Genomic DNA, 72,089 nt, shown 5'->3' with positions numbered 1-72,089 from the left:
CCTGTCTCCCTGTTACCCCCTAGCTCTTCTCTCTGCCAGGCCCTTCACTGGCTTCCTATTGCCCAGAGGCTACAGTTCAAAACAATAACAATGACATACAAAGCCATTCACAATCTGACTCCTCCATATATCTGTGACATGGTCTCCCGGTACCTACCTACACGCAACCTTCGATCATCTCATGATCTCCTTCTCTACTCCTCTCTCATCTCTTCCTCCCACAACCGCATCCAAGACTTCTCCCGTGCCTCATCCATACTCTGGAACTCTCTACCCCAACACATCAGGCTCTTGCCTACCACGGAAACCTTCAAAAGGAACCTGAAGACCCACGTCTTCTGACAAGCCTACAGCCTGCAGTGATCCCCAGTCTACTGAACCGCCGCATGACCAGCTCTACCCTCACCTAGTGTATACTCACCCATCCCCTGTAGACTGTGAGCCTCTCGCGGGCAGCGTCCTCTCTCCTCCTGTACTTGTCTGTGTCTTCTTTTACTCATGTTTATTGTACTTGTCTATATTTGCCCTGTTCACATGTAAAGCGCCATGGAATAAATGGCGCTATAAAAATGTAGAATAATAATAATATTATAATATTATAATAAACACCGTAAATGAAAAAAAATTCAAGAACGCCAAAAGTTTTTTTTTTTTTGTCTCTTCAATTCCACAAAAAATTCTGTTACAAGCGATCAAAAAGCCACATATATCCCAAAATGGTACAATCATAAATGTTGTCTTGCCCCGCAAAAAATAAGCCATCAGACAATGCCGTCGGCTGAAAAAATTAAAATGTTACGGGTCTCAAAAAATGGCGACACAATCCTAAAAAAATATTTGGCGAACGTCTGATTTTTTTTTTCACCACTAAAATAATTAAAAAATAGACATGTTTGGTATCGCCATAATCATATTGATGAGGAGAATCATAGTGCATGGTCATTTTTACCTCAAAATGTACACGTGAAAACAATTCCCAAAAATCAATGTTCGAATTGTGGGGGTTTTTTACAATGTCTCCGCACTTGGAATTTTTTTCCCATTTTCCAGTACACTATGTGGTAAAATTAATGGTCCAATTCAAAAGCACAACTAGCCCTGCAAAAATCGAGCCCTCATTCAGTACAGCCAGTGGCAGTGTCAGGACATACTTTGTGGATGTAGTCAGCATACTCTGCACTCCGGTCCCACCAAGGACAATGATGACAGCAGTGGCAGCCCCAGCCCCTACTGTGATATCTTACAGAGCCTCCCGTTATGTATATGCCCCCCAGTGTAACATGATCTATATGCCCTATACGTGGTCAGAAAAATGAGAGAGAGTTATGGCTCAGAGAAGAAGGAGAGGAAAAATCAAAAACGGAACCTGCAGCGTGAAGGGATTAATATAACAAGTGGTTTCACCAAATTCAACAGAAAATGAAGCTTTTTTTCACTACTGCAGTCTCAGACTTAATCACCCCCATTTGGCCTACAGGGTGGTTTCCAATGAGGCAGGAAACTGAATTTGGTCTTGTAGATTTAATTAACTGCTGATGTATAAAAATAGATGTCATACTGATGCCAAAAAAAAATTATAAGGCTGCGAGAACAAAGCCTTACAGAGACAACCAAGTCAACTTGTACCCTAGACCAGGGAGAGTGCAATCTTAAAGATCAATGTATACACTGGCCAAATAAATACCATCGCTCCCTTTAACCCGCAAAAACTTGTTCTCTTAATTTTTAGGATTTTGTGATTTTAGCAGCTAAATTGGAAGAAATGGTCTACGTAGGGACAGGAGGCTATTGGCGTGCCCCTCCTGCCCTCCCTATGATCTCTGGAGAACTATAGATAAGGCATAGTTATATTGCGATGAGGTGTGACGGATGACATGCACTCATATTATGGGGCCGGTGACAGGTTCCCTTACAAATGTCTGCTTATTACATTGCATTCACACTTTGTTCTTTGGGGACAGGAAAAAAAATGTTGGTTTTTAGGAACGACATGGGTTCATTTCTCAGCGCTAATATGATGCTGTCTGTGAGACATTTGTCCATGTTCAGTACAGTGAATTCTTTCTGTAAGAGAACTCTGGGGAACTAAAAGAATGATGCAGCAGAAGGTTTCATGAGAATTATACCCTACGGGAAGAAGGAAACCGACGCAAATCCCTGACATATCAGAGGACGGCTGCGTCCCTCAGTAACGTACTGCCCCGAACTATTAAAAATGTTAAAAATTCTCCAAGGGGTTAAATCAGTGTTCCCAAACTCCAGTCCTCAAGAGCCACTATTTCTTTAGTATTTGAACATTTCCATCACCTGGACAATACTAAGGAAATCCTAAAAACCTGATCTGTTGGTGGCTCTGGAGGACTGGAGCTGTGGAACACTGAACTAAGTGATGAAAAATTACATATTATGTGACTCCTGTAGGTGACACCAACTAAGTAGTTTTCTTTCTGGTAAAGAACTAATTTCCATAGTCTGGTAAGTCATATGCTTTAAAGGAAATTTGTCACTGCGTTTGGCCGATATGAGCTCCAGTCACCGCAAGAGAAGAAAAATAACTTTATTATACTTATCTGCGGGGCGGTCCTGTCCGATGGATGTTCCAGGTCCTGGTCCGATGGGTGTTCCAGGTCCTGGTCCGGCACCTCCCATTGTCTTGCGAAGCTGCCCTCCTGTTGCTTCATGGCTCCCCGGCATCGCGCTCCTTCGCCAGCGTACTTCTCTGTCCGGTTTAGGGCAGCGCAAAGTACCGCAGACGCTGGAAAAGGTCAGAGAAGCCCAGCGCCTGCGCACTGCAGGAATTTGCTCTGCCCACAACAGGACAGATAAGCACGCCTGCGCAGGAGCGGGATGCCGGGGAGCCTGTGAGGCAAGCAGGAGGATGGCATCGCAAGAAGATGGGAGGCGCCGGACCAGAACTCTTTCAGGTCAGATCGGGGCTTATCTACAACATTATAGAATGCTATATTTCAGTCCTGAAAGGCGGTGGCCGTAACTCGTATCGGCCAAAACTGGTGACAGGTTCCTTTTAATGCACCTGCTAGACAATGATGCAAGTCCATGGAGAGTACGGGAGTTCCCGAATTAAATTGTCTGGAATCTTCTGTAACAACAGGGTGTAAATAAATACTGATACAGCCCTATATAGTCTGATGTCGGAGAGCGCTCATATTATTTGCTCGATGCATGAATTGATGTCAGCAGCTCGGAAGAGATTCTAGAAAATACTGTACGGGGCCGTTCCTCAACTGCTGCTCCGGGAATAGGCTACCAGGGACACAGCACATCAGTGTGAGGATAAAACAACCTGACAACTTCATCTAAAACACTGAGGCTTATCTCATGGGTAGGTGCCAAGAATCTTGTAGGATGATATGTCCCAGAATCTTCTGCACTTACAAAGTATCACATTTCAAAAGTCTGTTATTTCTGGATGCTTTCCAATACAATGTTACGGGCTGCCATGTAAATATGACTTGAAGGCAGTCGCTGCACCTCTTCTTTAATCTTCCCAGTATAGAAATTTACATATGTCTGCTTTTCTATGTTTAGTATGAGCCACGTACAAGGCAATGTGTTTTCTTTTCTTTTTTTTTTTCAAATAAGCGTTAAAGGAAGTTTTCTGGTTTTATAGAAATACGAGTTTTATGGCTGTATAAACAGTGGTAGAATTTTCTAATAAACTTTATGTTTCAATTTCTCGTCACTTCCAGATATTTATTTGATCTCGGCTGAGAATTAAATACATTAGTATCCGGTTGTGGTAAACAGGCTGGACGTCTGACTGAAAATGTACGTGGTAGCAAACTCCTAATTAGATTTGTGCAGCTGCTGCTGGTGGATTTAGGTCACAGAGAATTGTCTAGACTGGATACAATTGTAGGCAACAGATACACTTGGTGCGCACAAAACACAAACATGTGAACGCACAGAAGCCCTTAGCGGGATCCTATAACCTCAAAATATGCTATTTACCTGCAAAAATAGTGGTAATCTGCAGGTAAATCGTTTTTAAACCATATCTGGCTGCATTATTGGAGCAACAGCTACAGGGAGAAAAAGAAGTTTTATTATCCCTGCAGCCCAGGGTTAGAGAACCTCTGTCCTGTTAGCCGTTTAAAGCTTGTGATGTTCTTTCCTCCGGCCCCCGGGCAACCCGGACACCGTTGTGCTCATTCTGGGTATTGCAGTGCCGGGCCACTGGCTGTCAAAATGCCAGCCCTTTAATTGCTCCTGAAACTGCGAGCATGCACACGCAGCATTCAGTACAGCCAGTGGCAGTGTCAGGAAGTACTTTGTGGATGTAGTCAGCATACTCTGCACTCCGGTCCCACCAACGACAACAGCAGCAGTGTCAGCCCCAGCCCTTCCTGTGATATCTTACATTTTCCTATTATGTATATTCCCTCCAATGTAACATATAAAATATATGCCTCAGCATCTCCTGTGATGTACATGCCCCAGTATCTCCTGTGATGTATGTGCTCTAGCGTCTTCCAGGATGTACATGCCCCAGCATCTCCTGTGATGTACATGCCATGGCATCTCCTGTGATGTATATGCCCCAGCATCTCATGTGATGTATGTACTCTAGTGTCTCCCAGGATGTACATCCCCTACCATCTCCTGTGATGTATGTGCTCTAGCGTCACCCAGGATGTACATTCCCCAGCATCTCCTGTGATGTACATGCCATGGCATCTCCCAGGATGCACATGCCCCAGCATCTCCTGTGATATATGTACTCTAGTGTCTCCCAGGATGTACATCCCCTACCATCTCCTGTGATGTATGTGCTCTAGCGTCACCCAGGATGTACATTCCCCAGCATCTCCTGTGATGTATATGCCCCAGCATCTCCTGTGATGTATATGCCCCAGCATCTCCTGTGATGTATATGCCCCAGCATCTCCTGTGATGTACATGCCCGAATATCTCCTGTAATGTATGTGCTCTAGCATCTCCCAGGAGGAAAATGCCCCAGCATCTCCTGTGATATATGTACTCTAGTGTCTCCCAGGATGTACATCCCCCAGCATCTCCTGTGATTTACATGCCCCAGTATCTCCTGTGATGTATGTGCTCTAGCGTCTCCTAGGATGTACATGCCCCAGTATCTCCTGTGATGTATGTGCTCTAGCGTCTCCTAGGATGTACATGCCCCAGCATCTCCTGTGATATATGTACTCTAGTGTCTCCCAGGATGTACATCCCCCAGCATCTCCTGTGATGTATATGCCCCAGCATCTCCTGTGATGTACATTCCCCAGCAGCTCCTGTGATGTACATTCCCCTGCATCTCCTGTGATGTACATGCCCCAGCATCTCCTGTGATGTACATTCCCCAGCAGCTCCTGTGATGTACATTCCCCTGCATCTCCTGTGATGTACATTCCCCTGCATCTCCTGTGATGTATATGCCTCAGCATCTCCTGTGATGTACATGCCCCAGTATCTCCTGTGATGTATGTGCTCTAGCGTCTCCTAGGATGTACATGCCCCAGCATCCCCTGTGGTGTACATATCCCAGTATCTCCTGCGATGTATGTACTCTAGCATCTCCCAGGATGTACATGCCCCAGCATCTACTGTGGTGTACATGTCCCAGTATCTTTTGTGATGTACATGCTGCAGTATTTCATGTGATGTATGTGCTCCAGCATCTTCCAGGATGTACATCCCCCAGCATCTCCTGCGATGTACATGCCTCAGCCCCAGTGTATCCTATGTCATGTATATTTTCCAGTCCTAGCGTCTCCTGTGTAATGAATATGCTCTTGCCCCAGTGTACACTACGTAATGTATATTGAGCAATCTCGATGTCTCCTATGTGATGTATATACAGCAGCGTCGGTGTTTCCTGTGTGATGTATATAAAGCAGTCTTGATGTCTCCTATTTGATGTATGTACTGCAGACTCCCCCCACTGTTTGAGTTCTAGAAAAATATAATGAGCAATAACTTCCCCCTGTGAGAAGAACTGCAGCATAATATACATCTGTGTTCAGAACTTACTGCTACAAGTTCTTTTCAAAATCCACCTCAAAGAGTCACCTGCCCTCCAGACCGATGTAAATCTTGAAAAGCAGTTGTGAGTAGCAACATCATTAATATCATCTAACATCATAACCGCACCAAAGAGATACAGATCTAGACATGATATTAGGGGTGAGCTAATTAAATGTTTGACCGAAATAGCAAAATAAATTTAAAGTTGATCATTTTGCATGATCCATGAATGATGGTATACATATCCAAAAGGGCCCCTTGCAGAAAAAAGGTTATCAACCCCTGCTACAGCCACTCACTTCCAGCCATCGGGGCAATGCAAGGCACTGCAACAGTCACTGTTCACTGCACAGGAAGTCAAATGCGATCACTCCCTGGCACACTGACTAACAGCCTGCTCTGCACATATCTGCTTCAAAACTTGCAGGACAGGCTGTCAATCAATGTCCAGGGAAGTCATTGCAAACCATCATCTGTCCCAATGACTGAAAGCAAGCAGGTGCAGTGAGGATATAACTTAATTTTCTTTCCTTCCATTAAACCTGCCAGACACGATTTAAAGGAGCTGTGCAGTCTTCTGATAAAATTATGCCATCTGTGACTGCAGATTTCTGAATCCTTATTATGGGATGCATACACTGTCAGGATTCAGTGGTGTTGCTAATGATAGCGAATGGTCAAGTGCCTGCAAGAATGCGATTTGCATACATGTGTTCAAGTGCTTGTCCTCTTTCAATACACTTGTAATGAGCGAGGCCGAGCAAGTCTAGTTTGAACGTAGTCGGCAATAGCAGAGAAACCTGACAACGTGCATCGGCAATACCAGAGAAACCTGACAATGTGCATCGGCAATACCAGAGAAACCTGACAACGTGCACCGGCAATACCAGAGAAACTAGACAACATGCATCGGCAATACCAGACAAACCTGACAACGTGCATCAGCAATACCAGAGAAACCTGACAATGTGCACCAGCAATACCAGAGAAACCTGACATCGTGCACCGGCAATACCAGAGAAACCTGACAAAGTGCACCAGCAGTACCAGAGAAACCTGACAACGTGCACCGGCAATACCAGAAAAACCTGACAACGTGCATCGGCAATACCAGAGAAACCTGACAATGTGCATCGGCAATACCAGAGAAACCTGACAACGTGCACCGGCAATACCAGAGAAACTAGACAACATGCATCGGCAATACCAGACAAACCTGACAACGTGCATCAGCAATACCAGAGAAACCTGACAATGTGCACCAGCAATACCAGAGAAACCTGACATCGTGCACCGGCAATACCAGAGAAACCTGACAAAGTGCACCAGCAATACCAGAGAAACCTGACAACGTGCACCGGCAATACCAGAAAAACCTGACAACGTGCATCGGCAATACCAGAGAAACCTGACAATGTGCATCGGCAATACCAGAGAAACCTGACAATGTGCACCAGCAATACCAGAGAAACCTGACATCGTGCACCGGCAATACCAGAGAAACCTGACATCGTGCACCAGCAAATACCAGGGAAACCTGACAATGTGCATCGGCAATACCAGAGAAACCTGACATTGTGCACCGGCAATACCAGAGAAACCTGACAACGTGCACTGCACTCTGAATGGATTCCAACTCTATTTGCAGATCACCATTATATCTTCAGGTAAATAGCTTTCTTGAGGTGACAGGTTCCCTTTAGAGCAAGATCAGGCTTCCGATTCAGGGAGCCAAAAACTAAATTTTCTGCCTTCAGTTTCAGTGCATTTGCATAGTATAGTAATGTGTCAGATATGAGTAAACCCCTGCTCTAAACAGCTAAAGTATCATTATACCCAAAGAAAATAGGCGATGGATGTATGGATGGATAGATAGATAGATGAATGTATAGATAATAGATGATAGATAGATAGATAGATAGATAGATAGATAGATAGATAGATAGATAGATAGATAGATAATAGATAGATACAGTTAGGGCCAGTAATATTTGGACAGTGACACAAGTTTTGTTATTTTAGCTGTTTACAAAAACATGTTCAGAAATACAATTATATATATAATATGGGCTGAAAGTGCACACTCCCAGCTGCAATATGATAGTTTCCACATCCAAATCGGAGAAAGGGTTTAGGAATCATAGCTCTGTAATGCATAGTGTCCTCTTTTTCAAGGGACCAAAAGTAATTGGACAATGGACTCTAAGGGCTGCAATTAACTCTGAAGGCGTCTCCCTCGTTAACCTGTAATCAATGAAGTAGTTAAAAGGTCAGGGGTGGATTCCAGGTGTGTGGTTTTGCATTTGGAAGCTGTTGCTGTGAGCAGACAACATGCGGTCAAAGGAACTCTCAATTGAGGTGAAGCAGAACATCCTGAGGCTGAAAAAAAAGAAAAAATCCATCAGAGAGATAGCAGACATGCTTGGAGTAGCAAAATCAACAGTTGGGTACATTCTGAGAAAAAAGGAATTGACTGGTGAGCTTGGGAACTCAAAAAGGCCTGGGCATCCACGGATGACAACAGTGGTGGATGATCGCCGCATACTTAATTTGGTGAAGAAGAACCCGTTCACAACATCAACTGAAGTCCAGAACACTCTCAGTGAAGTAGGTGTATCTGTCTCAGTAAGTCAACAGTAAAGAGAAGACTCCATGACAGTAAATACAAAGGGTTCACATCTAGATGCAAACCATTCATCAATACCAAAAATAGACAGGCCAGAGTTAAATTTGCAGAAAAACACCTCAAGAAGCCAGCTCAGTTCTGGAAAAGTATTCTATGGACAGATGAGACAAAGATCAACCTGTACCAGAATGATGGGAAGAAAAAAGTTTGGAGAAGAAAGGGAACGGCACATGATCCAAGGCACACCACATCCTCTGTAAAACATGGTGGAGGCAACGTGATGGCATGGGCATGCATGGCTTTCAATGGCACTGGGTCACTTGTGTTTATTGATGACATAAGAGCAGACAAGAGTAGCCGGATGAATTCTGAAGTGTACCGGGATATACTTTCAGCGCAGATTCAGCCAAATGCTGCAAAGTTGATTGGACGGCGCTTCATAGTACAGATGGACAATGACCCCAAGCATACAGCCAAAGCTACCCAGGAGTTCATGAGTGCCAAAAAGTGGAACATTCTGCATTGGCCAAGTCAATCTCCAGATCTAAACCCAATTGAGCATGCATTTCACTTGCTCAAATCCAGACTTAAGACGGAAAGACCCACAAACAAGCAAGACCTGAAGGCTGCGGCTGTAAAGGCCTGGCAAAGCATTAAGAAGGAGGAAACCCAGCGTTTGGTGATGTCCATGGGTTCCAGACTTAAGGCAGTGATTGCCTCCAAAGGATTTGCAACAAAATATTGAAAATAAAAATATTTTGTTTGGGTTATGTTTATTTGTCCAATTACTTTTGACCTCCTAAAATGTGGAGTGTTTGTAAAGAAATGTGTACAATTCCTACATTTTCTATCAGATATTTTTGTTCAACCCTTCAAATTAAACGTTACAATCTGCACTTGAATTCTGTTGTAGAGGTTTCATTTCAAATCCCATGTGGTGGCATGCAGAGCCCAACTCGCGAAAATTGTGTCACTGTCCAAATATTTCTGGCCCTAACTGTAGATACTGTAGATTTGGCAAAAATCTCATCAGTAGAAGATTGATCTGTATATTTAAGGTCAAAGTGCTGCCCATATTTATGTCTTATGCTTCTCATCATGATCAGACGTGCTTGGTAGAGAAGGAAGGTGACAGCCAGAATCTGTAGTCTATCAACAACAAAAAAATGAAAGAGCCATAAAGGAGTCTGGAGCAACTCCCTGAACTAATTTGACTTTTCATAGATCACCTAGTTCCCCAAAGGTTTTATTTGATGTTTAAGAAAAGACCTAGATAATGAATACAAATGTTGTCTCCACCATCTGTGAACCTTACGTGAGCAGTTCTTTGCAGCCATGTCCTCCACAGAGCCTGGTAGAAAATTATCACACAGGACAACAATCATACATAAAGTGCTATGTCTCCATAGATATGCATTACATCTGAAAAATATATTGGACATTTTTCTCTGAAAAGTACTCAGAGTGCAGAGACCATTCCATCTTTTCGAATGAGGAATGACCATACAGAGAGAGGTCAAAACTCAACAGACAGATGTTTCGTCTCCATTCTGCCCAGATTGCCGTGGACCAGACATAACTCCTCTCTGCAGAGTGTAACACAGACATCTTTCATTCCTCACTTTCCCATTGTGATTTGATTTATATAGCACCATTAATTCCATGGTGCTGTACATAGTTAGTAAGGCCGAAAAAAGACATTTGTCCATCCAGTTCAGCCTATATTCCATCATAATAAATCCCCAGATCTACGTCCTTCTACAGAACCTAATAATTGTATGATACAATATTGTTCTGCTCCAGGAAGACATCCAGGCCTCTCTTGAACCCCTCGACTGAGTTCGCCATCACCACCTCCTCAGGCAAGCAATTTCAGATTCTCACCGCCCTAACAGTAAAGAATCCTCTTCTATGTTGGTGGAAAAACCTTCTCTCCTCCAGACGCAAAGAATGCCCCCTTGTGCCCGTCACCTTCCTTGGTATAAACAGATCCTCAGCGAGATATTTGTATTGTCCCCTTATATACTTATACATGGTTATTAGATCGCCCCTCAGTCGTCTTTTTTCTAGACTAAATAATCCTAATTTCGCTAATCTATCTGGGTATTGTAGTTCTCCCAGTTCTCTCTCCTTGTACTGTCCTCTTTCATGTAATGAAAACAATAATAATGCAATGATTTGGAAATCTCTTGCAGCCATATTTTATTCGCATCAGAACATAGATCACCGATCACCGATCAGAAGTTGAACGTTAAACATTTTTTCAAATTCATTTGAAAAAAAAAAACTAATTTTGATATTGATGGCAGCAAAACATCTTGGAAAAGTTGGGACAGGGTAACAAAAGGCTGGAAAAGTGTCTGCTCTTCAACAGTCCAAAACGCGCGTTGGGATGCGCGCTGCACCGCAGTCGTTATCCATCCAGGTAACATTTGTCTTCTCTCTAGTATGTCACTGTGCCTCTGGCTCCATTGCAGCTCCACAGGAATGGTTTAGACTGTTATTACCTATCACTCTGGTCCCATCTTGTGTTATATTTACCAACAGTTTAATCTCACCCTAATTATACTCACCACTATTTGTTTCAGCCCTGTTATTATTAAACTCTATCTACCACTTAAGTTAAACTTATCATTTATAGCTGATTTTTCTATATAAACATTTATTCCTTGCACTTCTAGAACATTTTTCTCCCTTCATAATATTTTGATAATACACTGCTCAAAAAAATAAAGGGAACACTAAAATACCACATCCTAGATATCTCTGAATTAAATATTCCAGTTGCAAATTGTTATTCATTGTATAGTGGAATGTGTTCAGACCAATAAAACATAAACTAACAATTATCAATGTAAATCAAAAGAATATCCCATGGATAGTCTCCTAAGGGATCTACTTCCAGACCTTGACTACAGCATCCGCCAACTCCTGGACAGTCTGTGGTGCAATGTGACGTTGGTGGATGGAGCAATACATGATGTCCCAGATGTGCTTAATTGGATTCAGGTCTGGGGAACGGGCGGGCCAGTCCATAGCTTCAATGAATTCATCTTACAGGAACTGCTGACACACTCCAGCCACATGAGGTCTGGCATTGTCCTGCATTAGGAGAAACTCATGGCTAATCACACCAGCATATCGTCTCGCAATGGGTCTGCGGATCTCATCTCGGTACCTAATGGCAGTCAGGCTACCTCTGGGGAGCACATGGAGGGATGTGCGGCCCTCCAAAGAAATGCCACCCCACACCATTACTGGCCCACTGCTAAACCGGTCATGCTGAAGGATGTTGCAGGCAGCAGATCGCTCTCCACGGCGTCTCTAGACTCTGTCATGACTGTCACATGTGCTCAGTGTGAACCTGCTTTCATCTGTCAAGAGCACAGGGCGCCAGTGGGGAATTTGCCAAACCTGGTGTTCTGTAGCAATGCCAAGCATCCTGCACGGTGTTGGGCTGTGAGCACAACCCACATCTGTGGACGTCAGGCACTCAGATCCTCCTCATGGAGTCGGTTTCTAACCATTTGTGCAGACACATGCACATTTGTGGCCTACTGAAAGTCATTTTTGCAGGGCTCTGGCAGTGATCCTCCTGTTCCTCCTTGCACAAAGGTGGAGGTAGAGGTCCTGCAGGGTTGTTGCCCTCCTACGGCCCCCTCCACATCTCCTGGTGTACTGGCCTGTCTCCTGGTAGCGCCTCCAGCCTCTGGACACTACACTGACAGACACAGTAAACCTTCTTGCCACAGCTCATACTGATGTGCCATCCTGGATGAGCTGCACTATCTGAGCCACTTGTGTGGGTTGTAGAGTCCGTCTATGCAACCACGAGTGTGAAAGCACAACCAACATTCAAAAGTGACCAAAACATCAGCCAGAAAGCATTGGTACTGAGATGTGGTCTGTGGTGTCTTGATAATTGCCAATAATTTCCATCTGTTGTCTATTCCATTTGCACAACAGCATGTGAAATTGATTGTCAATCAGTGTTGCCTCCTAATTGGACAGTTTGATTTCACAGAAGTTTGATTTACTTGGAGTTATATTCTGTTGTTTAAGTGTTCCCTTTATTTTTTTGAGCAGTGTAATATCTTTCTTATGTCCGAGCCCCTATCTTTTCCTGGGGCACAGCACTTGTTGCTGCACACATTTATATATATACACAGTGACATTTGTGCACATTGTACTTTATTTATTGATTTATTATATACTATATGTCTGTTACCTTGGAGTTGGCTTTAAATATAATTTTATTATGTTTACATGTTCTTTTATTCTTCATGGTGAGAGCACCTCTTGTATGTGGTGCTACCCTTTACTCCTGTTTGTTAATAAAGGTATTTTATCGTTATATATTCTCTTGTCCCGCATTGTCTTTTGATCACATGTTCGGCTTTTCTTTTCTTGGGTTCTCTGATTCCTCAGCAGTTTGGAAAATGGTGCCGTTTTTTTGGTGAATCGCAAATTAAATCTCAGAGTATTCGAATTTGTATGAATGCGATTCTCCAAGGATAGATAAGCTTATCTCTAGTCCTTATACATAAAACCATAGAATTCAAAGAGGGTGTACTTAGTTTCCTTCAATTGCAATATTTCTATAAAAAAACTTTTACAGCATCATGCCTGCCTGGCTTCATATTTTAACTAAGGGAGAGCAAGGATTCCTATAGCTCATGTTCCATACTGTTTCTAGGTCAGCAAATCTGCACAGTCAGGGTTTGATTCATTTTCTTGTTATTTTTGCTTTGACATACAAATCCAAGGCCGCGATTCCCATGAGCTGCCCTACATCTAGACTACGACTTCCAAGGCCGCTTCCAACGCAGATGTCGATTAAATCTCTAACTACCATGTTACGCGTATAATCACACAGCAACACATTTGGTGCAAATCAAGAGGTTGCTTATTATCAGTGTCAGCAAAAAATCCTGAAAACCGTTCATGGAATGACCACAGACATTTCACACAACATTATGTGGTTACACAGCTCCCTCAACCATATCTCTGTCTGCCATCTTCTGCCTTTCATCCATAAGCTTCATACAATCCATAAGCTTCATACAATTAAGAATGCCAGTCTGTCAAAATTCAGATTCGCCAATTTTGCTCAAGTTTAGCCAGGATTTTCAGATTCACATTGGATTTAATGAATACCAATCGAGTTGCTAGTGGAAAACTTTTATAATTCTATGAGGTCTCTCACTAAGGCCGGGGTCACACGTGCGAGTTCAATATGAGAAACTCGCGTGAGTCTCTCGCATCTAGTCCCGGCACTGCTGCCGACACTCGGTTCCGGAGCGTTCAGCTGCATAGAAATACATGTAGCCGCACGCTTTGGTCCCGAGTGCCGGCGGCAGTGCCGGGACTAGATGCGAGAGACTCGCAAGTGTGACCCCGGTCTAAACCAGAGCTTTCTAAACTAGGTGGTTAAAAAAACAACAAAAAAAATTATATTCTCTTTCCCCCTTACCTTTCATGGTGCCTCGTAATCTCCCCACATAGTCCTCCACTCTCTTGCCTGCACCCTTACTCCAGATCCAATCTTCTCTTCCTTCTTTACTATCAGTGGAGGATGACATCGTTTAACCCCTTTCCAACATTATTCGTAAATATACGCTGATGTCGGACTCCCCCTGTTTGGTGCGGGCTTCGGCGTTGAGCCCACACATTTCCAGACACATTTTAGCTGATATAAACAGCTGATATGTGCCGCAACAGCTGAGGGTGGAATTGCGATACACCCGCAGCTATTAACCAGTTAAATGCCGCTCACAGTGGCATTTAAATGAGGCTTTCGCCAAGCGCGCCGGAAATCCCACCCATCGATGACCCTGGTGACCCTGATGTCATGTGATAGCAGGTCACCGATGGGTTGGTATGACAACCAGAGATCTACAGCTGAACTCTATGGTTGTCATAGCCAAATTGCTATGAGCGCTGCCTGGTGGTCGGCACTCATAGCAAGTGAGCATTTCTGCTACATACAGGCGATCTGATCATCACCTGTATGTAGCAGAGCCAATCGGACAAGTCCAGCTTCTAGTCTCCCATGGACACTATTGAAGCATGCAAAAAGTGAAAAAAAATGGTTTTCAGAATACTAAAAAATATATACAGTGGGTACAGAAAGTATTCAGACCCTTTAAATTTTTCACTCTTTGTTTCATTGCAGCCATTTGGTAAATTCAAAAAAGTTCATTTTTTCTCATTAATGTTCACTCTGCACCTCATCTTGGCTGAAAAAAAAACAGAATTGTAGAAATTTTTGCAAATTTATTAAAAAAGAAAAATGCAAATATCACATGGTCGCTATGGGTCGCTATGGGTCCTTATGGGTCTCAGAAAATGAAGCAATTTTTTATTTTTAACAAACTTTGATATCTTTTTTCACCACTGAGATAAAAAAGAATCAAAACATGTTTGGTGTCTATTAGCTCGTAATGACCTGGAGAATCATAATGGCAGGTCAGTTTTAGCATTTAGTGAACATGGTAAAAAAATTTAAAAAACCACTGTGGAATTGCACTTTTTTTTGCAATTTCATCACACTTAGAATTTTTTCCCCATTTTCTAGTACACGATAAGTTAAAAACAATGGTGTTGTTCAAAAGAACAACTAGTCCCGCAAAAAAAATGCCATTTTGACTGAAAAATAAAAAAAGTTATGGCTCTGGGAAGAAGGGGAGCAAAAAACAAAAACGCAAAAACAAAAATACCTTTGGGGGTTAAGGGGTTAAGGCCTGGTCAGGACAGCTGAGGGTTGAGGTGCATATACTTTTTTAACCCCTTTCCCAAGCCTAATATTAAACAAGTAACATGACGGCCTGTAGGACATTTTGTGGGAGTCGAATTGCAAACTAATTGAGTTCTTGACAAATCTGATTTGTTTGAAACTTTGCGTGATTTTGATTCTCCCCAAGTTGATTCAATCATCTCTAATTATAACTGTCATGAAGCTGCATTGCAATACAGCGCAACCTTCACCAGGGGGAGTTTAATAGGGATGCGAGACTGCACACACTGAGCAGCTGAATAGATGCCACCTAAGGGCAAGAGAGTAGTCAGAAAAAGCCGAGTCAGGGCACAAGATAACACGTCAGTGCAAAAAGGATTAAAACAGAAAGGATAGTCAGGACGAAGCAAGAGATCAGTAAACCAGAGCGAGCAAAATACGGTACAATAGGGACAAATCAAGACAGAGTCAATAGCCAGGCCAGGAGATCAGAATCAGAGAATCAATCAGAGCAGACAAACGCAGGGAAAGGGCAGACAGAGGGGGATAACAGACACAGGACAAGTCAGGGTTCACAGCAGGACAAACCAAGGGTTTCCAGAGTCAGGTTCACAAGCCGAAGACAGAACTATAACTGACACTGCCAGCAAGATTCATGGGAGCTAAATAGCAAACCTGAACCCCGAATGAGGCAGAGCAAAGTTAACCCTTGATATGATCCATCCAAAAAAGGGCAGACACTAATAAACTCTGGAACGGATCATGACAATAACCTTACATTTCCTCATACTTGTCAGCTCTCCTGGATTTTTGGGGAGTCCTCTCGGACTTCCAGACGTATTGGTAAATCTCTGGTGTGATGCCGAAAGCCATGCAGCACATGTCGGTGCTTATCATGTCAGAAGGGGTTTATGGACACAACAATTTTTAGATGATGATGTACCTGCTGAGTTTTTGAAGAAGAAGACGCTTAGGCCTCCTTCACATGTCTGTGTTTAAATTCGTAAAAAACAAAAACCAATATCGGGGTCATCATTGCTTTCCCAGTGTTAACAGGTACGCGGATGCAGCAGCGCAGACAATGAGGAGACAGTGGTACTTAAACCAACAACCATTTATTCAATTAACACAATTATAGGGATACTTTTGGCACAATATCAGGAGATAGTGGAGATGAAACAAGTTATGTTACAATACAGTAATTCCGATTTACATGATATTGCCACAATGCTGTTTACACACTATCGTTCTATTATTATTAGTGATGGGGGAGCATGCTTGGGTGTTATTCGAGCTTCTGGGAGTGCTCTTATGTTGGAGTCCCCAGAGCGGTTTTATTTATGGCTGTTAGACAGCCTGAACACATGTGGGGATTGTCTGTTTGTTGGGGAATCCCCACATGTGTTGAGACTGTCTAACAGCCGCAAATCATGCAGCTCTGAGGACTCGAACACTCCCAGATGGGCGGATAACACCCGAGCATGCCTGGATAATACGTTATTCGAGCACGTTCGCTCATCACTAATTATTATAATTAAATAACTGCTACTGTCAATGATAACTTAGTCCTAATACGCTAACCTAAAGGGTGTCACTGTCACTTTTGGGTCCATCACTGTCTTCACTCTCTAGGCAATTCGCAACATCACACAGGAAACTAATGGGAATCCACGTTACTGCCCGCTAGGCCGCGAGTCCCAGATTGGTGAGTTACTCGGCCCACTCCTCACACTGGTTGCTTTTGTTCCCTGAATCACAGCTCCGAACCTCACTTTGTACCGTACGGCTTCACTGGAAGTGACGGCTCACATGAACGTCCCTCCACTGCGGCCTAGTCGTCTTTCTTACTCTCTTCAGGCTTTACTTACTCAGCTCAGCTTTGTCTCCTCAGGCCTCTCTCGGGTCTTCACAGGAAGTGACGGCTCACATGAACGTCCCTCCACTGCGGCCTAGTTGTCTTTCTGACTCTCTTCAGGCTTTACTTACTCAGCTCAGCTTTGTCTCCTCAGGCCTCTCTCGGGTCTTCACTGGAAACACAGACCTGTGAAGGAGGCCTGAGGCTGTGTTTTTCATGAAGCATCTTCTTTGGTGTCTTTTTTTGGTTTAGTGAGCGGCTTCTAAATGGAAGCTACTAGAAGTAATATATGGTTGTAAGCATCCAAGGCGCTGCTGTTTTCATTAGCTCATTCGTCAGTACAGCTTCCATCCTGCACTTATTTCCACTTCATGCATTTTCCTCCTTCCCTATAGTCTGTTTTCTCTGCCTTTCCTGAGACTGTTAAATACGTTATCTACTCTCCACACTGTGGATATCTGTGTGCATCCCCCGCCCCCTTCTGCGATCTCTAAGGCCAGGATCACACACAGCAAGATACGGCCGAGTCTCGCAGGTTAAAACCAAGCTCTGGCACCGGCACTCCAGAGCAGAGCGTGCGGCCGCACAGCAATACATGGAGCTGCACGCTCCGCTCCGCAGTGCCGGTGCCAGAGCTTGGTTTCAACTTGCGAGACTCGGCCGTATCTCGCTGTAGTGTGACTCCGGCCTAATACTGAGAGAAGGGTAGTGGAGGGCAGAGAGATTCGTCAGAAAAAATACCAGCTCTGATAGATTTGTGTCATTTTTACAAATCAGTTGGCCATATAAAACACTTTGCAGCAGCAAAATGGTATAACATTTTTACTTAAAACTATTTATAAAGAACAATAAAAAATATTTTGCTCAAAGATGTCATTTTATAAAATAACACTATATAACACAATTTTTGTTCCTGGCTTCCAAATGTAATATTTCAACTGCACATGTTTAAAGACTATAGAAAAATGACTACATTTAGCTTAAACTTTGATTTTATGACCACAGGGCAGAAAAATGTCTTATTTATTGTGTAAAAAAAAAGGAAATTACACTATAGCAATTTTTTATTTATTTTTTGTTCCTGGGTCCAAAGTGTGTTTTCCTAACCCGTTCTGCCTAAATCAAATAGTAAATAGTGGTTGTTCCACAAAAACTTTGCTTCTGTGATCAGGACAATGAAATTTTGAAATTTGCCTGTTTTCGGGAAAATTTTCCATTCGTATTCAATACTGAGTAGTCTTCATTGTCCTGATCACAGAAGCAAAGTTTTTGTGGAACAACAACTATTTTCTATTTTTTTTAGCATAACGGGTTAGGAAAACACATGTTGGACCCAGGAACAAAAAAATAAATAAAAATGTGTTACATGGTGTAATCTAATACAGGAAAGATATATATCTTGGTACCGTGTTAGCCAGTGGATAGAAAAATATTTAGAATTGAGAGTCCTCAGTGGTTGATACCTTTTAATGGCTAACTGAAAAGATGGTAACAAATCGCAAGCTTTCCAGACTACACAGGTCTCTTCATCAGGCAAAAACTAAAAGAAATTCTGAAGAATCACATATTTATTCACAACAGAGCCCAGAAAAAATGCCATAGATAAGACAGGTGACGTGATGCAGAACCACCATTATGTGAGAGTGCTAAAATGTTTATGTCCATAAATATTGGAACAGTTCATAGATAAGGAGTGTGAATGTTTTATTGTCCTCTGATTGGGGTCTGGTTCAATGATGTGATGACCTCAACGGTCTGAGGAGCAAATTCCTTAATTGATGTAAAAAGACATAAATCCATGCGACACATTCATTCCTGTTCTGAGTGTGTCTAAGGTCATCATCACCTTGTACTACCAAACTCTTCTGTCTCTCTGAGATTTGAAGTTACCTTTTAATACAAGTAATTTCATGTCCATAATGATATGATCCGGGAGACAGAAATGTATTGCCACAGGTAGATCCATTCTTTTTTCTCTTATGGTATGGTGGTGAAAGTTTATCTTTGTTCTCAGTTTTTGCCCTGTCTCCCCCACATACAGACCCCCAGTTGGACATTTAGTACAAATAATTAAGTACACCACATTAGAAGTGTCTCAGCTGAAAGTACCTGGGATCTTGTAGTCCTGATGTGAATTGGGGATCTTTATCTTGTCCGTGGTCATTTTAAATGGACAGGTTTTACATTTTTTCTGATTGCAAGGAAAGGTACCTGCAGCTGTTGGAGAGGACAGCGAGCGTCTGACAATGATGCTTCTTAGATTTGGGGGCTGCCTAAAACACAGTAGTGGGGGGTCTGGAAAAATGGATTGTAAGCGGGCATCTTTTTAGTGTAATCTATTAATTTTGGCAGTGACTCGAGATGAGCGAAACCTGAAAAGTTTGATTTTGATATATTTGCTTGAATTCAGACGGGAAATTTGATTAGCATTGAACTTGCCATTTAAAGACGTTTATCATCATCTGAGGTCTCTTCAAACTCCAGAACATAACAAACGTAAATAAAAAATAAATAATATAAGTAATATACTATATAAATACAGCATATATCTATGTATCATAATTTAAAACAAATAAACCCAATACTCATCTCTTTACGACTCTCACCTGTCCACCTGTCCCACCTTCGCATGCTACCTTCGGCTTTCAGGGATTTTCTGACACCTCTAGTCCAGACCATGAGTCACAATTGCTATGTTATTTGGGGGGTGTTGCATTTTTGGTGGAGGCGCATGCCTCTTAATGAATAAGGCCCATCTGATTCCGGCGATCCCGTTCTTTAAGACTGGCATGTACAACACCAGTCTTAATGAACTGGGCCCATAGTCCTTCAGCATAAACTAAAACCAAAACAAATATAGACTTGTTGAAGATGTAAAACGTATTTATATTCACTTTTCTATCAAGTTATGAATGCACGAAAAAGAAAAAAAACTTTGGCTGTGATACTTAAAGTTCTACCTGTAGCTGATCGGGAACTATAGCGGAGCGATGTCCCAGGTCCAAGCACCTGATCTACTCACTGAAGAACAATACTGCCACCTGCTGGTCACTACCTTTTATTTGTGGGTAAGCAAAACCTTAAAAAATAGATAAATCAATGAAAGAACAATTCAGTTTATGTAATGTATAATGTGGAAATAGTGTCTGTAACAGGGAAGTTATGTTAGAAATATTAGAATAAATACAAATACATGATGAAGATTAGCAGAAAAAAAGAGGAATATGAGGTTACAGACTCTCAAAGTTTCCATAACCCGATTTATCTTAGAGGACAGATGTCAAAGTGAGAAATTTACAATATAGTAAAAGAGCTGCTGTATTCTTTTGTTTTATATATTATGCAGTCGTAGCAGTTCTGTTCAGAGGTGCTGCTCAGTTTTTAGTATACTGTTGCAGGTAGTGACCTCCTTCATATCTGGCCCAGCTTCTCCTCCCATCAGCCTAAGGCTTTTTTCCTTTTATTAGTGCTGGATCCTATGTGACCATTGAATTTGTAGCTTTTAACCCAGGACAGGCATGTCAGATCAATATTAGGTTTAGAGTCCTGTTAATGAAAGGTCGCCTTGTCGTGGCTGGTGGGCTTCCTTCATTTGGCCAATTTACGCGCTAAGTACCTACATTTTATAAAAATTTTTTATATAGAAGTAATGCCAAAAACATAACAGAAGAAAGGCAGCTGTAATTACCAACACAAGCAGAAGGCGCTTGATAAAGACGGAGGTGGAAAAAGAAAAATGAAGGAACATCCACTCACACATCCATCATTCATTGAGGTGTTGGGTGCCTAGTGTTATAAATGCACACGGATAAACCTTGTATAGGGCGCCAGTCACACAGGTAGGTTTCATTCACAGTGTCGGGCTTACAGCCTATTGATGAATGATGTAATATATGAAATATGAATAACATCACTGCTCTAGATAGTAAGAAAAAATAGAGACGCTTAACTAGGGCAACGACAAGGTGGTCTCAAATCTGCCGGGAACCTATGTGTCTAGTGTGAATACCTCTCTTTGGCTGAAGCCAAACTACCAGAGGCTGGAGGTGCTCGGTCAGAGGGCTGATATACAAATAGCAAAAAACTGACTGACACTTCCAAATCAGAAAACTGGGGTGTACAGGAGCAAACTAGGAGTAGCCACCTCCATTTACAACAAACAAATAAAGTTGCACTCTATAGTGCTAAAGCATGTAAATATGTAATATATGAATAGCATTACTGCTCTAGATAATAATAAAAATGAGAGGTATTCTCACTAGACACATGCATCTGCATGTCAAATAGATCTGAGACCACCTTGTCGTTGGCTGCGGGGCATGCTTGAATTGGCCAAATTATGTGCTAAGCGTCTAGTCTCTCAGTGTTAGGACACACTTATTGTTCTGTCCCACTCAACCAGACGTGAGTCTTTCTCTACTCTTCCTGAACAGAGACTTCCTGCTTCCTTCTCAATAAACACACTAGTCCAAGCGCACACAAATCAGAGGGGAGCATCATCTCTTAAAGTCATAATGTTATTCAGTTCTTGATAAGGGCCGACCCCCCACATGCCTCCTCACTAGTGACGAGCGAGTATACTCATTGCTCGGGTTTTCCCGAGCATGCTCGGGTGATCTCTTAGTATTTGTGGCTGCTCGGAGATTTAGTTTTTGTTGATGCAGCGGCATGATTTACAGCTGCTAGCCAGTATATGTGGGGGTTGCCTGGTTGCTAGGGAATCCCCATATGTAATCAAGCTGGCTAGCAGCCGTAAATCATGCAGCTAGGGCAAGGAAAACGAAATCTCAGAGCAGTCACAAATACTCAGAGATCACCCGAGCGTGCTCAGAAAAACCCGAGCAACGAGTATACTCGCTAATCACTACTCCTCACTTAAAGGCATCTGTCTTCGGCCTTCCCGTATAGCCAGGGAGAAGGATAAAAGGCTCTATGCAACTGTTTGCACAACAGTGCCCACAATAACTGCAGGTGGACCAAATGAACTGATTAGCATTGGCCTACTGGATCTATAGAAGTCTTGACTATCTTCAATGGGAGCAGTAACGATAGGACTGTCCTTTACAACAGAAAGATAGGGAAGAGCCTGGGATTCCTCTCCTCTGCAAACTGGCAATGATTCTGTGTAGGGAACGTGGCATCCATGACTGGGAACCTTCCGCAGTCTCAAGAACGGTCCATGAGCCTTCAGTAGAGTCACTGTCGAGCAAAATCAGCCCTCATGAAGGAACAGGAGGACTCGCTCTCAGATCAGGTGTAGGATCTTCAGACTTGCATGGTCATAACTAGTGTTGAGCGATACCGTCCGATACTTGAAAGTATCGGTATCGGATAGTATCGGCCGATACCCGAAAAATATCGGATATCGCCGATACCGATATCCGATACCAATACAAGTCAATGGGACATCAAGTATCGGAATGTATCCTCATGGATCCCAGGGTCTGAAGGAGAGAAAACTCTCCTTCAGGCCCTGGGATCCATATTAAAGTGTAAAATAAAGAATTAAAATAAAAAATATTGTTATATTCACCTCTCCGGCGGCCCCTGGACATCAGTGGGAGGATCCGGCGTCCGGCACGACTTCTTTCTTCAAAATGCGCGCCTTCAGGACCTGTGGAATGACGTCCCGGCTTCTGATTGGTCGCGTGCCGCCCATGTGACCGCCACGCGACCAATCAGAAGCCGCGACGTCATTCCTCAGGTCCTAAAAGGCGCTCATTCTAGGACTTTAGCTGAGGAATGACGTCGCGGCTTCTGATTGGTCGCGTGGCGGTCACATGGGCGGCACGCGACCAATCAGAAGCCGGGACGTCATACCACAGGTCCTAAAGGCGCGCATTTTGAAGAAAGAAGCCGTGCCGGATGCCGGATCCTCCCGCTGATGTCCAGGGGCCGCCGGAGAGGTGAATATAACAATATTTTTTATTTTAATTCTTTATTTTACACTTCCGATACCGATACCCGATATCACAAAAATATCGGATCTCGGTATCGGAATTCCGATACCGCAAGTATCGGCCGATACCCGATACTTGCGGTATCGGAATGCTCAACACTAGTCATAACTTATTCCTGTGTAGAGTTCTCAAGTCAGATGCCTCATTTTCAACGTATACTTCGTACACCGGGCCATTTGGGTACACTCTCTTGATCACTTTGTATGGTTGCACCTCCCAACGTTCACTCAGCTTGCCTTTAGGACATCTTTCTCACACCAGCACCCAGTCCCCAGGCTGGAATGGAAATTCCTGAATTGGAGGTCAGCTGTTATAGGTCGTCTCTTCTAACCGCTGGTCTGCTAGATGGTGGATGGTCTCGAGCTGCTGACGATGTTCTTTCACCCATGAGGTGGTAAATTGTTTGAATAAATCCTTTGAATGTTCTAGATTTAGTTTGACGATTTCTCACCCAGCTCTACCAAAAGTATCATGCACCGGGTATAACCCATGGTGGTGTGGACCCGATTGTTACAGGTCCAGACCAATTTGGGCATGTAGCCAGGCCAATGATGTTTCTTGTCTTCCTATAATGTTCTCCACATTTGAAGCAGAGTCTGGTTAAAGCGTTCCCAGGCTCCATTCTCTTGTGGATGGCATGAGATTGTCCTGGACCTTTGATACCGTACAGTCGGTACAGTTCCTCCATCACTTTACCCTGAAAACAGGCACCCTGGTCTGAGTGGATTCCCTTCAGAATCCCGTAGAACCGGATGAAATCTTGACAGATGACTCGTACAGCATACTCAGCTGTTTGGTTCTGAGTTGAGGGGACCACTGCAAACCTGGAGAAGTGGTCAGTCATGACCAGGCAGTACTGTGGACCTCTAGTTGATTGTCCCACAAGGAGGTAGTCAAAAAATTAACACTTCAAGTGATTCATTGGTCCGCATGAACTGTACGGGCGCTCTCTGTCATGTGATATTGGTGAGGTCACTCACTCAGCACTGTCAGCAAACTTCCTCTTCCTTTTATTGTGGCCAGCCTAAGGCACAACTGAATATGCCACACCTGTGAGGTGGATGGATTATCTCAGCAAAGAAGGAGTGCTCACTAACACATGCAAAAGTTTGGGCACCCCTGGACAAAATTACTGTCATTTTCAACAGTTACGCAAGTTGAGTATTAAATTATCTCTAAATGGCCAAAAGTTAAAGATGACACATTTCCTTTGTAGTTTTTTACATTTTTAAAATGACAACAAGAAAAATGTGCAGATGAAAAAGTTTGGGCATACTTGGAGATTTGTGTACTTTGACCAAGGTGTCAGACCTTAATTAACCTGTTAGGGATATGGCTTGTTCACTATCATCGTTAGGAAAGGCCAGGTGATGCAAATTTCCAAGATTTACAAAAACCCAGCCTCCTCTAACCTTATGCCAAAAACACAAGCCATGGATTCTTCAAAGCAGCTGCCTAGCACTCTGAAAATGGCGGAGGCCCACAAAGCAGGAGAAGGCTGTAAGAAGACAGCAAAGCGTTTCCTTAAGGTACCGTCACATTAAGCGACGCTGCAGCGATATAGACAATGATGCCGATCGCTGCAGCGTCGCTGTTTTGTCGTTGTGTGGTCGCTGGAGAGCTGTCACACAGACAGCTCTCCAGCGACCAACGGTGCCGAAGTCCCCTGGTAACCAGGGTAAACATCAGGTTACTAAGCGCAGGGCCGCACTTAGTAACCCGATGTTTACCCTGGTTACCATTGTAAATGTAAAAAAAAAAACACTACATACTCACATTCCGGTGTCTGTCGCGTCCCTCGCCTTCAGCTTCCCTGCACTGTGTAAGCCCATCGCTATCCAGGACGCTGCAATGTCACGAATCGCTATTGTTATCGTTCTAAAGTCACTCATTGTGAAGGTTCCTTTAGTTTGAAATGTAAATAAGAAATAACAGTTAACAGAAACAGTGAAGGTCAAGAAAAGGTCTAGAAGACCAAGCAAAACTTCAGTGAGAGCTGCTCATAGGACTGCTAGAAAGGCAAATCATAACACCCTATTGATTGCATAAGACATTCAGGAATATTTAGCAAACTATAGAGTTGTGGTACATTGTTATACTCTTCAGAGACACCTGCACAAATTTTGCCTTCATGTAAAAGTCATGAAAGCCTCTCATGTGTCCTCACAATAAAATTCAGCATCAGAAGTATGCAAAAGAACATCTAAACAAGCCTGATGCATTTTGGAAACAAGCACTGTGAACCAAGGAAGTTAAAATAGAACTCTTTGGCCATAATGATCAAAGGTATGTGTGGAGAAAAAAGGCATAGAATTTAAGGAAAACAACATCTCACCAACCATTAAGCATGGGGGTGGATCAATCATGCTCTGCTCATGCCCATGGCATGGGAAACATTTCACGGGTAGAGGTAAAAATGGATTTAAAGGAAATTCAACAGATTTTTACTGTAAACATAACACCATCTGTAAAAAAGGAGAAATTGAAAAGAGGATGGCTTCTACAAATGGACAAAGATTTTAAACACATGTCAAAATTCACAATAGACTACCACAAAAGGCGCAAGCTGAAGGTTTTGCAATGGCCCTCACAGTCCCCTGTTCTGAACATCATTGAAAATTTGTGGCTAGACCTCAAAATAGCAAAGGATGCAGATGACCCAGGAATCTCACCGAACTGGAGGAATTTACAAAAGCGTTTACAAGCTGCAATACTTTCAAAAGAGGGTGCAACTAGGTCCTAACCATGCAGGGTTCCCAAACTTTAGTATCGGACCTTTTTCCTTTTTGTAATTTTTAAAATGTAAAGATAAAATTATATATATATATACATATAATTACAGATATATATATATATATATATATATATATATATATATATATATATATATATATATATATATATATGGAAATGTGTCATCTTTAGGGTTAGGCCTTTTAGAGACTTGCTAAACTGTTCACAATTACAGTAATTTTGATCAGGGGTGCCCAAACTTTTTCATGCCACTGTAAATAGATAGATGGATGATAATTTGCAGATAGAACCATGTAAACTGCTTTTCTATGACACGTGTCACTAAGTTTCGTAGTTTTCCTTTTTTTTATCTAGATGATAATTGTTTCTGCCAGAATGTGGAGACCTCACACACACACAGGACGCTGCGCTTCACGAGAACAATGACTGCCTGACTGCGCAGTGTAATTAGGAGCAGATGTACGTCGTTGCAGCCTATATATACACACTGGAGTATCGGCTGCTGCTTAGTGATACGTTGTAGACATTCCCGGTGCTATGAATCAGGGCTCAAAGCAAGGAACAAGCGGCTCTAATGAACATGTCATAGGAAATGTTTTCCCTGACGGCGCTGTATGAGCAGGAAACGGCGGCCATGACACTACGAACACCTGATTCTGCCCTTGGCCTGTTTTTACTGAAAACATCTTTCCCGAGTACTGTATATTATTTCACCTTGATGTTAGCAGTAATGTACTCTGGAGCTAATTCAGCAAAAGTACAAATAATAGAGGCGCGTTGTTCCAATTCCCGCCTGGATTCCTTCAGCAGCGCCTCCATCATTGTGTACTTGACCGTGTTATTCCAGCTCCTCTGTGCCAGGCTGTGCCCTCCACTGGAAGGGAAGCAATGGTTACCAACCCTTCATGGCAAGCTCTTGTCCTTACAATTTAGTTACTATAGGAAGCGCAGCTCTGGAGAACAAACTGCTGCACTAAAATATTTGAAAAGATTGATAAGAAATTTTCAGAAAATTAGTGATGAATAGGGTTGAGCGACTTTTGTTTTTATAGGATCGGGTCGGATTTCACGAAACCCGACTTTTTCAAAAGTCGGGTCGAGTGAAATCGGCCGATCCTATAGAAAAGTCGGGGTCGGGGTCGGCCGAAACACGAAACCCAATGCAGTGCATTGGGTTTCTAATGGTTCCCAGGGTCTGAAGGAGAGGAAACTCTCCTTCAGGCCCTGGGATCCATATTAATGTGTAAAATAAAGAATCAAAATAAAAAAATATTGAAATACTTACCCTCAGACGCGCCCTGGTTCTAACCCGCAGCCTTCCTTCCTAAGAATCAGCGCTTGAAGGACCTTAGATGACGTCGCGGCTTGTGATTGGTTGCGTGATGCCCATGTGACCGCTCACGCGACCAATCACAAGCCGCGACGTCATCGAAGGCCCTTCAGGCGCTCATTCTTAGGAAGGAAGGCTCCCGGTTACAACCAGGGCGCGTCCGTGGGTAAGTATTTCAATATTTTTTATTTTGATTCTTTATTTTACACATTAATATGAATTCCGATACCGATTCCTGATATCTTAAACATATCGGGAATCGGTATCGGAATTCCGATTCCAGTTCAGAAGATCTCCGACCTCATGGCCGACCCCACACAGGGGTCGGGTCGGGTTTCATGAAACCCGACTTTGCCAAAAGTCGGCAACTTCTGAATCTGGCCGACCCGTTTCGTTCAACCCTAGTGATGAATGCATGTACTGGGATAAGCCATTGTCCAAGCATGTTTTAGTGATGGGTCGTTCACGAACCATCCAAAATAAAGAGCAGGCTCCCTCCTGTGAATTATGGGAGTCGGCACCCCAGTGAGAGCCACAGAATTCTCTGAATGGCTCTCACTGGGTGTAAAATGCCGGTGTTCATAACCCCGCCCATCTACCTTCGGAATGGTAGTAAGATCCAGCAACTCATACAGAGCAGAGGTAGAATTGTCATGTTCAATAGTTTCTTAGTTTAAGGTAGACTTTTGGCTATGTGCACACGTCAGGATTTCTTACAGAATTTTCCTGACAAAAACCGGACATTTCTGCCAGAAATCTGCATGCGTTTTTTTTGCGTTTTTTATGCATTTTTTGCACGTTTTTTTTGTGCGTTTTTTTTTTTTTTTTTTGGCGTTTTTTCCCAATGCATAGAATAGCGGGAAAAACGTGAAAAATCCGCAAAATTAATGAACATGCTGCTTTTTTTTACCGTGATGTGTTTTTTTCGCGGAAAAAAAGCGCATCATGTGCACAAAACATGCAGAATGCATTTTAAATGATAGGATGCATATGTATGCGTTTTTAATGCGTTTTTATCGCAAAAAAAAAACGTGAGAAAACCTGAACGTGTGCACATACTCTAAGGCCATCGAGTTCAACCTATAGCCTAACATGGCTCATGGTGCAGACACTAAATGCTTCATATTAGGGGAAAAAAAACCTTCCCAACTCCACATGCGGCGATGACACTAGTTCCCTGGATCAGTCACTTTTGTTTAAATGCAAAAATCAGGTTGAGCATATAACTGAGAAAATATTATTTTTTTTATATGCATGTTTTCCTGTAAACTTTTGAAAAACTTCAGATGCTCTATTTAAAAATAGATATATTTCTATACTCTTCCAACATGTTTTACTTGGCAATAATCTGGAGGGAATGGAAAATGAGTAGTATAAGAAAAGGGAAAGAGGAGGAACAAAGACACAATGTGAAGATGAAGGAGGTGATGCGAAGCAGCATCATCACATGTAACCAGTTTGTCACTGCATGCTGCCCCTCTTCCCAGCAGAAATGCCGACTCACTCGTCGCCCCGGCCAACTGCTGAGTTCCTCGTCAAGGGTTTTTATAAAATCTCGCAAGGCACCAAGTCCACCTAAGGGTATGTGTCCACGTTCAGGATTGCTTCAGGCTTTGGTCAGGATTTTATGCAGGTAAAATCCTGACCAAAACTGCACGTGAGGTCACTGGCAGGTCACCTGCGGTGTTCTGGCGTTTTTTGCTCATTGTAGCAACATGCTGCGTTCTGAAAAAACGCGACGCATGTGCGTTTTCGCGGCAAAAACGCATATGTTTTTTCCTGCATAGTGGAGACGGGATTTCATTAAATCCCCTCCACTATGCTGTAACATCTGGACGCTGCGTTTTTGACGCTGCGGAAAAACGCAGCGTCAAAAACGCAGCGTTTCCTGAACGTGGAAACATACCCTTAGGCTACATTCACACATGAGTTTTTCGCAGTCAGGTACAATCCAGCGATTTTTTGAAAAAACGGATGCGTTGCAAATTGTGAAAAACTGATGCAACGGATCAATTTTTCCGCCGGATCCGATTATGTTCATCTACCGGCTATCTTGGATTCGGATTCGAAAGGAGAGAGAGAGTGTGCAGTATTAAAAAACGGAATCAGTCGCCATAGGCTTCCATTATAGGAAAAGGTTTTTCGTTGGACACAAAAAACGTTCCTCTGTCCGTTTTGTCCGGCCGCCAAATACACAATTTTTGGACGAAATGGAAGGCAATCCGGCACAATCCGGCGCTAATACAAGTCTATGTGAATAAAGACGAATCCAGCGGCGTCATTTGACCGATCCGGTTTTTTCAAAATTCGCAGAATTGTGCCTGACGGCGAAAAACTGATGTGTGAAATTAGCCTAACTGAATTCCCCTGAACAGATGGAAAGAAACGCAGACAATGGATGTCTGGATTCGCCTCTGTTTCGTCCTGGGCACAAGGTCCGGGCGTCACCTAAGTATGTCCGTCTCAAGGTTCCTGGTCTAAACTAGGGCATCGCTTCATTTGCCAGTTCAGGGTTTTGAAACAGATTAATCCGCTCATCCTCAGTCCTTTTTTTCAAAGATGACTTTTGGGTTTTCATTGGCTGTAAGCCATAATCATCAACATTAACAGAAATAAACACGTGAAATAGATCACTGCCTGTAATGACTCTATATAATATAGGAGTTTCTCTTTTTGTATTGAAGAACTGAAATAAATTAACTTTTTGATGATATTCTAATTTTGTGAGAAGCAGCTGTATTTGACAGCTGATGCTTCATTATGGAGCATTTTTTGCATCGGCAGCATCAAGCTTGAGGTTGGCCGGGATATTAAGCTACCATGTCATTCCAATGATCTCCTCCAGTCTTAATGCAGCGCTTACAAACTCACTATGCAAAGAGCTTGTAAACACGGCAAGACAAGAAAAAATTGTGAAAACGAAGAGACATTTTAACTACAAAGTCAATGCAAAATTGTTTGCTTTCATAAATACAATCCAAAATTAACAATCTAAGAACACGGGAAACCCATTTAGGTAACGTTGCAAATATACAACATACCTAATGCTGATGCTGGATTTATCTTCTAGATCGGCATTCACAGTTCTAATCAGAAAAAAAAGTCTGCAAGTTTGTCAAATAATATGTTTTTAGAAAAAAAAATATGAATATGCAATAAAGGATGCAATCCCTTTCTCAATGCTGATAGCATAATAATATCCTGCTATGTACTAAATCAGCGTATAATATTCCCGCCACACCAGACTAATTGTAAAACGTCTTTTCTCCTTTAAATAGGCATTCGTAAACTTTAGAGGAACCTGCTTCTCTCTCTGAACACATGTGTTGGCCGCCTATTAAATTATGGATATAAGTGCATTTTTCTGGCAAGGTCGCGGAAAGCAAAAATGAAAAATCACACATACTCTCATTCCACACAAACCTTCCATAGCACAAGGCATAATATACAATAGACGAAAGGTAGACGTTGGACGAAGAAGTTAAAAAAATATATTTTCCAAACCAAATAACGAGTGTTCTTCCAAACGTGCAGTACAGTACATACCAAATATTTGACTCTGCTCTATACATTGACACCAGATAATATCAAAGGCAGGTGAGCCAGAATGAGCTGTCTACATGGTGCGGCTCATTGAGTTCAATTTCTCAAAGACTGATTTTTACACCTCTCTGCTTTTTGTTCACTGTAATCGAGTTTGTGTGATATATTTACCTAATTTAAAGGGAATCTGTCACCTGTTTTTTTTTTCTACCCATCTGAGAGCTGTTTAATGTAGGGACAGAGACCCTGATTCCAGCAATGTGTCACTTTCTGGTCTGTTTGGTATAGTTTTGATAAAATCCTTGTTTTATCAGCTGCAACTCTAGAAGTTCTCTGAATGCTGACCTCTTTATAACACCACCTACACCACTGATTGACAGATTTCTGCCTATGCACAGTATATTCAGAAATCTGCCAATCAGTAAAGGGGCGTGGTTATACAAAATTAATGAATATGGAGGACTACAGGTTTACTAGTCCTCTAAGTTGGTGAAGTGGCGAGAGAAAATGATAGGTGAAAATTTAAATTTATGGCATAAAATAACTAAAAATTGGCATGTGCATATGTATTCAACGCCGTTTGCTATTAAATCCCTAAAAATTTCTGGTGCAAGCAATTACCTTCATAAGTCACATGTCTGCCAGTACATATACTTTACCTTTTCTGAAAGACCACAGAGGCTGCAACACCATTAACAAGAGGCACCACTAACCAAACACCATGAAGACCAACGAGATCTCCAAACAACACCATGAAGACCAAGGAGATCTCCAAACAACACCATGAAGACCAAGGAGATCTCCAAACACCACCATGAAGGCCAACGAGATCTCCCAACAACACCATGAAGACCAAGGAGATCTCCAAACACCATGAAGACCAAGGAGATCTCCAAACAACACCATGAAGGCCAACGAGATCTCCCAACAACACCATGAAGACCAAGGAGATCTCCAAACACCATGAAGACCAAGGAGATCTCCAAACACCATGAAGACCAAGGAGATCTCCAAAAACTTGAGGGACAAAGTTGTTGAGGAGTACAAGTCAGGGTTGGGTTATAAAAAAAATATTCCAATCTCTGATGATCCCTGGAGCACTATCAAATCCATTATCATCAAATGGAAAGAGCATCATGCCACAACAAACCGAGAGAGGGCCACCCACCAAAACTATTTGCCTGGGCAAGGAGGACAGTACTCAGAGAGGCAGCACAGAGACCAAATGTAACCCTGAAGGAGCTGCAGAGTTCCTAAGCAGAGACTGGAGTATCTGTCCATAAAACCACAATAAGCCATACACTTCAGAGAGGTGGCTTTTATGAAAGAATGGGCAGAAAAAACCTTTACCTACATCCAAAAATTGTAAGCTTCATTTTGAATTTGCTAAAAGACACGTGGGAGTCTCCCCAAAAGTATGGCGGAAGGTGCTGTGGTCAGATGATATCGAAATTGAACTTTTTGGCCACCAATGTAAACGCTATGTCTGGCACCAAACCAACGCAGCTCATCACCCAAGAACACAATCCTCACAGTGAAACATGGTGGTGGCAGCATCATGCTGTGGGGATGTTTTTCAGCAGCAGGGACAGGGAATTTGGTCCGAGTTGAGAGGAAGATGGATGTGCAAAATACAGGGATATTCTTGAGCAAAACCTGTTTAGTCTGTCAATGATTTGATACTGAAATGGAGGTTCACCTTCCAAAAAGACAATGACCCAAAGCTACTGCGGAAGGAACAAACATATGGTTTAAGGGGAAACATGTAAATGTTTTGGAGTGGCCTAGTCAAAGCCCAGACCATAATCCAACTGAGAATCTGTGGTCAGACTTGAAGACTGATGTTCACCCTTGGAAATCATCTAATTTGAAGGAGCTGGAGCAGTGTTTCCTTGAGGAATGGGCAAAATCCCAGTGGCAAAATGTCGACAGCTCATAGAGACTTATCCAAAGCAACTTGCCGCTGTAATTGCTGCATAAGGAGGCTCTACACAGTACTGACTTTAGGGGGTGAATGGTTATGCACACTGAGGTGTTTAGTTATTTTGTCCTAATTGTGTTTTGCTTCACAATAAAAAGAAAAAAAACAAATGTTCACAGTTATTGGCATGTTCTTTAGATGAACTGATGCAAACCCTCAAAAGAAAAAAACTGTGAAATTCCAGGCTGTGAGGTAGCAAAAAAAAAAGGAGAATACTTTCTCAAGCTATTGTATCTGTACAGCAGGTACGTAAAGTATTCAGCAAAGGGTCTGAATACTTATGACCATGTGATATTTCAGTTTTTCTTTTTTAATAAATTTGTTTTTTATCAGTCAGGATGGGGTGCAGAGTGCACATTAATGAGAAAAAAAATAACTTTTTTAACCCCTTCCCGACCTGTGACACAGCGTATGCGTCATGAAAGTCGGTGCCAATCCGACCTGTGACGCATATGCTGTGTCACAGAAAGATCGCGTCCCTGCAGATCGGGTGAAAGGGTTAACTCCCATTTCACCCGATCTGCAGGGACAGGGGGAGTGGTAGTTTAGCCCAGGGGGGGTGGCTTCACCCCCTCGTGGCTACGATCGCTCTGATTGGCTGTTGAAAGTGAAACTGCCAATCAGAGCGATTTGTAATATTTCACCTAAAAAAATGGTGAAATATTACAATCCAGCCATGGCCGATGCTGCAATATCATCGGCCATGGCTGGAAATACTAATGTGCCCCCACCCCACCCCTCCGATCGCCCCCCCAGCCCCCCGATCTGTGGCCCGCTCCCCTCCGTCCTGTGCTCCGCTCCCCCGTCCTCCTGTCCGCTCCCCCGTGCTCCAATCACACCCCCCCGTGCTCCAATCAAACCCCCCCGCACTCCGATCCCCCCCCGTGCTCCGAACCACCCCCCCTGCACACCGATCCCCCCCCCCCTGCACACCGATCCACCCGCCCGCACACCGATCACTCTCCCCCATGCTCCGATCCCTCCCCCCCCGTGCTCCGACGCCCCCCCGTGCTCCGACGCCCCCCCGTGCCCTGATCTCCCCCCCTTATACTTACCGATCCTGGCGGGGTCCGTCAGTCTTCTTCCCCGAGCGCCGCCATGTTCCAAAATGGCGGGCGCATGCGCAGTGCGCCCGCCGAATCTGCCGGCCGGCAGATTCGTTCCAATGTGAATTTTGATCACTGTGATATAATCTATCACAGTGGTCAAAATAAAAAAACAGTAAATGACCCCCCCCATTTGTCCCCCATAGATAGGGACAATAATAAAATAAAGAATTTTTTTTTTTTTTCACTAAGGTTGGAGTTAGAACTAGGGTTAGGGGTAGGGTTAGGGGTAGGGGTAGGGGTAGGGTTAGGGTTAGGGGTAGGGTTAGGGTTAGGGTTAGGGGTAGGGTTAGGGTTAGGGGTAGGGGTAGGGTTAGGGTTAGGATTAGGGTTTCGGTATGTGCACACGTATTCTGGTCCTCTGCGGATTTTTCTGCAGCGGATTTGATAAATCCGCAGTGCTAAACCGCTGCGGATTTATGGCAGATTTACCGCGGTTTTTCTGCGCATTTCACTGCGGTTTTACAACTGCGATTTTCTATTGGAGCAGTTGTAAAACCGCTGTGGAATCCGCAGAAAGAAGTGACATGCTGCGGAATGTAAACCGCTGCGTTTCCGTGCAGTTTTTCCGCAGCATGTGTACAGCGATTTTTGTTTCCCATAGGTTTACATTGAAATGTACACTCATGGGAAACTGCTGCGGATCCGCAGCGTTTTCCAAAGCGTGTGCACATACCTTTAGAATTAGGCCATGTGCACACGGTGCGGATTTGGCTGCGGATCCGCAGCGGATTGGCCGCTGCGGATCCGCAGCAGTGTTCCATCAGGTTTACAGTACCATGTAAACCTATGGAAAACCAAATCCGCTGTGCCCATGGTGCGGAAAATACCGCACGGAAACGCTGCGTTGTATTTTCCGCAGCATGTCAATTCTTTGTGCGGATTCCGCAGCGTTTTACACCTATTCCTCAATAGGAATCCGCAGGTGGAATCCGCAGGTGAAATCCGCAGGTAAAACGCAGTGCCTTTTACCCGCGGATTTTTCAAAAATGGTGCGGAAAAATCTCACACGAATCCGCAACGTGGGTACATAGCCTTAGGGTTAGGGTTGGGTTGGAATTAGGGTTGTGGTTAGGGTTAGGGGTGTGTTGGGGTTAGGGTTGTGGTTAGGGGTGTGTTGCGGTTAGGGTTGTGGTTAGGGTTACGGCTACAGTTGGGATAAGGGTTAGGGGTGTGTTGGCGTAAGAATTGAGGGGTTTCCACTGTTTAGGCACATCAGGGGGTCTCCAAACGCAACATGGCGCCACCATTGATTCCAGCCAATCTTTTATTCAAAAAGTCAAATGGTGCTCCTTCCCTTCCGAGCCCCGACGTGTGCCCAAACAGTGGTTTACCCCCACATATGGGGTATCAGTGTACTCAGGACAAACTGGGCAACAATTACTGGGGTCCAATTTCTCCTGTTACCCTTGAGAAAATAAAAAATTGCTTGCTAAAACATCATTTTTGAGGAAAGTAAAATGATTTTTTATTTTCACGGCTCTGCGTTGTAAATGTCTGTGAAGCACTTGGGGGTTCAAAGTGCTCACCACATATCTAGATAAGTTCCTTGGGGGGTCTAGTTTCCAAAATGGGGTCACTTGTGGGGGGTTTCTACTGTTTAGGCACACCAGGGGCTCTGCAAACGCAACGTGACGCCCGCAGACCATTCCATCAAAGTCTGCATTTCAAAACGTCACTACTTGACTTCCGAGCCCCGACATGTGCCCAAACAGTGGTTTACCCCCACATATGGGGTATCAGCGTACTCAGGACAAACTGGGCAACAATTACTGGGGTCCAATTTCTCCTGTTACCCTTGAGAAAATAAAAAATTGCTTGCTAAAACATCATTTTTGAGGAAAGAAAAATGATTTTTTATTTTCACGGCTCTGCGTTGTAAACGTCTGTGAAGCACTTGGGGGTTCAAAGTGCTCACCACATATCTAGATAAGTTCCTTGGGGGGTCTAGTTTCCAAAATGGGGTCACTTGTGGGGGGTTTCTACTGTTTAGGCACACCAGGGGCTCTGCAAACGCAACGTGACGCCCGCAGACCATTCCATCAAAGTCTGCATTTCAAAAGTCACTACTTCCCTTCTGAGCCCCGACGTGTGCCCAAACAGTGGTTTACCCCCACATATGGGGTATCAGCGTACTCAGGAGAAACTGGACAACAACTTTTGGGGTCCAATTTCTCCTGTAACCCTTGGGAAAATAAAAAATTCTGGGCTAAAAAATTATTTTTGAGGAAAGAAAACGTATTTATTATTTTCACTGCTCTGTGTTATAAACTTCTGTGAAGCACTTGGGGGTTCAAAGTGCTCACCTCACATCTAGATAAGTTCCTTTCGGGGTCTAGTTTCTAAAATGGGGTCACTTGTGGGGGGTTTCTACTGTTTAGCCACATCAGGGGCTCTGCAAACGCAACGTAACGCCCGCAGAGCATTCCATCAAAGTCTGCATTTCAAAATGTCACTACTTGACTTCCGAGCCCCGACATGTGCCCAAACTGTGGTTTACCCCCACATATGGGGTATCAGCGTACTCAGGAGAAACTGTACAACAACTTTTGGGGTCAAATTTCTCCTGTTACCCTTGGGAAAATAATAAATTGCAGGCTAAAAAATCATTTTAGAGAAAATAAAATTTTTATTTTATTTTCATGGCTCTGCGTTATAAACTTCTGTGAAGCACTTGGAAGTTCAAAGTCCTCACCACACATCTAGATTAGTTCCTTTGGGGGTCTAGTTTCCAAAATGGGGTCATATGTGGGGGATCTCCAATGTTTAGGCACACAGGGGCTCTCCAAACGTGACATGGTGTCCGCTAATGATTGGAGCTAATTTTCCATTTAAAAAGCCAATTGGCGTGCCTTCCCTTCCGAGCCCTGCCGTGCGCCCAAACAGTGGTTTACCCCCACATATGGGGTATCAGCGTACTCAGGACAAACTGGACAACAACATTTGCGGTCCAATTTCTCCTATTACCCTTGGCAAAATAGGAAATTCCAGGCTAAAAATCATTTTTGAGGAAAGAAAAATTATTTTTTATTTTCATGGCTCTGCATTATAAACTTCTGTGAAGCACCTGGGGGTTTAAAGTGCTCAATATGCATCTAGATAAGTTCCTTGGGGGGTCTAGTTTCCAAAATGGGGTCACTTGTGGGGGAGCTCCAATGCATAGGCACACAGGGGCTCTCTAAACGCGACATGGTGTCCGCTAACAATTGGAGCTAATTTTCCATTCAAAAAGTCAAATGGCGCGCCTTCCCTTCCGAGCCCTGCCGTGTGCCCAAACAGTGGTTTACCCCCACATATGAGGTATCGGCGTACTCGGGAGAAATTGCCCAACAAATTTTAGGATTCATTTTATCCTATTGCCCATGTGAAAATGAAAAACTGAGGCGAAAAGAATTTTTTTGTGAAAAAAAAAGTACTTTTTCATTTTTACAGATCAATTTGTGAAGCACCTGAGGGTTTAAAGTGCTCAATATGCATCTAGATAAGTTCCTTGGGGGGTCTAGTTTCCAAAATGGGGTCATTTGTGGGGGAGCTCCAATGTTTAGGCACACGGGGGCTCTCCAAACACGACATGGTGTCCGCTAACGATGGAGATAATTTTTCATTCAAAGAGTCAAATGGCGCTCCTTCCCTTCCGAACCTTACCATGTGCCCAAACAGTGGTTTACCTCCACATGTGAGGTATCGGTGTACTCATGAGAAATTGCCCAACAAATTTTAGGATCCATTTTATCCTGTTGCCCATGTGAAAATGAAAAAAATTGAGGCTAAAAGAATTTTTTTGTGAAAAAAAAGTACTTTTTCATTTTTACGGATCAATTTGTGAAGCCCCCGGGGGTTCAAAGTTCTCACTATGCATCTAGATAAGTTCCTTGGGGCGTCTAGTTTCCAAAATGGGGTCACGTGTGGGTGAGCTCCAATTTTTAGGCACACGGGGGCTCTCCAAACGTGACATGGTGTCCGCTAAAGAGTGGAGCCAATTTTTCATTCAAAAAGTCAAATGGCGCTCCTTCCCTTCCAAGCCCTGCCGTGCGCCCAAACAGTGGTTTACCCCCACATATGAGGTATCAGCGTACTCAGGACAAATTGGACAACAACTTTCGTGGTTCAGTTTCTCCTTGTACCATTGGGAAAATAAAAAAAATGTTGCTAAAAGATAATTTTTGTGACTAAAAAGTTAAATGTTCATTTTTTCCTTCCATGTTGCTTCTGCTGCTGTGAAGCACCTGAAGGGTTAAAAAACTTCTTGAATGTGGTTTTGAGCACCTTGAGGGGTGCATTTTTTAGAATGGTGTCACTTTTGGGTATTTTCATCCATATAGACCCCTCAAACTGACTTCAAATGTGAGGTGGTCCCTAAAAAAAATGGTTTTGTAAATTTCGTTGTAAAAATGAGAAATCGCTGGTCAAATTTTAACTCTTATAACTTCCTAGCAAAAAAAAATGTTGTTTCCAAAATTGTGCTGGTGTAAAGTAGACATGTGGGAAATGTTATTTATTAACTATTTTGTGTCACATAACTCTCTGGTTTAACAGAATAAAAATTCAAAATGTGAAAATTGCGAAATTTTCAAAATTTTCGCCAAATTTCCGTTTTTATCACAAATAAACGCAGAATTTATTGACCTAAATTTACCACTAACATGAAGCCCAATATGTCACGAAAAAACAATCTCAGAACCGCTAGGATCCGTTGAAGCGTTCCTGAGTTATTACCTCATAAAGGGACACTGGTCAGAATTGCAAAAAACGGCCAGGTCATTAAGGTCAAAATAGGCTGGGTCATGAAGGGGTTAAATTTACCAAATGGCTGCAATGAAACAAAGAGTAAAACATTTAAAGGGGTCTGAATACTTTCCGTACCCACTGTAGGCCAAATTCAGGAGTGGGTGATAAATGCAGAAGTGGAGCATATGTTTCTATTATACTTTTCCTCCTTTTGATGGTTCCACTCCTGGTTTTGGCTTATAAATACTGATGCAAAATACTGACCAAATACTGAATGTGTCAAAGTAACCTAAAGGTGACAAAACAAGATAGAAGGTGTAATGACACACACTTAAAATATAAATATATAAAATGTGTAAAATATTCCCGCCTCTCGCATTTCTGTGTCGCTGGTCATCACGGTCTGTGGCAACTTTCTGCTGCAATCAATGATGTCATTCAGCTCCAGATTATTTGACTGTGGCCACAATACCTGGCCAGCGATGGCTGTCATGATCAAGCAGAACAATATTGCACTCGATTACGTGCCTTCAGGCAATGTTAACAGGAAGCAGCAAGAAACCCCGTGGAACAGTGGGTGAGAACACCAAAGTTGAAATGTGAGCTATCTGTCCATTATTTTTCTGGATTTGCAATAAGGCTTTGCGCATGTCCGATTTTTTGCAGCATGTACGAATTTGATCCAATATTCGGCCATGTAAGTCAATGAGTGCGTCAAAATCATTGCACTTGGATGACATCTGAGTGCAGTTTGATGTCTGGTTTCCAAGGATTGACAGATTGTAGGTAGTGATGAGTGAGTATACTCATTGCTCGGGTTTTGCCGAGCCCGCTTGGGTGGCCTCCGAGTAATTGTGACTGCTCTGAGATTTAGTTTTCCTTGCCACAGCTGGATGATTTGCGGCTTCTAGACAGCTTGATTACATGTGGGGATTCCCTAGCAACCAGGCAACCCCCACATGTACTCAGGCTGGCTAAAAGCTGTAAATCATGCAGCTGTGTCAACAAAAACTAAATCTCCGAGCAGTCACAAATACTCGGAGACCACCCGAGCGTGCTCGGGAAAACCCGAGCAACGAGTACACTCGCTCATCACTAATTGTAGGAGATGGAGATTTCGGTTCTCCATCTTCTCATCCGAGAGAATCAGATCACACTATGAGAGAATATACTGTATGTTTGTGTGACCCTGGCCTTAAAAAGATCTCTGTACTCTTCACTCATATATTTGAACATTGGAATTACATTGAACCCAACGTGTCCTGTTAGGGTATATTGAGGACTACATGGCAGCATGTTTACTAGTCCACTGGTAATAATGTTGCTCTCATAAAACTGTGATTTTATCAAAAGTATAGCAAGCAGCCCAATAAGTGACACATTGCTGGAATCAGTGTTTAATGACCAGCTTAGAAGAGTACTGGGCACCATATTAGTCCCAAGACAGTCCCTTAAAACTGTGAATCCCAAGTGTTATTTAGAGCGTAATAGCTATTGATCACATCATCACGAGTTCAACCAATCCAATCTCACTGATTGCCGCGGTGTCACCATTGTGAATCAGCCCTAGTGCCAGTGATTATCGCTATAGTCTATGAGATGCGGCTGCAGTGCAGTGTAGCGCAACCTCTACCAGGTGGTGCTGGCGAGGGAAGCGAGACCGCACACTCACAGCGCAGCAACACTGAGCAGCCGCAAAGATGTCACAGGTAATGAAAAAGTGGTCAGAACCTGTCAGGAGCAGAAGTACCAGAAGTAACAACAATGCACGTAGCCAGAGACAAGCCAGAAGTCAGAGCCAAATGGGTGCACGGTATCCAAAACGCGAGACGTAAGACAAAGTCGGGGTATAAGTCAGAGAGTCAAAGCCGGTCAGGGAGCGTGGTAAACAAGCGAGATGGAAAACAAGAGGCAGGGTTCAGAGATCAGGCTGAGTCATACAATGTAGGGAAACAACCAGATGAACACTAAATCAGGGATAAGGAAAGCGTCTAATATGGGAAGTCTGAAGCAGAAGGATCACCAGGGTATATGGGTCAGCAGCTCTAGCCTGGAAGCAAGAACTATCACTGACGCTGACCAGCTGACTGCAGTGGACTTAAAGGGAACCTGTCACCCCGAAAATCGCGGGTGAGGTAAGCCCACCGGCATCAGGGGCAACAGGGCAGAGCAAAGTACGCCTGCGCCGGAGCCGTGGCTGAAGATCAGAAGAGGACTTCTTGTAATGAAGATGGGAGGCGCCGCAGCGGACCAGAGACACCCATCTGACCGGACCAGCAGCGGGACCGCCCCTGGGTGAGTATAATCTAACGTCTTTTTCTCCTCTTTCAGGTAACATCGGGGGCTTATCTACAGCATTACAGAATGCTGTAGATAAGCCCCTGATGCCGGTGGGCTTACCTCACCCGCGAATTTCGGGGTGACAGGTTCCCTTTAAAAAGCCCAGCCAGCTTCAAAACGAGGCCGAGGGGATTAACCCCTGCATGACCAGTCCAGAGAGATGATAGCAGAAAACAAACCCCTGAACTGGATCATGACAGTCTAGACCCAATGTGGTTGTCCTTTTGGTTCCTGTTACTCTAGGAGCAAATATTTGAGTAAGAGCCTGGACCCATCGAGAGATTGTTTGGTAGTTGAGTTATTACATATTTTAGATCATCATTGGTTAAGAGGGAGCAGACATTAATGGCAATGACATTGAATTGAACTGAAGAACGTTACAAAAATGTTATCAATTTTAATGATCCGAACAGCAGTGGATCAGGAAAATTCCCAGACAGAAGAATTAATACCATCGCTCACGCACTTTGAAGCATCTCTATAATTTCCCTTGGAGCGCACTTGCGTAAAATCCAATGTGCTGTAGCTGCATGAAACCTGGAAGTTCCACAAACTTTGCAGCACTTAATTTATAAGGGATACCGCCGAAGATTCATCATCCATTAGACCCAATATTTCAAGCCCGGATTTGATACACATTTTTTAAATAAAACTGGACAAAGTAGAATGATGAAGGTAGGAGTTTGTGGGACAGGAGATTACTTACTCACAGCCATTGCTGACAGCAGAAGAAGATAAAAATCAGCGAAATATTCCGGATGCCGCGAATTGGACTTGGAAGGCATTCGTTTTGGAAATAAAGTTTTGATTTATGAAGCTATCGTATGTACAAGTATAGCATATTTCTACTAGGCGACACCCAGCTGTTACTTTCATACAATCCAATGGTCTGGAAAGCAAATTACAGGAGGTCTCAGAGCACTGCTATTTCATTCAGTACAAGCCGTACAAGCCGGAATCATTTCATCACGCCATATAACAAAGCTCCTTACTCACTCTACACAATTGACTCCATTTTTTTTGGGGGGGTCACAGTATGACAACGCCAGCTGTCCTAAAGCCAAGCAAGAACCTACAGGAATGAAGGACATGTAAAAAAAATTCTACTAAATAAATATATTTTTTAGGCTGGCACTGAAATGACCAATGCCTGTGCTTTTGTTGTTTTTCAATTATTAATTGAATAGCTTTTTTTTTTTTTAAATGATAATATTTTTTTATTTTTATAGAACAAATATATTCCGCAGCACAATTCAGATGGAACTTGCAAATTCTCCTTACGTCATGTCTTTTAATGTATTGGTAGCATGACAGCTGTCTAACACAGTATTACCCCTAACTGTAACTAGACTAATTAATACATTATTTGAATTCTAATTACAGTTGTGCGAAAAGTGTTTGCCCCTTCCGGATTTCCTATTCTTTTGCATGTTTTCAATGTTTCAGATCACCAAACAAATGTAAAGATTAGACAAAGATAACCCAAGTCGTCACTGGTAAGCCTTCAGGTTCATCTGTCTGAGACGGATTGGTGAATCCTGCATTGAGCAGGGGGTTGGACACGATGACCCAGGAGGTTCCGTCCAACTCTAACATTCTATGATTCTATGATTTTGGAGTGTATAAATGGCTAGAATGGATAGCTGTCGCCATGTCGCGTCTGTAGAGCCCTTGATGTGTCTAAACAGTGGAAAACCACCACAAGTGACCCCAATATGAAAATTACACTCCTCAAATAACTTTTCTAGTGGTGTGATGAGCTCCTTGTACCCACAGGTGCTTCATGGGGGCTCTCCCTATGCCACCTGTCGCAGCACCGGTACTCTGTGGTGAGGGCAGCGGAAGCAAAGCGCGCCGCTCACCGCTATGCGTTCCACTCTGCGTTCTCACCAAACTGACCTCCTGCGCACGCTCTTCTCTTTTTTCCCCCTGCCGCTCCTCTTATTTCTCCGCCTTCCTTAGACAGCAGGAAGCTCCGCCCCACTAGCCCTTCCCCCATGCAATAGGGGAAGGTCCGGCTCACTCAGGCTTCCCCCCGGGAACAGGGGATGCGGCCTCTCTAGTTCCAGACCCGACTCACAGGTACTCGCAGTGCTGTCGACCCCCTTACAGATGCTATGTCACATTTGAAAAGCTCCTAATATGCCAAATCAGCAGAAACCCCCCAAAATGACCCAATTTTGGAAACTACGCCTCTCGAGAAATGTATCTAGGGGTTTAGTGATAATTTGTAACCTTCAGGTGATTCACAGAAGTGTATAACATTAAGCTGAGTAAATGGAAAATTACCATTTTTTCCACTAAAATGTCGTGTTGGTCCCAAGTTTTTAATTTTCAAAAGGTATAATAGGAGAGAATGAGTAGCACAATTTGTTACACAATTTCTCCTGAGTACACCAATACCCCATATGTGGTCAAAAACTATTTTTGAGGCGCAGGGCAAAGCTCAGAAGGGAAGAAGCACCATATTGGAGCTCAGATTGAATGGATTGTTGTGAATGGTTTGAGGGTGCCATGTCACATTGACAGAGCTCCTGTGGTGCCCGAACAGCAGAACCCCTCCATAAGTGACCCCTTTTTACAATCTACACCCTCCCCCAATGAATTCATCTAGTGGTGCAGTGAGCATATTGATACAACATGTGCCTCACAAAAATTTACACCATAGGGTGGTGAAGAAAGACCGGTTTTTGCTGGTAATTGAGGATCTTGACGCATTTGCTTTTGTTGGATTATTCGTGGTGAAGATAGAGTAATTACATTTTTACCAGTAAAATGTTTTTTAGCCCCAAGTTTTTAATTTTTATAAGGGCTAATAGAAAAAAAATGGACCTCACAGATTGTTGAGCAATTTCTCCTGAGTGCGCCAATACCATATATGTAATCGGGAAATACTTTTTAGGCATAAACGAAAGCTCAGAAGGGAAGGAGCGCCATATTGTAATGCAGATTTTGCTGTCATGTGGACGGGTGCCATGACACATTGGCAGAGCCCGTGTTGAGCCAGAACAGCCGATCACTCCTACAAGTGACCGCATTTTACAAACTACACCTCTCAATAACTTCGGTGCAGAAATCATATTGGCACCACGGGTGGGTCACAGAATTTTATACCATCAGGTAGTCAAGAAAAAATAATTACGTTTTTCCGCAAAAATTTTGTTTTAGCCACAAATTTTAAATTTTCACAAGGGATACTGGCACCAAAATTTGTGTCTGTACAGTACAGTTACATTTATCTCTTCTTAAAACTAAATTAATATTAAAATACATGCTTAAATCTTTTCCTGATAACTTACATTTATGCCTCTTATTAATTGCTCTTCTTTGTACTGTTTCCAAATTCAGGGCATCCGTTTTAACAATCATGTAGATAAGGGCTTACTATTTTTTTGTAAACTGGTCATATTGTATCCCTGTACTGTACCTTAAGCCCGTACCCCTTTCCATACATGATAATATTCTACTGGCTTTATAAACTGCTAATTGACATCGCATAATGATATTCAATTGTAAGGAGGAAGACCGGGCCACGGGAACCAGTACCGAGCCGGGTCCGGAACTGTTGAGGCTGCCTCCCTTGTCGCTTGCGGGAACAAATGAAGAGCCGGACCGACCTCATGACCCGGGAAGGAGGGTCAGCTTAAAAAGCAAAGATCGCACAGCCACGGGCAGTTTGGCGTGAATCAGCAGCAGTGCACAGCCAGGTGAGCCATGACGCGCTGCGTTGTTTGATCCCCGGCGCCTCCAGTGGGACCGCTGCAGAGAGAAGTGCTATGCGCTCAGTAGCAGCCAGAGATAGAAGTGCCGTGCACTCAGTGACTGTGAATACCGCACATGTACAGAGGAGAGAAGGCCAAGTACCGGACAGAATATATGGACTAGGGGTTCAGCGGAAGACACCGGAGACCGACCACTGCCACCAGAAGACAGTCCATCGCTTAAAGGACCCCATCTGAGGACATCGCCCGGCCATTGTCGGTTCTACAACCCCACTGCGGGATCATCTGATGCAGAGGACCATACAGGACACGATAAGTTCTTTCATTGGACTGCTATTGTTTTACAGTTGCTACCCCTATTATCCCTCCTTTAACCATTAACCTCCCTGCGAGGAGTGAATACCTTTTTTTATTAAATTGTTACACCTTGCTAACCCTTGCTCTGCCTCCTGTTTGTCACTGCATCCCGCAACCTGCTTACACAATTACACCAAGATCCTTTCAAACAAGTGATTCTCCCAATTGCTCATAATAACTCTGAAGTGGCCCTCTTTTGGAGAAACAGTCCCTATTTTCCAACTTTCAATCCCCCCTCTTCGCTGGCCATATGTGCAGTGAATTTTCCAACAGGCTCTCCATCGCATATTGCAGTAGCAGCGCTGTGAATGAGACTTAGAAAGAACCTTTCACCAATTTTAGCATGTTAAACTGGCCACATCACAGAACAGCAGCTGCAGAGCTGAATGCAATGATTTTCTTTTTAATTTCCTGTTTCTGTTGCAGATATATTAGCCTGGAAAGTTTAGATTCTAATTTGCTAAGCCTAAGAGGGTAATATCTGGGGAGGGTTTATAATTTCCCCTGTATGATGTTGACCAATTCCTAGCAGGAGGTATAATGCAGGAGGGAAAAGAAAAAGAACATCTCACAAGAGTAGTCACATCTTACCTGTAAAGGTACCTTCACACTGAGCGACATTAGAACGATAAAGATAGTGATCCGTGACGTTGCAGCGTCCTGGATAGTGATATCGTTGTGTTTGACACGCAGCAGCGATCTGGATCCTGCTGTGAGATCGTTGGTCGGAGCTAGAAGGCCAGAACTTTATTTTGTCGCTGGATCACCAGCTGATATCGCTGAATCGGCGTGTGTGACGCCGATTCAGCGATGTCTTCACTTGTAACCTGGGTAAACATCGGGTTACTAAGCGCAGGGCCGCGCTTAGTAACCCGATATTTACCATGGTTACCTAAAAAAAAAAAACACTACATACTTACATTCCAGTGTCTGTCGCGTCCCTCGCAGTCAGCTTCCCGCACTGACTGTGAGCGCCGGCCGCAAAGCACAGCGGTGACGTCACCGCTGTGCTCTTCTTTACGGCCGGCCGGAGCTCACAGTCAGTGCGGGAAGCTGACTGCAAGGGACGCAACAGACACCGGAATGTAAGTATGTAGTGTTTTTTTTTTTAGGTAACCAGGGTAAATATCGGGTTACTAAGCGTGGCCCTGCGCTTAGTAACCCGATGTTTACCCTGGTTACCCGGGGATCTCGGCATCATTGGTCGCTGGAGAGCTGTCTGTGTGACAGCTCTCCAGCGACCACACAGCGACGCTGCAGCGATCGGCATCGTTGTCTATATCGCTGCAGCGTCGCTTAATGTGACGGTACCTGTTATGACCTGGTGGTTAGGACAATAATGGACCTGGTGGTTAAGAGCACACGGAATTACCTAATAGTTACTAGTAATACAGGACAAGCTCTGGGACGTGGGAACTCTGCTGACCGCAATCCCTAATCCTATAACACACACTAGAAATAGCCATGGATTGCTCCTAACGCTCCCTATGCAACTCGTCACAGCCTAAGAAACTGGGTAGCCCTAAAGATAGAAAAATAAAGCCTACCTTGCCTCAGAGAAATCCCCCAAAGGAAAAGGCAGCCCCCCACATATAATGACTGTGAGTTAAGATGAAAATTACAAACACAGAGATGAAATAGATATAGCAAAGAGAGGTCCGACTTACTGAATAGACAGAGGATAGGAAAGGTAACTTTGCGGTCAGCACAAAAACTACAAAAAGACCACGCAGAGGGCGCAAAAAGACCCTCCACAACGACTCACGGTGCGGAGGCGCTCCCTCTGCGTCCCAGAGCTTCCAGCAAGCAAGACAAAAATCAAAATAGCAAGCTGGACAGAAAAATAGCAAACAAGAGAAAAACAAGCAGGAACTTAGCTTCTGCTGGGAAGACAGGTCACAAGAATGATCCAGGAGCGAACTAGACCAATACTGGAACATTGACAGGTGGCATGGAGCAATGATCTAAGTGGAGTTAAATAGAGCAGCCAGCTAACGAATTAACCTCGTCACCTGTGGCAGGAAACTCAGAAGCCGCAGCCCCACTCACAACCACCAGAGGAAGCCCATGGACAGAACCAGCCGAAGTACCATTCATGACCACAGGAGGGAGCTTGACAACAGAATTCACAACAGTACCCCCCCCTTGAGGAGGGGTCACCGAACCCTCACCAGAGTCCCCAGGCCGACCAGGATGAGCCAAATGAAAGGCACGAACCAGATCGGCAGCATGAGCATCAGAGGCAAAGACGCAGGAATTATCTTCCTGACCATAACCCTTCCACTTGACTAGGTACTGGAGTTTCCGTCTCGAAATACGAGAATCCAAAATCTTCTCCACCACATACTCCAACTCCCCCTCAACCAACACCGGGGCAGGAGGATCAACGGATGGAACCACAGGCGCCACGTATCTCTGCAACAACGACCTATGGAATACATTATGGATGGCAAAAGAAGCTGGAAGGGTCAAACGAAATGACACAGGATTGAGAACCTCAGAAATCTTATACGGACCAATGAAACGAGGCTTAAACTTAGGAGAGGAAACCTTCATAGGAACATAACGAGACGACAACCAAACCAAATCCCCAACACGAAGTTGGGGACCCACACAGCGCCGGCGGTTAGCAAAACGTTGAGCCTTCTCCTGGGACAATGTCAAATTGTCCACCACATGAGTCCAAATCTGCTGCAACCTATCCACCACAGTATCTACACCAGGACAGTCCGAAGACTCAACCTGCCCTGAAGAGAAACGAGGATGGAAACCAGAATTGCAGAAAAACGGCGAAACCAAAGTAGCCGAGCTGGCCCGATTATTAAGGGCGAACTCAGCCAAATGCAAAAAAGACACCCAATCATCCTGATCAGCAGAAACAAAGCATCTCAGATATGTTTCCAAAGTCTGATTAGTTCGTTCGGTTTGGCCATTTTTCTGAGGATGGAAAGCCGAGGAAAAAGACAAATCAATGCCCATCCTAGCACAAAAGGATCGCCAAAACCTCGAAACAAACTGGGAACCTCTGTCCGAAACGATGTTCTCCGGAATGCCATGTAAACGAACCACATGCTGGAAAAACAATGGCACCAAATCAGAGGAGGAAGGCAATTTAGACAAGGGTACCAAATGGACCATCTTAGAGAAGCGATCACAAACCACCCAAATGACCGACATCTTTTGAGAGACAGGGAGATCCGAAATAAAATCCATAGAAATATGCGTCCAGGGCCTCTTCGGGACCGGCAAGGGCAAAAGCAACCCACTGGCACGAGAACAGCAGGGCTTAGCCCGAGCACAAGTCCCACAGGACTGCACAAAAGAACGCACATCCCCTGACAAAGACGGCCACCAAAAGGATCTAGCCACCAAATCTCTGGTACCAAAGATTCCAGGATGACCAGCCAACACCGAACAATGAACCTCAGAGATAACTCTACTAGTCCATTTATCAGGGACAAACAGTTTCTCCGCTGGGCAACGGTCAGGTCTATCAGCCTGAAATTTTTGCAGCACCCGCCGCAAATCAGGGGAGATGGCAGACAAAATTACCCCCTCTTTGAGAATACCCACCGGCTCAGGAACACCCGGAGAGTCGGGCACAAAACTCCTTGACAGGGCATCAGCCTTCACATTCTTAGAGCCCGGAAGGTACGAAACCACAAAAATCAAAACGGGAGAAAAATAGCGACCATCGAGCCTGTCTAGGATTCAACCGTTTGGCAGACTCGAGATAAGTCAAATTCTTATGATCCGTCAAGACCACCACGCGATGCTTGGCTCCTTCAAGCCAATGACGCCACTCCTCGAATGCCCACTTCATGGCCAACAACTCTCGATTGCCAACATCCTAATTGCGCTCAGCAGGCGAAAACTTTCTAGAAAAGAAGGCACATGGTTTCATCACCGAGCCATCAGAACTTCTTTGCGACAAAACAGCCCCTGCTCCAATCTCAGAAGCATCAACCTTGACCTGAAACGGGAGCGAAACATCTGGCTGGCATAACACAGGGGCAGAAGAAAAACGACACTTCAACTCCTGAAAAGCTTCCACAGCCGCAGAAGAACAATTGACCACATCAGCACCCTTCTTGGTCAAATCAGTCAACGGTTTATCATAAAGCAATCCAAGCGCCAGAAAAAACGCATCAACATCACGCAATGCCGGATCTCCTGGCGCAAGGGAAAATGCCCAGTCTTTGGGGTCGCCACGTAACAAAGAAATAATGATTTTCACTTGTTGAACAGGGTCACCTGAGGAGCGAGGTTTCAAAGCAAGAAACAATTTGCAATTATTTTTGAAATTCAGAAACTTAGATCTATCCCCAAAAAACAAATCAGGAATTGGAATCCTAGGCTCTGACATCAGATTCTGAACCACAAAATCTTGAATGGTTTGTACCCTTGCAGTGAGATTATCCATCCAAGAGGACAGACCTTGAATGTCCATATCTGCACCTGTATCCTGAACCACCCAGAGGTAAAGGGGAAAAGAGAGACAAAACACACTGCAAAGAAAAAAAAAAGGTCTCAGAACTTCTCTTATCCCTCTATTGAGATGCATTAATACTTTGGGCCATCTGTACTGTTATGACCTGGTGTGTTGTGAATTCTGTGGCAGAGCTCCCTCCTGTGGTCACAAGTGGTACTTCGGCTGATTCTCTCTGTGAGCTTCCGTTGGTGGAGGAGAGTGGTACTGCGGCTTCTGAGTTTCCTTCCTCAGGTGATGTGGTGAAGTCGTTAGGTGCTGCTCTATTTAACTCCACCTAGTGCTTTGATCCTGGCTTCCAGTCAATGTTCTAGTATTGGACCTGTCTCCTCCTGGATCGTTCCTGTGGCCTGCTGCTCTGCATAGCTAAGTTCTGCTTTTGCTATTTTGTTTGCTGTTTTTTCTGTCCAGCATTGCTTATTTGTTTTTTCTTGCTTGCTGGAAGCTCTGGGACGCAGAGGGTGTACCTCCGTGCCGTTAGTTCAGTACGGAGGGTCTTTTTGCCCCCTTTGCGTGGTTGTTTGTAGGGTTTTGTGTTGACCACAAAGTTACCTTTCCTATCCTCGCTCTGTTCAGAAAGGCGGGCCTCTTTGCTAAATCTATTTCATCTCTACGTTTGTCTTTTCATCTTAACTCACAGTCATTATATGTGGGGGCTGCCTTTTCCTTTGGGGTATTTCTCTGAGGCAAGGTAGGCTTATTTTCTATCTTCAGGCTAGCTAGTTTCTCAGGCTGTGCCGAGTTGCATAGGGAGCGTTTGGCGCAATCCACGGCTGCCTCTAGTGTTGTTGGAGAGGATTAGGGATTGCGGTCAGCAGAGTTTCCACATCTCAGAGCTCGTTCTATATTTTTGGGTTATTGTCAGGTCACTGTATGTGCTCTGACTTCTATGTCCATTGTGGTACTGAATTACCAGATCAGAACAGTACTGGAAGCCAAAATACTAATGATTCTCAATAGAGGGAAAAAAGAAGTTCTGAGACCATTTTTTTTTCTCTGCACTGTGTTTTGCCTTTTTTTCCCCTAGACATTTGGGTGGTTCAGGACACAGGTGTAGCGATGGACATTAAAGGTCTGTCTTCATGTGTGGATCAGCTCACGGCAAGAGTACAAAATATTCAAGACTTTGTGGTTCAGAATTCTATGTTAGAACCAAGAATTCCTATTCCTGATTTGTTTTTTGGAGATAGAACTAAATTTCTGAGTTTCAAAAATAATTGTAAACTATTTCTGGCTTTGAAACCTCGCTCCTCTGGTGACCCAGTTCAACAAGTTAGGATCATTATGTCTTTTTTACGTGGCGACCCTCAGGACTGGGCATTTTCTCTTGCGTCAGGAGATCCTGCATTAAGTAATATCGATGCGTTTTTCCTGGCGCTCGGATTGCTGTACGATGAACCTAATTCAGTGGATCAGGCAGAGAAAAATTTGCTGGCTCTGTGTCAGGGTCAGGATGAGATAGAGGTATATTGTCAGAAATTTAGAAAGTGGTCCGTACTCACTCAATGGAATGAAGGTGCGCTCGCAGCTATTTTCAGAAAGGGTCTCTCTGAAGCCCTTAAAGATGTCATGGTGGGATTTCCTATGCCTGCTGGTCTGAATGAGTCTATGTCTCTGGCCATTCAGATCGGTCGACGCTTGCGTGAGCGTAAATCTGTGCACCATTTGGCGGTATTACCTGAGCATAAACCTGAGCCTATGCAGTGCGATAGGACTTTGACCAGAGTTGAACGGCAAGAACACAGACGTCTGAATGGGCTGTGTTTCTACTGTGGTGATTCCACTCATGCTATCTCTGATTGTCCTAAGTGCACTAAGCGGTTCGCTAGGTCTGCCACCATTGGTACGGTACAGTCAAAATTTATTTTGTCCGTTACCTTGATCTGCTCTTTGTCATCTTATTCTGTCATGGCATTTGTGGATTCAGGCGCTGCCCTGAATTTGATGGACTTGGAGTATGCTAGGCGTTGTGGGTTTTTCTTGGAGCCCTTGCAGTGTCCTATTCCATTGAGAGGAATTGATGCTACGCCTTTGGCCAAGAATAGGCCTCAGTACTGGACCCAGCTGACCATGTGCATGGCTCCTGCACATCAGGAGGTTATTCGCTTTCTGGTGTTGCATAATCTGCATGATGTGGTCGTGTTGGGGTTGCCATGGCTACAAGTCCATAATCCAGTATTAGATTGGAAATCCATGTCTGTGTCCAGCTGGGGTTGTCAGGGGGTACATGGTGATGTCCCATTTCTGTCTATTTCGTCATCCACCCCTTCTGAGGTTCCAGAGGTCTTGTCTGATTATCGGGATGTATTTGATGAGCCCAAGTCTGATACCCGACCTCCGCATAGGGATTGTGATTGTGCTATCGATTTGATTCCTGGTAGTAAATTCCCAAAGGGTCGACTGTTTAATTTATCTGTGCCTGAGCACGCTGCTATGCGGAGTTACGTGAAGGAGTCCTTGGAGAAAGGGCATATTTGCCCGTCATCGTCGCCATTAGGAGCAGGGTTCTTTTTTGTGGCCAAGATGGATGGTTCGCTGGGACCTTGAATAGATTACCGCCTTCTTAATAAGATCACGGTTAAATTTCAGTACCCCTTGCCGTTGTTATCTGATTTGTTTGCTCGGATTAAGGGGGCTAGTTGGTTCACCAAGATAGATCTTCGTGGTGCGTATAATCTTGTGCGTATTAAGCGAGGCGATGAATGGAAAACTGCATTTAATACGCCCGAGGGCTATTTTGAGTATCTAGTAATGCCATTCGGACTTGCCAATGCTCCATCGGTGTTTCAGTCCTATATGCATGACATCTTCCGAGAGTACCTGGATAAATTCCTGATTGTGTACTTGGATGACATTTTGATCTTCTCGGATGATTGGGAGTCTCATGTGAAGCAGGTCAGAACGGTGTTTCAGGTTCTGCGTGCTAATTCTTTGTTTGTGAAGGGATCAAAGTGTCTCTTTGGTGTTCAGAAGGTTTCATTTTTGGGGTTCATCTTTTCCCCTTCTGCTATCGAGATGGACCCTGTTAAGGTCCAAGCCATCCATGATTGGACTCAGCCGACATCTCTGAAAAGTCTGCAAAAGTTCCTGGGCTTTGCTCATTTTTATCGTCGCTTCATCTGCAATTTTTCTAGTATTGCTAAACCATTGACCGATTTGACCAAGAAGGGTGCTGATGTGGTCAATTGGTCTTCTGCTGCTGTGGAAGCTTTTCAAGAGTTGAAGCGTCATTTTCCTTCTGCCCCTGTGTTGTGTCAACCAGATGTTTCACTTCCTTTCCAGGTCGAGGTTGATGCTTCTGAGATTGGAGCAGGGGCTGTTTTGTTGCAGAGAAGTTCTGATTGCTCGGTGATGAAACCATGCGCCTTCTTTTCCAGGAAGTTTTCGCCTGCTGAGCGAAATTATGATGTTGGCAATCGAGAGTTGCTGGCCATGAAGTGGGCATTCGAGGAGTGGCGTCATTGGCTTGAAGGAGCTAAGCATCGCGTGGTGGTCTTGACTGATCATAAGAATTTGACTTATCTTGAGTCTGCCAAGCGGTTGAATCCTAGACAGGCTCGTTGGTCGCTGTTTTTTGCCCGTTTTGACTTTGTGATTTCGTACCTTCCGGGCTCTAAAAATGTGAAGGCGGATGCTCTGTCTAGGAGTTTTGTGCCCGACTCTCCGAGTTTATCTGAGCCGGCGGGTATTCTCAAAGAGGGAGTAATTGTGTCTGCCATCTCCCCTGATTTGCGGCGGGTGCTGCAAAAATTTCAGGCTAATAAACCTGATCGTTGCCCAGCGGAGAAACTGTTTGTCCCTGATAGGTGGACGAATAAAGTTATCTCTGAGGTTCATTGTTCGGAGTTGGCTGGTCATCCTGGAATCTTTGGTACCAGAGAGTTAGTGGCTAGATCCTTTTGGTGGCCATCTCTGTCGCGGGATGTGCGTTCTTTTGTGCAGTCCTGTGGGATTTGTGCTCGGGCTAAGCCCTGCTGTTCTCGTGCCAGTGGGTTGCTTTTGCCCTTGCCGATCCCCAAGAGGCCTTGGACACATATCTCTATGGATTTTATTTCAGATCTTCCCGTCTCTCATAAAATGTCAGTCATTTGGGTGGTTTGTGATCGCTTCTCTAAGATGGTCCATTTGGTACCCTTGTCTAAATTACCTTCCTCCTCTGATTTGGTGCCATTGTTCTTCCAGCATGTGGTTCGTTTACATGGCATTCCAGAGAATATCGTTTCTGACAGAGGTTCCCAGTTTGTTTCGAGGTCTTGGCGAGCCTTTTGTGCTAGGATGGGCATTGACTTGTCTTTTTCCTCGGCTTTCCATCGTCAGACTAATAGCCAGACCGAACGAACCAATCAGACCTTGGAAACATATCTGAGATGCTTTGTTTCTGCTGATCAGGATGACTGGGTGTCCTTTTTGCCTTTGGCTGAGTTCGCCTTTAATAATCGGGCCAGCTCGGCTACCTTGGTTTCGCCGTTTTTCTGCAACTCTGGGTTCCATCCTCGTTTCTCTTCAGGGCAGGTTGAGTCTTCGGACTGTCCTGGTGTGGATACTGTGGTGGACAGGTTGCAGCAGATTTGGACTCATGTAGTGGACAATTTGACCATGTCCCAGGAGAAGGCTTAACGTTTCGCTAATCGCAGACGCTGTGTGGGTCCCCAACTTCGTGTTGGTGATTTGGTTTGGTTATCTTCTCGTCATATTCCTATGAAGGTTTCCTCTCCTAAGTTTAAACCTCGTTTCATTGGTCCGTATAGGATTTCTGAGGTTCTTAATCCTGTGTCTTTTCGTCTGACCCTTCCAGATTCTTTTTCCATTCATAACGTATTCCATGGGTCATTGTTGCGGAGATACAGTGGGGCAAAAAAGTATTTAGTCAGTCAGCAATAGTGCAAGTTCCACCACTTAAAAAGATGAGAGGCGTCTGTAATTTACATCATAGGTAGACCTCAACTATGGGAGACAAACTGAGAAAAAAAAATCCAGAAAATCACATTGTCTGTTTTTTTATCATTTTATTTGCATATTATGGTGGAAAATAAGTATTTGGTCAGAAACAAACAATCAAGATTTCTGGCTCTCACAGACCTGTAACTTCTTCTTTAAGAGTCTCCTCTTTCCTCCACTCATTACCTGTAGTAATGGCACCTGTTTAAACTTGTTATCAGTATAAAAAGACACCTGTGCACACCCTCAAACAGTCTGACTCCAAACTCCACTATGGTGAAGACCAAAGAGCTGTCAAAGGACACCAGAAACAAAATTGTAGCCCTGCACCAGGCTGGGAAGACTGAATCTGCAATAGCCAACCAGCTTGGAGTGAAGAAATCAACAGTGGGAGCAATAATTAGAAAATGGAAGACATACAAGACCACTGATAATCTCCCTCGATCTGGGGCTCCACGCAAAATCCCACCCCGTGGGGTCAGAATGATCACAAGAACGGTGAGCAAAAATCCCAGAACCACGCGGGGGGACCTAGTGAATGAACTGCAGAGAGCTGGGACCAATGTAACAAGGCCTACCATAAGTAACACACTAAGCCACCATGGACTCAGATCCTGCAGTGCTACACGTGTCCCACTGCTTAAGCCAGTACATGTCCGGGCCCGTCTGAAGTTTGCTAGAGAGCATTTGGATGATCCAGAGGAGTTTTGGGAGAATGCCCTATGGTATTATGAAACCAAATTGGAACTGTTTGGTAGAAACACAACTTGTCGTGTTTGGAGGAAAAAGAATACTGAGTTGCATCCATCAAACACCATACCTACTGTAAAGCATGGTGGTGGAAACATCATGCTTTGGGGCTGTTTCTCTGCAAAGGGGCCAGGACGACTGATCCGGGTACATGAAAGAATTAATGGGACCATGTATCGTGAGATTTTGAGTGCAAACCTCCTTCCATCAGCAAGGGCATTGAAGATGTAACGTGGCTGGGTCTTTCAATATGACAATGATCCAAAGCACACCGCCAGGGCAACGAAGGAGTGGCTTCGTAAGAAGCATTTCAAGGTCCTGGAGTGGCCTAGCCAGTCTCCAGATCTCAACCCTATAGAAAACCTTTGGAGGGAGTTGAAAGTCCGTGTTGCCAAGCGAAAAGCCAAAAACATCACTGCTCTAGAGGAGATCTGCATGGAGGAATGGGCCAACATACCAACAACAGTGTGTGGCAACCTTGTGAAGACTTACAGAAAACGTTTGACCTTTGTCATTGCCAACAAAGGATATATTACAAAGTATTGAGATGAAATTTTGTTTCTGACCAAATACTTATTTTCCACCATAATATGCAAATAAAATGATAAAAAAACAGACAATGTGATTTTCTGGATTTTTTTTTCTCAGTTTGTCTCCCATAGTTGAGGTCTACCTATGATGTAAATTACAGACGCCTCTCATCTTTTTAAGTGGTGGAACTTGCACTATTGCTGACTGACTAAATACTTTTTTGCCCCACTGTACGTGGCACCTGTGGTTCCATCTGTTGATCCTCCTGCCCCGCTTTTGGTGGAGGGGGAGTTGGAGTATATTGTGGAGAAGATTTTGGATTCTCGTGTTTCAAGACGGAAACTCCAGTATCTGGTTAAGTGGAAGGGTTATGCTCAGGAAGATAATTCCTGGGTCTTTGCCTCTGATGTCCATGTTCCCGATCTTGCTCGTGCCTTTCATATGGCTCATCCTGGTCGTCCTGGGGGCTCTGGTGAGGGTTCGGTGACCCCTCCTCAAGGGGGGGGTACTGTTGTGAATTCTGTGGCAGAGCTCCCTCCTGTGGTCACAAGTGGTACTTCGGCTGATTCTCTCTGTGAGCTTCCGTTGGTGGAGGAGAGTGGTACTGCGGCTTCTGAGTTTCCTTCCTCAGGTGATGTGGTGAAGTCGTTAGGTGCTGCTCTATTTAACTCCACCTAGTGCTTTGATCCTGGCTTCCAGTCAATGTTCTAGTATTGGACCTGTCTCCTCCTGGATCGTTCCTGTGGCCTGCTGCTCTGCATAGCTAAGTTCTGCTTTTGCTATTTTGTTTGCTGTTTTTTCTGTCCAGCATTGCTAATTTGTTTTTTCTTGCTTGCTGGAAGCTCTGGGATGCAGATGGTGTACCTCCGTGCCGTTAGTTCGGTACGGAGGGTCTTTTTGCCCCCTTTGCGTGGTTGTTTGTAGGGTTTTGTGTTGACCGCAAAGTTACCTTTCCTATCCTCGCTCTGTTCAGAAAGTCGGGCCTCTTTGCTAAATCTATTTCATCTCTACGTTTGTCTTTTCATCTTAACTCACAGTCATTATATGTGGGGGCTGCCTTTTCCTTTGGGGTATTTCTCTGAGGCAAGGTAGGCTTATTTTCTATCTTCAGGCTAGCTAGTTTCTCAGGCTGTGCCGAGTTGCATAAGGAGCGTTTGGCGCAATCCACGGCTGCCTCTAGTGTTGTTGGAGAGGATTAGGGATTGCGGTCAGCAGAGTTTCCACGTCTCAGAGCTCGTTCTATATTTTTGGGTTATTGTCAGGTCACTGTATGTGCTCTGACTTCTATGTCCATTGTGGTACTGAATTACCAGATCATAACACTGGTGGTTAGGACAATAATGGACCTGGTGGTTAAGAGCACACGGAATGACCTAATAGTTACTAGTAATACAGGACAAGCTCTGGGACGTGGGAACTCTGCTGACCGCAATCCCTAATCCTATCACACACACTAGAAATAGCCGTGGATTGCTCCTAACGCTCCCTATGCAACTCGTCACAGCCTAAGAAACTAGCTAGCCCTAAAGATAGAAAAATAAAGCCTACCTTGCCTCAGAGAAATTCCCCAAAGGAAAAGGCAGCCCCCCACATATAATGACTGTGAGTTAAGATGAAAATTACAAACACAGAGATGAAATAGATATAGCAAAGGGAGGCCCGACTTACTGAATAGACAGAGGATAGGAAAGGTAACTTTGCGGTCAGCACAAAAACTACAAAAAGACCACGCAGAGGGCGCAAAAAGACCCTCCGCACCGACTCACGGTGCGGAGGCGCTCCCTCTGCGTCCCAGAGCTTCCAGCAAGCAAGACAAAAATCAAAATAGCAAGCTGGACAGAAAAATAGCAAACAAGAGAAAAACAAGCAGGAACTTAGCTTCTGCTGGGAAGACAGGTCACAAGAACGATCCAGGAGCGAACTAGACCAATACTGGAGCATTGACAGGTGGCTTGGAGCAGTGATCTAAGTGGAGTTAAATAGAGCAGCCAGCTAACGAATTAACCTCGTCACCTGTGGAAGGAAACTCAGAAGCCGCAGCCCCACTCACAACCACCAGAGGAAGCCCATGGACAGAACCAGCGAAGTTCCATTCATGACCACAGGAAGGAGCTTGACAACAGAATTCACAACAGGTACCCTAAGACATGTAATGACACACAGCCTTGCTATCCTCCATGAACTCTACCATTTAGCATAAAACAGAACTATGAATCATTGCAAACACCTTTTGCTGCTTTCATTTCAGGATATTTTCAGCTCTGCTCTATTTCTATTACCTGTTCTCCCACACTAACTGCTGTAAATTGAAAACTGCAAGAAGTGTTTGTAATGACTCATTGCTCTGCTCAATGTTGCACAGAAAAGACCATGGAGCAGCGCAGGGCTAAGTGTCATTACATGTCTCACAGCACAAAGCCTGTTGTGACCTTCTTGGGGGGCGTGTTCTCTTATTCCCCTGCGTGACACCTCCTGCTTATGATTGGTCGACGTCATGCAAGAGAAAAACATCCCCAGAGATGAATGTCTGCTAATGGCCCCTAGGTCTTTGTACTGTGCATGTTAGAATTTAAACTTTTCAAGCTAATATCTCCACAATGGAGATAGGAAATAAAAAAATAAAAACTATGTTTTATTCATCTCCACAGCCACTATTCCGTGATGTGGTCAGTTTAAGCTGCTCAAACTAGTGAAACTTTCTGAATTCTTATGGTAGTAATATAAATAATATCCACATCGTAATTTCACCAGTGCGGCATTGGTCAATATAGACTGTAAAATACAGCAGATTTTCAGATATATGGGAATTCCACTGTATATATGCCCCTGTGCACATACCCCTGATGGATTTCACTCTTTGCAATTGTGTGGTGAAGAACTGCCCCATATTTTAGCATCAAAAATGGTTTTATTAATACCTTTTATTACAGAAATTGACATGCTTCACATTGCAAATCCCCAGCATCAGTCAATTTACTGTACAGACATCCTAAGCATTGTGTGCAAGAGATTTCTTAAAAACTTACACTGTACAATGTTCTACTTCTGAAAGTTTCATTATTTTACTAAACTGATACAGAAAGTATCTGTCCGGATTCCAATGATATATTAGATGCAGACTTCTACACTCCAAAGACAAAGTCCAAAGACAAAGTGATGGGGATTATGTTGGTGCATAATGAATAATTAATAAGGACTTGATGCAGTTTGGACCTTTAACTTGCTGTATTCAGATATTTTTGTCTCCCTCCACCTGCAAGTAATTCCGTGTCGCTAAGTTCTGTCATTTGGCTTTCCCATCCTCATAACTGTACATCACTCTTCTCTTTGATGCTTCCCACAACATATCCCCAAGGGAAGTCTTTAATGTCCACATTTGTTGAAAACACATCTTGTAAGGATACCATCATGTAGGTGTAATAGCATACCCTAGGCCAGCATTTATGCAAATGGCAGGATGAATTTGGTAATGTCTAACATATGTCTGTGTGGTTAGTCTAAGCCGGGGATCACTGTGAAGTGCAATCAGTGGCCGGTGCAAATTTTTAACAAATGAAGGGTGAGACAAATAAAATGTCCTCTTAGTAAAAAATCTTCATGGAGTCAATGTTACTTGAAAAACACTGATACATTGCCAATGTGAGACATAATGCAAACCAAATGTACAGCATGAATACAAAATGTGCGGATGTAACAACAGGGCCGATATGCAAGAATACGATGACTAGCAGATGAGCGAATCCCTCGAAATTTGTTTTAGTCATCAAATTTAATTCTGTGCAAATCGAAAGTTCCTGTCACGCCGTTAACGGCGATAAAGGGGCAGGACGGCGTACTGGGACCCGCACCTGTCCCTGCCACTATAATGGGGCCCTGGCTTTCCCTTTTCTCAGGGGTACCTATAATGGTTATGAGGCCCGAGCCGCCAGCTATCCCTGTCTCCTGTGCAGGCCCTCTCTCCCCCCAAGGGAGGTGGACTGCACAGTGTATAAATATGACAACAGGGTATGCAGACAAGGTAATTAAAAGTCTCAAACTCACCAAATGCTCACACAACCACAGAGGAAACACATAGAAGGGAAGAGAAGGAAAAAACTAGGAAGGAAAACAGGTTTAACATGCAACCAAAACAGCAGACACCAATCTCTGTAAATAAACCTCCAAGCTCCTAATACCACGCTCCTTCTCACTCCAAGCCAGGCAGCAGAACTGATCACTGACAACAGTTGTAGTCAAAGCTGGGTCTATATAGGAGCGGAGATTACCAAAACCAAATCAGCTGAGAGACATAGCTCTCAGTAACTTCAGTAACAAGGTTTAACTCCTGCCCTGCTGACACAAGACAGCCAGGTCAGAATTCAGAAGAAGAGCTTCTGTTCATCGTGTGTGAACGAGGCCCAGAGCGCTGCGGTTCTCTGGAACCTCTCTGTCGCAGTAGCCCCGTGACAGTTCCCTTGTCGTTTATTATGCTCTTAGGTCTCTCCAGACCCCAAAAAGCATAAGAAACGGAAAAAAGAGAAGGGGGTTAAAAAAATTATGGCACACATTTGATGCCTTACACTGCTTCCGTCAAAGCTGCAGCTTCCTTGGTTCTCCACAAACATCTTTGATTCTTCCTGTGCACATGGAAGCCCACACATGGTTACATGGTAAGTGAAGAACATCAGTGAAGTCAATGACAGGATTTGTGAGAATCAAATTTTAAAAAATGGAATCGATAAACTGAGGAATTTTAGGGAAAGTTTGGTTGAATCTGATTTGATACACTCATTCCTGGTTATAAGCAATGTGAAAAGTAAAAATGATAGCCTAAATAAACATAATAAATTGCATTTAGGGTACAGATTCCATCACATGCACATTTTTTTGTATCCAACAGACATTTTTGAAAATCCAAAAGTGGAAAAAAAAATCAACTAAAATTACAAACTAAATGGATTTGCCATAGAAATTAAGGGAAGGAGATTTTTCAGCTTTGCAGCAGTTTTGAGGAGGATTTTGACGGCGATTTGTTAGAAAGAGCTCCTCAAAAACTTCTTGTGAACATAGTCTCAGAGGAACATGTCTCCTGAAAACAGCCTGACACAGTATTCACACATGCCACAATCCCGTGTTTAGGCATCCTAGATTCTTGGAGTTAATCTTCCTTATTTCAATTTTTGAAGCACCAGATTTGCTTGTCCCTAATTATGAGGAGCAGTATAATGGTAGACATTTATCTAAAGGTGACAAGGATAAAGTGCGCATGGCGATCATCAGTTGTCAGATCTCATTCTTCACAAGTCTATTTGAGAATGAAGAAGCTACTGTATCTGTGAAAGCAAATCATCCATTTTTCCTTTGCTTTCCTTATCTCTGGTGGTTCTCAGTTCCTGCTGTTTCCCTCCAGATTATTCCAATAGGAGCTGTGAACATCTGGCGGCTGCAGGACCTGGTACCAGGTGACTCCTGAAGGTTTTGAATATCAGACCCCCACTGATCAGACATTGATGACCTATCCCAATGATAGTTTATCAATATGGCGGTAATGGAAACGCCTTTAAACGCCCTTTGAGTTAATAGAAGAAAGTGTCTTCATTTAGGACCCACTTCTCTCCTTGAAAGACCCAGGATGACTTTGCATTTTGAAGTCTTGCTCAGCATAGATTATAGACAATCTCCTTGATTCTCAGAAGCAGGAAAGTCTGAGATCAGTTTTTATGTAGGCACCTTTTAAAAAAAGAGGTAATGTCTAAAAAGGACATTCTTTATTAGAGGGAACCTGACTGCTGACACATGACCCCTGATCCACGGCCAGCATGTTTCAGACAGTTGCAGAACGATTTCAGACATATATGGTTATCTCTGAAAGACTGCAGCGTTTCAGAGAAAAACATAGTTTAATAGCCTCCAGGGACCGAGCTGTACTAAGACTAGTCAAACAGGCTGGTTCTGGTGGCTTATCTCCGCCTGTTGTCCTGGAGTGACAGGGAGAGACCTACAGCTCTGGCAAAAATTAGGAGTCCACCACATCAAAACCCTGTCATGGGCAGCCCAATCTCCAGACCTGAATCCCATAGAAAACCTCTGGAATGTAATCAGGAGGATGATGGATAGTCACAAGCCATCAAACAAAGAAGAACTGCTTAAATGTTTGCGCCAGGAGCAGTGTGAAAGACTGGTGGAAAGCATGCCAAGACGCATGAAAGCTGGGATTAAAAATCATGGTTATTCCACAAAATATTGATTTCTGATCTCTTCCTGAGTTAAAACATTAGTATTGTTTTTCTAAATGATTATGAACTTGTTTTCTTTGCATTATTTGAGGTCTGAAAGCACTGGGTTTTTTTTGTAATTTTGACAATTTCTCCTTTTCAGAAAAAAAAATACAAAATGTATTGCATGGAAATTCGTAGACATGTTGTCAGTAGTTTAAAGAATAAATGAAAAAATGTACATTTTACTCAAAAATAGACTTATAAAGAGCTTTATCAATTTAGTGCAGTGGGCGGGTAGAAGCTGCCGGGAACTCGTGCTTGTCCGAGTAGTCTCCCATGCGGCTCAGTTCCCAGCAGCTGCTGCTTTTCAGAGTTACACATCAAGCCGCTATTGTCTGATACATCGTTGGGCATGTATCACCGGTCAGATTCCTCTTAGTATTGGAATAATGTGGCACTATGGAATAAGCACTGTATATCCAGGTTGCACCTCCTGTACTATATGTGACCCGTGGACTTTGTATGGAAGCATTCTCTCAGTTTTTATGTTGCATCTGCTTTGATTTTTGTGTTCATCTGTAGGACAGACATGTCCTATCTTTCTTGCTTCTGATGTCTTCTACTAGTAATATATTGTCCTTGCCTGCACATTTTCTGTAAGTCCCAGTCTGTCGGTCTTTTGTCTGTATTAATTAAGTTCATTACATCTAAAACACTCTTTTCTATTAATTAAAAGACTTAATTTTATCAGCAGTAAGATAAGAGAAATCGGTAATGGGAAACCTGCTGCGTAGGAAGAGCTGACGCTAAGTAGATACGGAAAAGATATTCCACTATGGATATTACTGGTGTGGTCTGGATATTTTAATACTAAATCTTCACATCCCATTGAGGGGCTTCCTATGCTCACGACCCTATTGTATCAACCAGAGATGTAATTCAAAAGTGTCTTCATGAAATCACCTCTACTGGTCTCAGATTGGTTTTTCTCCTAGATATACTGTACAAGTGCATCTGGTGTAGGAAGTCTTCCAGCCAATGCTCCCTGGAAGAAAGTATGCAAATTAGATCATTTGCAGAAGGAATAAAATTGACTCACTTGTTACTCCGTTCACTCTATTAAATAACTTTCAAGTATGATTAGAAATATCAACCAAACCACAGATGTCCACTGGTGGTCATCTGCTTCAGCATACTTGCTCCTCTTTCGTATAGAGTGTCGGGAATTGGATGTCTAAGTGAGGTGCATGTGATTGAGCGCTCATGGAATACTGGTTCTGCTTACAGGTACAGATAAGGGACAAAATTCAAGTGGAATTGAATTCTACTTGGATTTTACAGAAATCCGTGTTTGACAAAATGTGAGTATTTTTGTAATTAGGTTTCATACTTATTCCACACGGATTCGGCAAAATTGAAACCACTTGTCACGATATTTCTGAAGCATAAAAAAATGTCAAAATCTTTATACTCACCTCTTCATGCACCTCTCCACTAATGTCTAGTCCTCACTGCATGTTCTGATCCCCCGACACTTGCGTTGGAATCTTCTGGCCTCTCACACTGTGCCAAACTTCCAGTGGCCATGCTGTCTAGTACGGTTCTGTGCATGCCAGCAGGAAGGTCAAGGCTTATTTTATGATGCCATGACACTGTTGATTTCCCGCACGCTTTCTCAGATCCCTCCAGAATGTAACATGTTGTGGAATATTTTTCCGCAATAGAAATAAAAATTATTATTATTAACCCACTTGAGCGCCATGACAGCCAGAAGTCCACCACAGTGTGAGAGGCCAACGTGAGCAATGGATGGGTCAAAAAATGTGGTGAGGACAGAATGGGTGGTGGTGAAGATTGAAGGAGCTGGACAAGAGAGAAGGTGAGTATAAGTATTTTTTTTTTATATTTTACATACTATGTTTGTTATGCTCTCGGGTCTCTAAAGAACATAATAAACAACATGAAATTTGCCAAGAATAACTTTTTCACTAATCAAATTTCCTGGGGAAGAAAAGCACAAACAGGCTATTTTGAAATTTCCATGATTTCCTAATCTCGCTGAGAAAGGTATGTAAATCAGCTCCAATCTGGAAGGAACTTTCTAAATTCTTATATGTACAGTACATAATAATTGGGTATACAGTCTCTTGATTCTCCGCAGGAGCAACACCAGTGAAATGTTCACTTCATCAACTAAAATCACATATGGGATAGTCTGATATAGTATGTAAATAAAATCATAATAAGATCTACAGTACAGACCAAAGGTTTGGACACACTTTCTCGTTTAAAGATTTTTCTGTATTTTCATGACTATGAAAATTGTACATTCATCAAAACAAAAGGTGGCTACTTTGAAGAACCTAGAATATAAGACATAATTTCAGTTGTTTCACATTTTTTTTGTTAAGTATATAATTCCACATGTGTTAATTCATAGTTTTGATTCCTTCAGTGTGAATGTACAATTTTCATAGTTATTAAAATACAGAAAAATCTTTAAGTGAGAAGGTGTGTCCAAACTTTTGGTCTGTACTGGATATCACTCCCCATCAGTATTATTATATTTATCCTGCAACCTCATAGTTATCGAGTAGTCTTGCAATGTTAAGATTCCTATTTTTCTTCTACTTTTGTTGCCCCATGGACATCAACTATGTTACAAAATCCTTCACTAAGAACGTTTAATGTTGTAAAAATTAATTTACATTGAGGATTCTACTGAAAGCTGATGATGGTATTAGAACCATTAAAAAAATTGGGAAAAAGCCTGGATACCTCCGAATTCCGAAATCCTATAGAAATAAACATCATGTGTTATGGGGAGAAGGGAACAGGATCATCCCTAGCAACCAGGCAACCCCCACATGTACTTAAGCTGGCTAACGGATGGAAATCATTCAGCTGCGGCAAGAAAAACTACATCTCCGAGCACTAAAAAATACTCGGAGGACCCCCGATCAGGCTCGAGAAATCTCAAGTAACGAGTATATTCGCTCATCACTAAAAATTACTAAAATAGGACAATTGGCGGTATATATATTTTTTTTAGCACTGGAGTGGTGGTGTGAGCATACTTTCCCTGTTCTCAGTCATATACTCACCTACTGGCATCTTCATCGTTTTTCGACAATGCTCCAGTCCCGAGGAGCCAACTTATGAGCACAGCTTCTGACTGGCCGGAAGTCAGAAGCTACATCACAAGCCCTCATTTCAAGTCTATGAGAGCCAGAACGAGTGACCTCTGCGCCACCCTATGAAACATTGGAGCACGCCGGCAGGTAAGTTTTCGCCGGAGACCGAAAGGAGCAACACTGGAAAATGATGGCGATAACAATTGAGTATGAGAAAGGGGGCAGAGGAATTACATTTAAAGCATCACTCCATCAATGGCATTAAAAAAAGTTGGAATGGTGATTTAAGGGAATGGGTTGGCAACCTTCGTCACTGTCCTACACAACTAAGACCTCATATGGTGAATGCATGTGTGTGAATAAAATGCATATGTGAAAGGTGTATATGTGTGCCTATTGCATATAGCAAAATATTACATATAAATAGCCTGTATTTTGGGAAAGCGAAATGCTTGAAGGGGATGTCATTGGACTTTAAGACCCATCGTTCGTTTACTTTTACTGCTCCTGATGACACAGCTCCGGTTAGAGCAAATAAATGTTACCCAGATGCCGCCGTCCCTCTGTGACCATATAACATCCAGTGGAATGATCTGCAGCTGTGAAGAGGTGGCCGCAGACACGGTACCTAGCATGATTGCTGGAAGACTGGACTGTCACTCTCACCAGCTGTGTATCAGGCTTCAAATATAAAAAAGATGTGCATCCTCGATACAGAATAATCTTACTATTGGTAAGAATAACTTTAAATTGCCTAAGGGATAGATTTATGGAAAATTGGTCTCTGCCTCATAACCTATTTTCAGATAGTTTTGACCCAATTGTGAAATCCCTCGTGGTCTAGTTGTTACGTCATCTGGCATGGCGGATCCTCTAAGCCAAGCCTGCATGACATGTGGCCCACGGAGCCATCCAGGGGATGCCGCGCCCTCCTACCTATAATCAGTTCATTTGGACACTGTGGCACCGGGACTGGGGCAGAGGAGCGTTCCTCAGCCCCTTTACCGATGTGAAGCATTGCTGCCGGTAACAGGGAGGCATCGGAGATGCTGGGCTCCAGTAAGCGCTCCATGGAGGGGCCAAAGATTAAATGTGTAATTATTTTAAAGCGAGGGAAGGAATGGGGTTACTGCCAAGGTACCTTGTGGGGGAAATTGTGACTGCGATCACAATATAGCGAAGGGCAGCTGGGGTGGAGGAATTTTATGCAGTGGAGCAGTGTGGAGGGAATATTATGGAAAAGAGAAGTTTGGTGGGATATTTTGGAGAGGTGCAGAGTTTGTAGGGGGAGGAGGATATTAATGAGACGCCCAGTGTGGGAGGGGGAACATTATAGAGATCCAGTGTGTGGGGGGGGGGGTATATTATGGAGTGTGGCACTGTGGAGGAGGGGGATAATATGCAGAGGCCCAGTGTGAGGTGAGTATATTATGGGGAGGACCAGTGAAGGGGGGATATTATGGAGTTGGGGTATATTATGTGGTGGAGACAATTATGAAGAGGCTCCATGTGGGGTGAGGTTTTGGAGAGACCCAATATGTGAGGGGATATATAATGGAGCGGGATGGGTATATTATGGAGAGACTTAGTCTAGGGGTAGCTATTATAGAAATGCCCAATGTGGGAGGTGATTGTGTAGTGGAGCACTGTGAGGTGAGCGGGATATTATAGAGATATTCAGTCTGAGCTGGAGGTGAATATTATGGATAGGCTCAGTGTGTGGGGGGTATAGTATGCAGTGGGGTACTGTGGGGAAATGAAATGTTATGGAGACTGGGGGTGCATTGTTGGGAGGTGCAGAATGGAGAAGGTCTGTGTGGGGGAATATTTTGTGAAGCTAGCACATTGAGCGGCAATGATTTACTCAGTGGCACAGCATGGGAGATATTTTTATTGATGAGGCAGTATAATTATACTTTTATTTTTAAGGGCACCATGACAGTATGTGCTGCTGAAGATGGAGAAGAGGGACATCTGGAGAAATACAGTAATGGCCAAAAAGTGTTGGCACCCTTGAAACGGTTCCAGAAGATGAAGTACTCCTCCCAGAAAATTTCGCCATTACACATGATTTGTTATATACATGTTTATTTCCTTTGTATGTATTGGGACAATGCAAAAAAAACCAGACAAAAATGGAAAAATTGGACATGATTTCACACAAAACCCCAGAAACGGGCCAAATAAATCTGTTGACACCCTTAACTTAATGTTTGGTTGTACACCCTTTGGAATAAATAACTTCAATCAGTCGCATCCTATAACAATCAAAAAGCTTCATTCAATTCTCAATTTTGGTCCACTCTTCTTTTGCAAACTGCTCCAGTTCTCTCATATTTGAAGGGTGCCTTCTCCCACCAGTGATCTCTTCACACAATTTCAATGAGATTTAGATCCAGAATTAGCGCTGGCCAGTTCAGAACTCTCCAATACTTTGGTTCCATTCATTTCTGGGGGCTTCTCGAAGTATGTTTGGGGTCACTGTCCTGCTGGAAGACCCATGACCTAGGAAGCAAACCTAGCTTTCAGACACTGGCTACTGCATTCAAACCTAAAATTTGTTGATAATCTTCAGATTTCATGATGCCTTGCACAAGGCACCCAGTGCCAGGGGCAACAAAATAATGCCAAACATCTTTGAACCTCCATGATATTTGACAGCAGGTACTGTGCTATTTTCTTTGTAGGACTCCTTCCATTTTCAGAAACCAGTAGAATGATGTGCTTTACCAAAAAACTCTATCTTGGTCTCATCTGTCCACAAGACATTTTTTCAGAAACATTCTGGCAAACAATACTGTACATTTTGGCAAAACTGCAGTCTAGCTTTTTTACATCTCTGTGTCAACCATGAGATCCTCCTGGGTCTTCTGCCATAGTGTTTAATTTCATTCAAATATCAAGAGCTAGTCCGCATTGACATTGATGCACCTTGAGCCTACAGGACAGCTGGAATTTCTTTGGAACTTGATTGGGGCTGCTTATCCACCATCCGGACTATCCTGCATTACCAACTTTCACCAATTTTTCTCTGCTGTACACATCCAGGCAGATTAGCTACAGTGCCATAGGTTGTAAATTTATTGGTTATGTTGCACACCATGGGCAAAGGAACATCAAGATCTCTGGAGATGGATTTGCAATCTTAAGATTGTTGATATTTTTCAATAATTTTGTTTCTCAAGTCCTCAGACAGTTCTCCTCTCCTCTTTCTGTTCTCTATGCTTAGTGTGGCACACACAGACACACAATGCAAAGATTGAGTTAACTTCTCCCCTTCTTATCTGGTTTCAGGTGTGATGTTCATATTGCCCACACCTGTTACTTGCCAGAGGTGAGTTTGAACGAGCATCACATGCTTGCAACAAAGTTGTTTATCCACATATTTAGAAAGGGACCAACAATTTTGTCCTGCCCATTTTTGTGTTTTTTTGTGAAACTATGTCCAATTTGCCTTTTTTTTCTGTTGTTCCATGACACGCAAAAGATATTAACATGTGTATAACAAAATTTGTGCAATTGTAATAATTTTCTTGGAGAAATACTTAATTTTATGGATATAAAAAGTCTGCACATCCCTGTAAAAAGATGCCACATTTCAATCATTTTATGATTTTATGCACTGTCAATGTTGCCAATAACCTGTACAACTGAAATCTTTTTCAAGTGGAAAAAGAAAAATGAAAAGCTTAAATAATGGGTTGCATAAATATGCACACCCTCAAACTAATACTTTGTTTAAGTACTCTTTGAATCCGAAAACATTCAGTCTTTTTGGTAGGAGTCCATCAGCATGTCACATCTAGATTTGGCAATCTTTGCCCTCTTTTCCTCCACAACTGTCAGATTGTGATGGCATCTCCTGTGTATGGCACCCTCTTCAGGTCACTCCAGATTTTCTTTTGGATTTAGGTCTGTGATCTGTCATCTTCATTGGCGAAGCCACTCTTTTTTTTATATTTGGAGGTATGCTTAGGGTTGTTGTTGTGAAATGCCTCTTAATTTTCAACTTTTTAGCAGAGACCTGAAGGTTTTGTGCAAAATTTACTGATGTTTGGAACAGTTCACAATACCTTGACTAAAGCCCCAGTTCCAGCTTCCGAAAAAAGCTCAAAAGCATAATGCTGCTTCCACCATTCTTCACTGTGGATATGGTGTTCTTTGGATGAAGCACAGTGTTGACTCTGCACCAAACACCCCATTTGGAATTATGGCCTAAAAGTTTCATTTTGGTTTCATCAGATCACAACACATTTTCCCACATGCTTTTGCCAGACTGAAGAAAAAGGGAGATTTCTGTCACATGCAGTGCCCAACCTGTAAACTTACCAGAAATTCCTGCTGCACCTTTAATGTTGCTATAGGTCTCTTAGCAGCCTACTAGTCCAATTTTCTTCTTTTCTTTTCATACATTTTTCATGGACATCCAGTTTTAGATGTTACTGTTCTGTCAAAAGTAAGTCGTCTTCACAGTGTTTCAAGGTTATACATTGTTTTGAATGCTTCTCCTGACTGATAACTTTCAACAATGAGATTCCTTTGCTGTGTTGAATGCTGTTTATGATCAAACATGCAACTAAGAAAATGTCATTAAAATATTATATTTCAATTAGCTATTAAGATCTATGAACAGGAAATAGAGCTCCCTTAGAATCTGCCTCCAGAGCTTATTTGAGATGAAAAGGGGCATTACCAGTGTGAGACATGTAAATCAGGAGAGTAGGCTGTCTGTCATTATATGTCTCATACTGGTTTGGTAACACCCCCTTTTATTTAAAATAAGCCTTGCAGGCAGATTCTCAGGAAGATCCATGTCTGGCCCATAGATCTTAAAAGCTCATTTACATTTTTCTGGAATAAGTGTCACAGGGTTACCGCAGCGGAGCGCTGCCAGAAGACCGCAGCGTATCAAACAGGTTTATTTCTTCCAGCAGAAGGGGGGTTAATCGGCCATATTGGAAAACTCCTACATTCAGCTGTGCTCGGTTAGCCACTCCTTGTACCTATAAAATCTGGGCTCGATTACCAAGCCATCGTCAGAGTTAGCAATTTGCTACATGATTTTGGAGTGGGAAAAGTTGGTGTTGTGAATGAGTGCTGGAGGAATTTATTAGTGACTGTTGCCTGGTTTGTATGCTTGGAAATTCCTTATCCTTCCCTGTTTGGCATTCTTTCCCCTCCCTACACACCCTTGTGAATACCTCTGTTATCCTCTGTTTTCCTCTGTTTACCTCTGTTTTCCAAAGCGTTTGATACCGTGCCGCACAAGAGGTTGGTACACAAAATGAGAATGCTTGGTCTGGGGGAAAATGTGTGTAAATGGGTTAGTAACTGGCTTAGTGATAGAAAGCAGAGGGTGGTTATAAATGGTATAGTCTCTAACTGGGTCGCTGTGACCAGTGGGGTACCGCAGGGGTCGGTATTGGGACCTGTTCTCTTCAACATATTCATTAATGATCTGGTAGAAGGTATACACAGTAAAATATCGATATTTGCAGATGATACAAAACTATGTAAAGCAGTTAATACAAGAGAAGATAGTATTCTGCTATAGATGGATCTGGATAAGTTGGAAACTTGGGCTGAAAGGTGGCAGATGAGGTGTAACAATGATAAATGTAAGGTTATACACATGGGAAGAAGGAATCAATATCACCACTACACACTGAACGGGAAACCACTGGGTAAATCTGACAGGGAGAAGGACTTGGGGATCCTAGTTAATGATAAACTTACCTGGAGCAGCCAGTGCCAGGCAGCAGCTGCCAAGGCAAACAGGATCATGGGGTGCATTAAAAGAGGTCTGGATACACATGATGAGAGCATTATACTGCCTCTGTACAAATCCCTAGTTAGACCGCACATGGAGTACTGTGTCCAGTTTTGGGCACTGGTGCTCAGGAAGGATATAATGGAACTAGAGAGAGTACAAAGGAGGGCAACAAAATTAATAAAGGGGAGGGGAGAATTACAATACCCAGATAGATTAGCGAAATTAGGATTATTTAGTCTAGAAAAAAGTCGACTGAGGGGCGATCTAATAACCATGTATAAGTATATAAGGGGACAATACAAATATCTCGCTGAGGATCTGTTTATACCAAGGAAGGTGACGGGCACAAGGGGGCATTCTTTGCGTCTGGAGGAGAGAAAGTTTTTCCACCAACATAGAAGAGGATTCTTTACTGTTAGGGCAGTGAGAATCTGGAATTGCTTGCCTGAGGAGGTGGTGATGGCGAACTCAGTCGAGGGGTTCAAGAGAGGCCTGGATGTCTTCCTGGAGCAGAACAATATTGTATCATACAATTATTAGGTTCTGTAGAAGGACGTAGATCTGGGGATTTATTATGATGGAATATAGGCTGAACTGGATGGACAAATGTCTTTTTTCGGCCTTACTAACTATGTTACTATGTTACTATGTTACTCCTCCCACCTCAGGCACAGCACCGCCGGGACCCCATCGCCAACGCCTGACAGGCGCTGACAACCAGTGCAGAGCCACAGAGGCTCTGCCGCGCACCAAGAATTCCCCGCAGCTGCGGGCAGAAGACCCCCCCCTGGCCGACACTCCAGGGTAGGAAGTCCCGGAACGCAGCAAACACCGGAACTCGGGTCTCGGACGGAGACCCGAAGCTCCGCCCCAACCTCTCAAGACCGCGGCGCCGCTGAGGACATCTTCAGCCACATCGGACTGTGCTGGTGAGCACGAAGCTGCAGCGGCACGGATCCAGGTAACCGCCCCAGCTCCTGACCCCCCATCGGGCCCTGACACGCTGTGCCGACTCTCCTGAAGGCTTGCCTATCAGCGGTGCTGCCGATTTACCGGCACCGCTCCATACCCCTAAGCTCTCACTCTCCCCAGTAACCCCGGACCTATTGGGCAATCCTTGGGGCACATTTCCATTTCCACTCAGTCGAGGGGTTCAAGAGAGGCCTGGATGTCTTCCTGGAGCAGAACAATATTGTATCATACAATTATTAGGTTCTGTAGAAGGACGTAGAT

The sequence above is a fragment of the Ranitomeya imitator genome, chromosome 3 (assembly GCF_032444005.1).
Source record: "Ranitomeya imitator isolate aRanImi1 chromosome 3, aRanImi1.pri, whole genome shotgun sequence".
In the NCBI taxonomy this organism is placed as follows: domain Eukaryota; kingdom Metazoa; phylum Chordata; class Amphibia; order Anura; family Dendrobatidae; genus Ranitomeya; species Ranitomeya imitator.
Note: the sequence above shows the minus strand (reverse complement) of the source record.